The sequence below is a fragment of the Hippichthys cyanospilos genome, chromosome 3 (genome assembly GCF_059441005.1).
Source record: "Hippichthys cyanospilos isolate Australia breed blue-spotted pipefish chromosome 3, RoL_Hcya_1.0, whole genome shotgun sequence".
Classification (NCBI taxonomy): Eukaryota; Metazoa; Chordata; class Actinopteri; order Syngnathiformes; family Syngnathidae; genus Hippichthys; species Hippichthys cyanospilos.
The window spans coordinates 29,088,561-29,149,508 of NC_142371.1; the positions used below are offsets into that span (position 1 = coordinate 29,088,561).

The window sequence follows — 60,948 nt, forward strand, 5'->3', positions numbered from 1 at the left end:
TCGTGCCAAACTAAGCAAAATGGAATGAAAAACATATAAGAAGTAGTCTGAGAGTCTTTGTTTGAAAATAGACCGGCCAGCTCAATATTGTTAGCTCTTCTCCTTTATATTTTGTGGACCAGGATCACGCCACCGCACGTGCTGCTACTTATGCTAATATGCTTGCATTGCAACAAAAGAGTCGCATCAGAACATCAGGTATGGTTCTTATGTGTGTGGGAGGAACGATACTTGCTAGTTATCCTCTGAAATGATAAGAAGAATCACTGCAACATTTTGGATTTTATTTTTAAGATGATTAGACTGTAATGAACGCAAAAGGAAGGCATTGTGTTCATAAAATTCAAAATATTGGGGCTGATGTTTCTAATATTTGCTGTGGTTGAAGTTGTATAAGTAGAGCTAACATCTTCACGTTAACTTTGGGGAAGACTTTATGACCAAGTGTGAAACTTGTTGCCATGAGACGCTCGGCATGTGGTTAGCAATCACTGAACAAAACGTCACCAATTTCATTACTGTGTAGGTACTGGCATGTCACACGCCACTGCTTTAGAAGTTACTCATTGCTTCACATCTGAAATGAGGACCCCACAGAACATCATCTATCTTATGTAAATTTCACATCCTTATTACGAAGAAAGGGCTTTTGAGATTTCATTTCCGTATCCCACATTTGAAGGCAACAAATGTCATGTTATTTAAGCTTTTGACCCATCATGGCATACCCACCCAAACAACGCTGACGTTTTAGCCAGTACCAAGCAAACATTCCCTCATTAGGGGTCTGTACGAGGTTGCGCCACTCCACTGAAGCTCCCGGTGCCGCCTCAGGCCTGAGGCCCTCTGCCCCGGTAGTGATGATTAAATAATGCAAGTGTTGAAAATGTAGGGCTGCCTAATTCACCAAAGCCCATGGTACAAGACTAATGGATTCTGCCATCCTTATCTGATGGACCTGACAGTTGTAGATATTCATTATGTATGGAAAATTGTAGTAGCTTTTATGGCTGACGATGTAGCCCACTTAACAATGTCGGCCTTTGTTAGCAGACCAACATGGGAAGAGCTAACCATCCCAGAGGTTTGTGTCTCTCAAGCTTTTTCTTGGCACTGTTCTTCAAGTGTGAACATAGGTTGAGACAAGTAGGCGCTAATGGCCTTATTGTTTCAAGTACACGGCACCCCCGGGAAAGATAAAGTGCTTCTTGGATAGAGGCAAATAAAGACAAGAAGTGAGCAGACGTTGATCGTGCAGGATTTGAGCAATGAGAATTATTTAGATAGATAGATGGATGAAAGAATGAAATGGGCCACAGTTGGAATGTGAATGTACTGTCAGTACGGGGCCTCTTGAGTCACAGGACCAATTCTCAGTTGAGCTGCAGAAGCATCTGCGGTGCTCCAACATATAAAGAGGTTAATGGCGTGATAACAAAAGCACGGAGGCCAATTAGGGAAGGGTTATGAACACATTCAGACGGAAATGAGTGCAAGAGTAATTACAGCAATGCAGCATACCTGTTTAATGGGTCGGCAAATGATATGTTCCAAGTTGGCATGTTAACCTTTGATTGTGATTTTGCCGTGTCCCTCTTTCTTAACCTCAGATGCTCCCCCGTTAAAGCATAACAACGTAGAGGAAATGGCTGACCACATATCAGATATGGATGTCAGCCCCATCACAGCTGACGTCACATGGAAATAGCTGGGGAGCTCCACATACATGTTCATACACTCCTGAAAATCCATTTTGTTATGTGTCTTCCTTTCTATTATCCCATCTATTCCCAGCATTTATCACTGACCTTTCTCATTGCAAAGATGCAACATATTTTACCGGCTCTAACAATCCCTCTACGCCACCTTTCTCAGCACCATACTCAGCCCAAATCCAGAAAAATGGCTTTCATTATCGCCGCGTGACTAAAGGCCACATTTATCAACGTGGCGAGGGCTCTGTATCTACTGATTGCCTTTTCCAGTCCAACCCCCATTGCCAACCTCCGGCGGTTTTGAGTTTCCTACCTGTAAAACCCCCACCCATTTTTATCTGTGGCTTTCCAGCTTGTGACGTTATCTTTCTTTGTCCACTGAGCTTGTTGATACCTCTCCTGTGTCCATCTCAAATCCTGAAGCCTCCCCACCAAAAGTCCTCTGTCCGTATAGATGGTTTATATCTTGAGGAAGATGCCATCTTTCACTTATATCCTCTTATTCTGCCTTTCACCAGAAGACAAGTAGATGCAAACAAGAGGAGACCCTGGATGATGAATCTGGTCTTCTCTGTAATGTGAATTTACCATTGCATAGACCTCTCCATGTCATTGCACACTCTGTTAGTCCCCTTCTGCATGCGTCAGTGCAGATCATATACCAGTGACTAGTCGATATCTGCGGTCATGCTTCAACCTCCTCTGAAAAGTCTATTTTAGCACTCTGGATATTAAAATCCATCCGTTTGTTCAACCTGGATTCAAGAGAAACAGTTTTTTGTTCTGGTGATTGAAATCTTTAGCAGTTCGGTATTCTCTGCATTTAATTCTTTATCCTAATGCGTGTAACTGAATTTATCACTGTGGCTCCACTTGTCCAATCCATCCTTTTAAACGCTTAAGGGCTATTGTATTTTTCACTCAAGGTTGGCAATGTGGAATTGATCCAATCTTGTCCATATTGATGTGTCTAACAAACCGCTTTAGGTTTCTTTGACACATATGCAAACATCTGTCTAAGAATGAATTATGTTTCCGCAATACAGGTCTTAATCTTTGGGACATGAAATGGGATATTTAAACGTTTAAAACTGTAGTTCTCCTGCTCTTACAACTATGACAACCAATGGCGTTATTCACTAAAGTCCTAAAACGCAGATAAATTCACACACCGAATTAGATTGCACACTGATGGTAACAGGTACAAAAATGGGGTTCAACACTTTAGATATTCTGATGCATGGTTTCATATTGAATTTTATAGCAAACCTATAATGAAGTTTGAAATGATGCAACCAGAAGGGTTGACGTTGAAGGCTGATGATAGTGAATGCGTATATGAGTCAAATAGTGACTCTCATTTTACAGAATTTTTTTTCGTTTGGCTCACTCATGCAGCGAGTTTAGGGACAGGAACAAGTCTCGTACAGCAAAATCTGCACAAAACTTTTACATACACGCCATGTTCCACGCATGTCCAACCCGGAAGGAAGCCTTAGGGCAGACACACTGCAGGGACAATGTTTCACAGACTTGTGTCTGAGAACCTCAGTGTCACCCCAGTGGAATAAAAGTTGGAGGCTAGGCACAAGAAAGTTTGGATATACCTTTTTCTTAGATTATTTCCCCTACAAGACATCAGATCATGTAACTGGGTGGATGAATGCACACTTATTTTGTGTGTTGTGTATCTTTCTAAGCGACATGCCTTCTGGCCTGTGCAATCAAACCTTACGAAGGGAACACAGTGAAGGGATGTTGACAGTCAAAGTGAAAGAACCTTCACTCAAAACAGCGCTTGGACAATATTCGAAATCACTCTAAGTGGTTAAAGCAACATCGCATGGGTCATTGCCATCCAACCTGAGTTCCTTGTCTTGTGTTGGCCTTGGTCAGTTTTATGCCATTGTTAAAGTGAATGTTTGTGTTTTTCATAAAATGGCTATTCCACTCAGACAAGGCATGTGCAAAGATGTGCTTACACAGTACCAGACAGAATTTTGAAAAAAAAAAAAAAAAAAAATCCTCCATTGTAAATTTATACTGAAGTCAAATAGACTGTGTAAAAGTATTATTTGTTCAAGTTAACAATGTTATTCAAACTAAGAAGGCACTTTTGTTTTGCACATCTTGTTGTTTTATCATTCAGCTTAATAATGTGAATGATGCTTTATGACCTGGAATCACTTTCAGTTAACAACTGTATATTTTCCAGTTAATAGCTGGAATTTCTTGGTCTCTTAATCTTTGAGAATTTGAAGTTGTTTTCAAACTTTTTAACTGGTACGCTTTATACTAACTAGGATTACCCATACTGAATAATTTTAGAATCAATTATTCGAGTGATATTTCATTGATCATTCAAACAAATTGATATAAGGAGAGGTTTGCAAATGTCTTCTTTCGATTAAACATAAGAGACCGTTATGTTCTTGGTGGTATATGTTGTGTTTGTGTTGATATCGGGGTTTTCTGTTCTTTTTCTCTTCTGGGCTTTTGGTGGGTTTTGATTTTTTCTTTTCACATTCTGGCTTGTTTGGTCTTTTGTTCATGTTCTTACATCATGTTTCTGTTCCCCTTGAGTCAGTGGGCCATCGGTGTCTGCCAATCAGTTCCCTGTTTCTATTGTGTCATTCCCAGGTGTTGCTTGTTTGTCTCATCAGTTTTGAGTGTATTCCGTTTCCTGTTTCCGTTCAGTTTTTGTCAGTTCATTGCCAAAATGTTGTTAATCTTGAGGTTGCTGTCAGTTTCTCGTAGTCCTTGTGTTTTTTATTCCTGTGTTTTCCTGCCTTATTAATAATAAATTTAATTCTGAATATTTTTATTGCTTTGTATACAGTCTTCAATGTTTTTGTTTTTGTTTTGTTTTTTTTACTCATCTTATCTCTATATTAAATTACTATTTTTGGATGCACTTTGCCTCCGGCCTCCCTGCATTTGGGTCCATAACCTTTCACCACCTCACCCACCACAACAAAGATAATTGGCCTGTTGTCATGGAGTACAAAAAATTAATTACTAATTACAGTTGAGAGGCTAAAATCAAATTTTCAGATTTGAACAATTTTAAGGTACCCATTGGCTCTAAACGGTTACTCGATTAGTAAAAATAAATGTCAATGAATTGATTGGTTATCGATTAATCAATTAATTTTGACAGCTCAAATATTAACCAAATAATAAACAAAATATAGCATTATTACTTTAAGCAGATGAATTATGGATTCAGTTTGTGTCAAAAATAAATTGTTCTTTAAAGGAAGGGTGTGATTGCTAATGCATCTTTTGTGTTGTAATGTAGTGTTAAAATGAGGCCATCGCTTTGTTTACAAAATGTACCAGAATTTAAATTGAAATGCACTTTCGAAAACATTAACCTCGGAGAAGTTAATTATGGTAGCTTGAATTTAAAACGGTCTATTAAAAAGGAAACCACTAGTAAAGCAATGATAACATCAGCATGAAGCGGAGCTTTCAAATGAGCTTGCCAACAGGTGATTGTTTATTAAATATTCTTTATTAAAACAAGCAAGAAACAATAAGATCCTGCGGCTATTGTGTTGGAGTCTTTCTGCCCTCTGCTGGTTATAAATCACTTAATGCAGACGTAAATGGATATGAAATGATCAAAGCCAATGGTCAGCACATACAAAAACATGAATAGATTATACATATCACGTATTTGACAGTGGAGGTTACACTTTTTCTTTGATTCCTTTTCGGCAGCGTTTGGGGGAAAAATTGTCTGTGGAGCTTTGTCCGAGCTTTATCAGCCTTTTGCAGCAACTTTACAATAGTGTGGGAGGGCCACGAAGGCTACACAAGTGTGAAGTGAAGAGAATTGCTACCTCTGAGCATCGACGCTTTCACAAACTTATTCCATGGTTCTATCTCTACCTTATCACTTAGCTCACAGCACTACTTCACCCCCTCTCCGATAATGCTCCTCTGATATACTTTGCACTCCATATGTGCGTCGACTTTTATAGCCCCAAGCTGCGAGTCGTCACGGTATCCCTACAGCACCACCTTTATCAGCACACTACTGCCCGCAGCCACCATTGGACATGTTTAATGTTTACTCCAAAGCTCATAAAGTATGATCCGGTGCTGCCCCTACCCAGCCATTCATTTTCTCTGGGATGTAAATACACATAATTAATCTCATGCGTTTATGATAAATTTTAAATGCTAGCATATCATTTGAGAAGAGAGAGCGAGAGGGAGAGAATGTTGTTGGGGTTTTTTTTTCATTCCAAAGGGGTAAGATCGAAATGAGGCTGACCTCTTTGCTCTAGAATCTTATGAGTGAAGTTGATAGTGGAAATTATTTATTCAGCAAAGCGGGATGCAGCCTGCAGCAAGAGAGAAGTCGACTGAGCATCATCCTCTTGTGTTGCTCCTCATTGCCTTGACTGTCTCTCCCTCTGCCCCTAAAAGCACCCTTCATACTTTCCCACGCACCAAATGCAAAGTAATCCACTTTTTCTCACTCTTCATCGAGACTAAACTCGTTTCCTTTTATCTTGGTTAAAAATGCTGGTAATGCTAAACAATTCCATTGTCATCCTTGCTGGGATACACCGGACAAATGATCCTCTTTTTCTGAAAAGCCATCTCCTGTCTTCCCAAAACATTTCATACGACAAAGCTTTAACAAAGCCAACTAGCAAATGGTATAATAAAGCAAGCCATTGAGAAAAACAAAACATTTGCTGGCAAAAACATGTTCTGTCAAATCTTCTGGAATGAACTGTGAGATAAACACGAAACGCTTTGAAGGCTCCCTGACGAGTTTTGACCTTGTTGATAATTCGTGGCTGATATCATTTCACCACTTATTCATCACATCTTCCGACATTAAAATACAGCACCACTTAAGAGAATCTGATGAATGACTGCCTGTCAACATTGCTTCACCCTGATCTCAACTCGACTTAAACATGTTGGCCTGAGAGCAAAAAGAATATCATACTACTTAAGATAAAAACATTATTATTCTGATATTGGTATTTTGTTTTAATTCCAGATTAGAATTAATAAAAAAAAAAAAAGCATGGCATGCTTTCTGTGCTGATCAACACCTGTAACAAAGCTGACGGCAAAAGAAGATATATCTCACCAGGCTCGATCACATGATCTTCAGCTAATCTGAACCAGGGAATGAATATATATATATATATATATATATATATATATATATATACAAATACAATACAATACAAATTTTATACCAGACATGTCACAACTTAACCAAAAACAGCAGAAGTAAACACAAGCTGTTGTTTTAACGTAATGCATCTGAATATACCGTAGTGAATGGTGTATACTTTTCAATTAAGTTTTCAAACTGGATTGGTGAGAGGGGTCTGTTGCTTCTCCACTATAAATATAAACTTGAAAACAACGTTACTGACCAGGCAAAGGCAATTTTCTGTCCCATTAAAAGGACAGTCTATTCATTTATTTGCTATATACAGTATGTAATCAAAGCCCTGTAAAATGGATGACAGTGAATGGATTGTCATCATGTTGAAAGCGTTATGGTTATTGGTAGTAATGACAGCAATTCTAATTATGTTTATGTGTCTAATTATGTTTACACTACACAAATTAACACTATGGTAAGAGAATGTAAAAAAAAAAAAAAAAAATCCCACTTCTATTTTCATGCATAACAGAAAGGCAATCGTTTGTCAGACCAATACACAACCTTGATACAAATCAGCACCCAAGTGCCAAGTAATTTTAGCTTAATCTACAATGCAAACCCAAACACATTGCAATCAATACATGGCCTTTTTCCTTATACTATGCTCTTGGAGGAGTTGAAATGACCAGAACATATTGCCAACCCAGCAAATAAACTTGAAAAGTATATCAGGATATAGCGGTGTACAGTATTTGATTGAAGAAATGAAGGAAAGGAAAGAAAATAGCTCATAACTTTCACCCCCTTCTATTTCTATTAGAGCGCGTCAGTTGCTGTCTCCACATAACAGCCCTCAGAGCGAGATAGAGGGCCAGTGGGAAGGTACAACCTTATATCGTGAAAATGTGATCCAGGGCGACAAATGTAATTATTGGACTATTTTGGGCCATCCAAGTCAGTTTCGACACCATCAAAGTCATATTATTAGAGTCATACAGAGGGAAAGATGTTTCATCAAAAACAATTCTCTTCCCGGATCAATCCATCTTTCTTGCGAAACGTTCAGCCAAAGCGGAGTGACTCCAACTTCAACAGTGGTTGGCGCCAAAGATTCTGCACAAGATGAACCATCAAAACAGGATGTGTGCTTGATTATGGCTCCCCCTCAATTAAAGAGAGGCTTGTGTTTTTGTGTTTTTGGCTCACCAATACCATTGGGGCCAGTCAGGCACTTTTCCTGTAAGCGGACGCATTTCCTCCCTGCAACCACTGAGTGTTCGCTCAATTCAATGGGGGAGAGTGGCTACACTGATTACTATGCAGTGTTGACACTTACCACCACAGGTCAGTCTGGTGCCACTCTAATTCTGAGCTGTGTTTGTTATAAAATACACAGTGAATTAATACCTAAGCTATTTAATGCAGAGGGAGTAACCTTTAATTTGTTTGCAGAAACTATAAGATTACAAAGATGCACCGGATGATAACCAGGCTCCAGGAAAGGCTGTTAAAAGATACCAAAGTGACAACTGAATCATTTTACGTAAATAAATAAATAATAGCTTCCAAACAGGCAGTGGCTTGCTTTTGTTGCCGAGGCGACCCTGTATCACCAATGCGGTGCATTAGTGGCCATGTTGCTGTGATGTACACCTGGTTTGTAATCTTTCTCATTCATTGGCATGGCCACTTTTGAAGATTCATGGCAGTTGCAGGCATGTCATGGGGGAGGGTTATTTTTACAAATGTGTCGATAGTCTATATTTGCATAGCACTGATGAACTTAATCTTTTAAACCTAGCTAACAGCAAACATGACGAATTGAAGTCCACAGGATCACAACTTCATAAATGTAAGCGATGTTACAAATGCCAAGAAAGTTCTGATGTTCAACATATGTGATGGTACACCAACACTGTTTTTCTTTTGTCAATATTTACACACATTTTGAATTTACTTTGAGTACAGGGAGCCCTGTCCTCTATCCATCCCTTCCACGTCAGTACAGCAAGATGAGTTTTCTTTCTGCAATGAACCGCCTCAACAACACATCTTTCCATAATTCTGACTTGATTTTGTGGAAGAGGGTCATTAGAAAGGCAAGCTGAAACAGCTGAGCTCTGCCGAGACTCTAGAGCATTCCACGTCAAATATGTTTCAATGGCACGATTCCAGTACTTAAGGCATAGTTGGGTTTTTTGCAAACGGGCGATAAATGTGTCTTGTTTGCCTTATCTTCTATACATGCCTATTTTTTTAAAAACAGGGTTTTTCCGCACTATCAATTGTAGCTGGATAGCATTAGCCGAATTTTATCCTGTAGTAACCCTAATGAGACGGGCCTGTCATCTCTGGCTGACAAAGGGATGGACCAACGATGACAGGATGGACCAGCAAAAAAAAAATGTTAAATGTTTACCTTTGGTCTTCCTAGAGTAAAGTAGTCTCTAAAAATTTACTGTGTATCAGTGGAGTTTAGTAACAGTCACAAAAAATGTGAAATCTTAGTCACAAACAACATGTTCAAGAATTTTAGTATATGACTGCAGATGTGTTGTATTTATGACATTGGCTGAAAATAAGGTCATACTTCACAACTCAATTAAGTCCTTACCGCCTCTTTAAAGGCAGCTTGAAATTGATATTTGCACAGCTACTGGCGTCATTGGCCTAAATCATGTTAATGTATGCAACTTCAAGGCTGTTATTTTATTTCTATGTGCGAGACTAGTTCAGGTTGTCATGGCACCCACCTTTTATTTGCCCTTCTTCTATTCTTTTATCAATCAAGGTAAATTGAGAAAATGGTTGATACACTCTTACATCCCCTTTGAATACCCTGATGTCCTTGTGAGTGTCTCGTTAGCTCTCATTACGTGGATTTGATTGCTAATATTTGACATCCATAATTACGGCAAGCATTTTGAGTGCTATTTTGATAACCTTGATACGCAGCTGAAAGGGGGAACCAAGGCAAAAAAATTATTTACCACACCAATGTATGTATACCCTCACTTGTCAATACTTGGTATTTTGAATAATATTGCTGTTATTTAATTTTTATTAAAGCAGGAAAATCCAGCAGTTTTCAACATGCCATTCACTAAGCTCATCTAGCTTGACTACATTGAATACATTTCTCTGCAGTTTTCACGTTAACTTTCCTTGTGGCTAAAATACCTCAGTGTGTGGCAAACAGATGTACCAATAAGTCAGGGAGAAGCGTTTTGTACATTTTATTACTAAGAATGTGACTGTATTCATTTTTTCTTAGAAGGGATATTTGTTTAAGATTTGGTAAGTCATCTGCATCATGATGTCAAAACAGTTAAGTTTGTACTTTGAGAGGTTTTCACTACCCCATGCCAGAATCGTGGCATAAAACAAGTAAAAACCACAACAGAAGTGCTGTCATTATGGCAACATAAGATACAGTAGCTGCCATGTGGATACAACCTTATAAAACAACCCATGACAAATGACATCGATCTCTTTTTGAGGGGCACATCTGAATGTAGTAGCAACATTTAAATGTCCCATACCACAACAAGTGAAGAACTATTTTGGTTTGCAAATAAATATTACAAAAGAAGATTACGTTTTCAGTAGTTGTCATTAGTGCTACTTATGTTATTATTGTGTTGACTAAACACGTGCAATTATCTGGTGTAGTCATATAGGAATGTGCATAGAAAATCAAATCCAAAACAATCCATCAAACCTAGGAATGCATTGTGCTTTTAAAAAGGTATGCTGCAGAATAAAAAGTAAATTGACTGAACACGATTTTGCTGCACTTCTCTTAATGACCAGTAGATGTCCTCTTTAAGCTCTATCAAGGTCCAAGCAAAGAACCAGCATTGGGGAAAAGTTTCGAAGCACCTGTACTAAAATTATATACCGGTAGATCAAATTCCTCCTGCATATCTTAAGTGCTGTGCAATGGTACATTTATAGACATTAGATCAATTATATGTGTTAGAAGATCAACAAAGTTGTTTTGGTTTTTTTCGAGGTGGGGTGTGCTTACAGGTCGAGTTGATGACGGAAGTGAGCGATGATGACAGTGGTTGTCTGACAATTATAATGTTCGGTGTCAAAGAAGTGGTAGCCCAAAGTTGACGAAAGGGGTGGTGCCCCAACGACTGATAGACCAGCAAAAAAATGTAAGATGCTCACCTCTGCATTTACTTGCTGTTGCCTGAAAATGACATCACAGCTCAGGACTCAGGTAATACCCAATCACAGCTAGGCTTGTGAATGACCAAACACAGAAAACAGATGAGCATTTTCCATTAAAGCATGCATGTCCAAACCCGATCCTTAACGACCTTTATCCTGCATGTTTTTGATGTTTCTGACGTCCAATGCAGCTAATTTGAATGATCAGGATTGTTATCAGGCTTACACTGAGCTTTCTGATGAGCTGATCATTTGCATCAGGTGAGTTGGGAGGACAGAAACTTCCAAAACATGCAGTAGAGCGGCCATCGAGGTCCTGCTTTGGACATGCCCTCATTAGAGCATAGATCTCAAACGCCAGTCCTCGAGGGGCTGTATCCGCCACATTTTCCATGCTTCTCTCTCTCAAACACACCAGATTCAAAGGATTAGGATAATAAAGGTCCTGTAGAGCTTGCTGATGAGCTAATCATTCGAATCAGGTGTTTTGAGAAGAGAAACCAGAAAACTGGAAACAGTTTGATACTAATGCATTAGAATTTACTGTAAAATATTTGGTGTATGATTACAGTTTAATATTTGTTATTTATTTGGTATAGTTTAATTATTCAACAACACAAAATACAAACAATTAAGAACTTTCAGCCTTTGTGACCACAGTGTGGTCCTTTATCTTCGGAATTTATGAGGTGTTCAATTGTTTTCTCAGGTTGAGGTAGCAAAGGAAGTAAGCCCCAAAAAGGTGAGCTTTGTTGCTATGGATTTGGGGAGGTTTTCGTCCAATTACCTTCCTTCATGACTATACCCCAATGCTCCGACATGAAGCTGTGACTCAGAAGCATGATGCAATTGTCAGCTCACAACAACACGACCCTCTCATCTCTGCCGCCTCTGTTGGCTTTCTCACCATCCTCCTCCTCTTCCTCTGGACACATTCATCACTCAAAGCTGTCACTCCTTTTTCGCTTGTATATGTTTTATCTTATATTATAGCTTCATAGCCTTTGTTTCTCTTCCATCACTTTCTGCTCAACCCCCATATTAGTTTTTATTTTTCTTTGCACTTACCTCAGTCTGACCTTGCTGTTACACCGATCAAGTGCAGCTGTAATTTCCCAAACACTAAGCCTTTCCCCTCCTGTGATTCCACTATCCACCCTCTATGCAGTGCTTTGAAAACTCAGCATACAGAATAGAAAGAACCATAAAGAGGGATGGTGAGTAACGTACCTAAAACATCCAGTCTACATCAGAACCTCTAAAGTCACTGGCCCCTGGGGTTGGCCACTTGTCTAACTACAATATTCTGATTAATACCACAATTGTGAAATATGAATTAAGCAGACAATGCATCTGTTTTATCCATCTTAAGGGGCAGCCTGAAAACATCATCTCAATGCCCAATGTCTCAGCTTGGGAATGTCACATGACCAAATCTACAAAACAAACGATGGTTAGTGATGTAACTACGGAGCTCCACCCAAAAAAGCTATGAGCCCCAAAGGACTGCCACAGACACTTCAAGGTACTTCGAGTACAGAATACACCCTTCATGTAAGCCTAGGACGAGAATGCATACCAACAAACGTCATTGGTGATGACTGTACCTGAGAAACTACTCGCAAGAACAATGTGAGACTCCGGCGGTAATTGGGGGCTCACTGCAGTTACAGGCGTAATCATCGTTCTTTGCATTTGAAATATTTAACATTATAATATCAGTTCAGCATGCATCGTATTTGATGTCTCTTTTCAGTAAAATATTTATAGTTAAGACTGGTGTGTGGCTCTCCCTGCAGGCCAAGTCATTCAACTGTGAGCCAGACTAATGAGTATGAAAACAGAGAGAGAAAATCAACGCCACAGCCTGGTGCACCCTGGACTCTGCATTAGATGGGCAGAAACATCAGTGAGAGCTATGGTGCGGTAAAAGCACAAGAAGAGAGTTGAGGAGCGGAAGGGGAAGGATGATGGGAGCAGGAGGCAATTTAGAAAATATCCCAATGCGAGAAAGGGCTGAGTAAACAGATGAGTGGAGGGAAAAAAGGTGTGGCTGAGGGGTGATGCTATCTTGCAGAGGAGAATCCATCTATACTGGGGGGAAATGGATAGATAAACTAATGAAACCTTTAGCTGTTCAAGCTGATGGAACACAGATCAATAATTCGCAGTTAGTATTCAAAACATGCATCGATTTCTGAGGATTTATTATTTTCTTTTTCCAATGAGCAACCATGAATATTTTCATAGCTGAAGGAATCGGCATTGCTATTTGAAAATAAAAATATTTCTTCTTTATTTATCAAAGACTACAGGTATATTGTTTATGTAAATACCCTGCACTGGTTGCCAGCCAATCGCAGGACTCAGTGCAACGAACACTTACACCTAAGGACAGTTAAGAATGTCTAATACACCGTGGAAAGAACCCACGCTGGAGGGACATGCAAACTCTGCACAGGAAACCTAGAGGTGGATTTGAACAAGGGACTTTAAACTGTGATGCAGTCTTGCTAACCGCGCTTTCACCAAGCCGTTCTCACTTTAGTATAAACAGTAATCTTTATCATATTTATAAAGCTACACATGAAGATACGTAATATGTAGTTGCACTTATGAGACAATGCAATGACTGTGACACGTTTTGAGTTTCCACAATTCCCCCACCAGTATTTAGTTTGTGGTTCTGAAAACAAGCAAACCTCTCACGTTCTAAAATGATACCAAAAACCTTTTTGTGTGCTCAGTTGTCTCTAAACACAGCCATTGTGAGTACTGTGTTCTGTGCCCTTTTTCGTAAATTCGATTAGAATCTATTGAACTTACTGTTCAGAGTGTGCAAAAGGTGAATCAATAAAAACAAGGCACCACTGAGACAACAACAACAACAACAAAAAAGGATGCCTGTATTTGTGTGTTATGTGGGAGAGAAATATATAAGACACCTGGAATGGTGATTCAGACAGGGTCACTTTGGGTCAGAGATATTGTGATGTTATCACTGACTTTTGTTTCCCTAATTTCAGGAAAGTTCTCTGTATTATTACCTCACCGGAGACGAGACGGTACCACTGAGTTCACATCCTGAGGAAACCGGTAAGCATTGAATGGAATCCAATCTGAGATATTAGGCACACCAATGTCAAAAGAGAGCAGACTGGATTTCTGTATCAAACATTCTTCCTGCAAAGATAATTAAGCTCAAGCTTAAGCTTTTGTTTTTATTCAGAAAGTAAAATGAGTAATATTTCTCATTATGGCTCAGTATAGAATTAAATTGTTTCTGTACGTATGATGTCGGCAGGCTCCTCAATGAATACAGTGGAGTTCACAGAGGTAAAATACATGCCAAAAGAGCTCCCCTTTGAGCTGCAAAGAGAGATGGTCTTAAATGAGAAGGTCAGACCAGACAAATAAACCGCCATCCTCTTGGAGCTTGTGTACAAAAATGTTATTTCTAATATTTTCTCTTAAGTTCACCTGTCAAAAGAGTAAAGTGCAAAATAATATACAGCAATTCAATATTTCACCGGCAGCGACAACATTTTATGACCAACCGTTTATCGGGAACACTGAATGAATGTATTCCTTAACAGTTTCTGTTTATGATGGCTTGAATACAAAATACAATAAAGAAGTCATGATGTGTTACAGTTCATAACTAATGAAACATCGTACTTCAACGTTAGTTTTTCAAATCAACATCATTTTTAAATATCTATTCATTTATTTTTGATTCTATATAACGCTTTATTTGATTAGAATCACAGGTCAGGTGGTGCCCGTCCCATCTGTCTTTTCTTTTAAAGCATTTATATTGTATTCATAAAAAAAAAAGAAAAAACAGGATACACAGAAAAGATACATATTAACTATTAAGTGGAGAAGGTCAGTGGTGTTGCAACTGTTTTTAGTTTGTTCTTTTGTTTGTTTATTTTTTTTGTTGTTTTGTATAATCGCATGTTCGAAATAAAGCATTCATTCATTCATTCATTCATTCATTCATAAAAATGATGCTCCAGTATTATATATTTTTATTTGTATATTTCACCTCAAGCTCTCTCACGTACACATATATCGCTGGTGTAGGGCCAAACCGTATATTTTGGTGAATTTCATTTATTTAAAAAAAAAATTTCATTTCAAATGTATGAGTGTCATTTTACTAATCTGTGCCTATGCTGTGACAATGTGTATGTGAGTGTGAACTGTTGTCTTTCTCTCTATAGGATCTGTGATTGACAGGTCACCATTTCAGGGAGTCGTCTACCTTTTGCCTGAAGTCAGTTGGTGGAGGGCTCATGTCGCCACGCCTCTAACCATGACAAGCATTTTGATATGTTTAAAGTAAGTGGCTTTCGTCTTACACTATAAAGAGCTACGATGGATGATATTTCTAGATAATGGTAATTCTGCTTGTCCTCTTCAAGAAACCAGCCTGTCTGAACTGAATGCATTCAATCGAAAAACTTCAGCTTCCAAGCTCCGACACAATACATATACATGTGCACCTTGCTTCACCTTGTGCTGTCCAACGTTTCATATTAAAATCATCATCTTTTATTCATTGACAGTGTAACAAGGAAAAGGCAGTGAGAGGGCCAATTTTGTGTTGGGATAACAGAAGTGTCATGTCGGATCAGTACATAGAACTTGTAGTTTTCTTCAAGGTTAAGAGAAACCTTCCAACCACACGCGCAGTAATCATCAGAGCAACACATACACATCCCACACAGATTCATCCGCAATGCCACAATGAATAAAAAAGTAGGAGTAGGTCATGGAACACATAATCTTACCCTTTCCACGTAAAAGTATCATTCAAAGTGGTTCTTAATCAAAGACAAAGTGCTCGTGTGGCTATTGGCACCAGTCAAACTTTGTTGTCTTAAATGTTAAAACAGCCAATTTTGAAAAGTGCACTTGAGAGTGCTTTTTGATTCTTAAGCTATGTTTTTCCAAGCATTTTCAACAGTTCCGTAGCTCTTCTGTAGGTTTGGACTTTGTCCAGATCACATTTTTCTTTTGTGAATAATGGCTTTAAGGCTGCAAGTCTACTTAATTGTGTGATGGGCACCTTCACGTTTTAAGAGGGAAAGTCATTTTATTGTCTTTTTCTTTCTGTTTGTTTCACTTGGTATCCTTGGCAGCCATGCACATACGCAATGATTTCTAGATCTGGTCCCCCAGCTTTTATGGCTTATAAACTCAACACACATCTGTATTGAAAATGAAAGGGAATGTTTGGTTTGTAAATATTTATTTCTGAAGGGTTAATCCACTTGAGCAGGCATTCTAGCCTCGGGGATCACATTTGTTCATGTTACGGCGGGACGAGGGAGGACCCAAGAGCACGCACGCACTGGTAAGGGCAATGGCAGAGTGTTTATTGAACAGAAGGTGCGGGTAGTCGTGGGAGCTGACGGGAGCGTGGCACAGACGTCTGGGGGGTTCTGGAGTCGGGAGAGCTGGGGTTTGGCTGGGAGTCGGGCAAAGGGAGCGAGACGGGAGGGGGGCTCGGGCATACAGGTAAAGACGGCAGGCTAGCGGGTGGTCAGAGGCAGGCAAGGTCGAAATACCAAGGATCCAGTCAATTCGGCAGGCAATCGGGAGGTCAAGGGCGAACAGGGTCGGACAACAGGCAGGCTGGCAGGAGGAATTGCTGGAAAGCTCGGCGTAGCGCATAGAGACGATCTGGCGGGTTGTGGAGGGAAGTGACCGGGCTTTATACTGAGCGGGTAAATGGTTGCAGGTGTTGGTGTTCGAGGCTGATTAGAAGGAGGGCTGAGCGGGTGTGGTGAAGCTGGAAGTGAGGTGGCTGAAATGGTGGACTGTGACAGTTCATTAAATATGGTACTTTTGAGATCCATTTTTATAGAAGTCAACATCACTCCATTTTATGTAAGCATGTCTGTAAAAAAAAATAACCTCTAAAAACACATAGATCATATGCCAATCTCTAAAAACCCTTACTATATTATACGCCATCTTTTAAAACATGAATACATATATTTCAGAGCAACTAGGAAGTCAAATTCAACTTCAAACTTGCTCTAAATAAATAAGTAGCTATACTGTATGTTAGTATTGAACGCAACAAAATGAACAGGACAATTGGCTTAAATAATGCAGTAAATTTTAATTAAATTCCAAGATTGCACTAAATGACAAAAGGCAACTTTTGTATTTCTTTTTGTATTTCTTGTATATGGCTACATGTACTTCAAACTCAAGAGGTCTGTAAACTTTAGTCATAAATTAAGCATAGCGAGAGGCCCACACAAAAATTTGAGCTTTCAAGCCAAAGCATTGCAAACCATTTTGTATGCATGGCATTTTTTTTTCCATATGTGAAAGGTCTTAAACTCCAAACCACGAGTTACCATGTGGAAAGTACAAAAATCTGACGTTCTTGATGGTTGAGAGTAAAGGGAAAATCTGTCCATTAGCTGAACATCAGAGCCAACGAAATATTGTCCGGGCATCTATGACAGTCTGGATTCTCTGCTTGACTGGAATTGACTCAAGGAGCCATTCAAGTTACCCTAAAAAATGGCAAGAGATGCCTAAAAAGGCTACATATTTACCAGTATGTCTTTCACACAAAATCCGTCAACTTGAATATGTGCATTTTCATACTGCCGACAAATCACACATTCTGGTGTGACGTGGTATATGACCTCATCATGGGTGAAATGGCATATTCACATAGTTTGTCAGAAAATTATTTTTCATAATATATACCCCATAGTTCATCAATATATGCTAGTGACTTATAGTGATAGTAAGAAGCACTGAATGCTCTTTTCACCATGTGACAGAAAGGAGCAATGTGACAAGTGGCCACCAGCTTTGTGGTATCAACGTTTCAAATAAAGTACGTACACCACAAAAAATACCCGCCCCCCTCTAAAAAAAAAAACAATTGCTGTCATACATAACCTATTCCTCTGCCCACACTGCTTTTCTCACCAATAATATTCCATCTGCGCCAATTGAGTTTGTTGAGTGTCAGCAAATGAAAAATGGTGCTAATTTTAAACTGTTGATGTCTTGGAACTTTTTCGCCCAAAGGCAAAATTCTGAGTAGAAGACAAAATTGAATAATTGAAAGGAGAGAGAAACGAGAGAGACAATTGAGAGAAAATGAAGTTATAACAAATTACTCTAATTTAAAGGTGTTTTTGAGCCAGGTGTTCATTTGGCAACGTTAATACAAAAGAGGCTCAATTTCTTCAGGTTCATCTGATTCTTAAAATCCTTTCTGTTTCGTACTCAGGTTGAAGTTTGTTTCCTTTTGTTGCAACTCATAAAACGGGGTAGCAATATAGCAGACTGTGATCCACCGGGGCGGCTCAGAATCTAAATTTAGTAAAGTAGCAACAGCAAATGTAAACGAAATACATCATATTCACTAGGGATTCAGATTAGTGAATGCACTGTATTCATCTCTGCAGATTGCTAGATGTGTTCTGCAAGTGGTTTGAGTTTTGCTCCAACCAACCAGAGGATGGAAAAATGCCAGATTAAAATGGATACAATGCATGAAATATTAGAATTTAGGTTGCCTTTGTAGCCCTGACCATTCCCCAATGAAATGAAGGGTTGAACACCTCACTAAATTCATTATCCCATTACAACTGGAACACACTCAAACGAGCTAACAGTCACCGTGTGTCACTTTGTATTTGTGTCGCTCTTTGAGTTCCCTTTGGCTTGGTTTGGATCCCTTTTGCTTTGCACAATACACAGACACGAGTGTTCATGCTCACATTTGTCTGCACAGGGCCATTATATTTTAGCCTGTAGCTTCTGCTTTTCCCTCTAGCACGATCCGTCACATCAGTCACAAGAGCAAACACATGCAGACAGCTGAAACACTATGCTGGATTGGGAAATTTGAATTTTTTCACCTCCCATTCTTTCACATCATTTGGTTTACTTCTTCTGAACGGCTCAGTCTTTTTATTGCCATTACCCTTAAACAGTCTTGATTTATTTTCTCTTATGTTGTGTTTTTTCCATGTTTTTCCACACCATTCCTGACAGAGGCCTGCATGCATGCCAGCTTTTACCCATTAGATACATTTCCTCAATTAGGTTCACTGTTATCTATCATGAACTGTCAACAAAGGTTTGGCTCATTGATAAATGTTTAAGTTCAAGCTATCTCCGCTGCTAAAGCGCATTGTCTAGATGCATCGTTAACAACTGTCATGTGCTAAACCCAAGTCTCGGCAGCTCAGATACTCTGTCAAACTCTACTTTTCATCTCTGCCATGTTGCACGTTTTTTATATGTCGCCTTGTGAAGAATCTCCAGGGAGTTTGAACATACATGCCGCAAGAGCACACAATTAAGAGAAAAAAAAGAGGAACAAATACTTTGCTTGGCTTCCAGCCTGTTTTCACATCCTTCCTAATGTTTTCCTGACTACTACTCTGAACAAACAAATGTAAGCGACAGCAAACAAATTGGCGACGGCTTTACCAGGCAATGCCTCAAATTTGTGACACATATTTTTGGAGAATAATCCATACATACTATATATATATATATATATATATATATATATATATATATATATATATATATATATATATATATATATATATATATATATATATATATATATATATATATATATATATATATATATATATATATATATATATATATATATATATATATATATATATATATATATATATATATATATATATATATATATATATATATATATATATATATATATATATATATATATATATATATATATATATATATATATATATATATACGTATATATATATATATATATATATATATATATATATATACGTATATATATATATATATATATATATATATATATATATATATATATATATATATATATATATATATATATATATATATATATATATATATATATATATATATACATATTGAAGCTGTTTGCAGCGAGAACTGTACAATTTGTTAAACATATTAGAAGAAACTTGAGGTGGAAGAACTTTTGGGTGGGGTCGAATTTTGCAGCTATGCCAAGGGCTTTCGGGCCCTAATCAAGATCCCTAACTGGAGGATGACGGCAGACCCCTGCCAAAAGAGACGCATGAGGAGGAGTGTTTAGAGTTGATAAGCGGGCAAAATAAATGACTAAACAAAAATGTTCCATTTTGACATGTGATAGTGTTGAATTAAAAGCAAGGTGGAACGGATGACTGGAGAATGACTGGCGAGACTATTCACTGGTTTGAGCCATTCCGTTCTCCTTGTGCAAGTAAAACTATTTTTGCTGTCTTTGCTTCTTCATTGAGTGGTATTTTTCTACAAATTGCTAGTGGATGAACCTGACACACACACACACACACACACACACACACACACACACACATATATATATATATATATATATATTTATATTTATATTCATTTTCTCATTTTCACCCTTAAAGTGTTCCTGTTAGTCTTTTTAATAGTACATGTGGACAGCCTAATGCTATTGATGTTGGAACAGGTTTTTCAAAGGCAAACAGATGACAATGATACATAAAGCCTCAATAGGACACTCACCAATTCACTCCCACACCCATATGACTGTGATTAGCTGTTTACAATGTTTTTTTGTTTGCTTTTTTGTTTGTTTGTTTTGTTTGTTTTTTTAGAAAACGGCTCACAGGTGGATTTAATAAGTTGTAGTTGCCATCCAACATTATTCAGTTTAATTCTAACATGAAAAGTCACCCTCATTTGTGGAATGCAAAAAAATATATATATCGTGCCTGTAAACTCCATGCATTTGTGGCAGGTGTCATTTTATTGAGATCCACATGACTTCCTGAATTTCCCACAATGAAGAGCATGATGATGATAATGACGAATATATGTAAATACAATGTAACTCTACCGCGGAACCCTAATGACCTTCAAAGATAGTGAGTAAACTTAACAAGATACGTTATGCATATTTACCAATGCAATAACAAAGCATTCATATCCATATTCTGCCTGAAGCCATGAGGTTAACATTTATTTCCAAATTCAGACTTCGTCTGTCCTTCTTGTAAATATTGCATCTTATGAATTTATCTGTGTTTCTACATCCTATTATCAAGACAGAAGGCATAAATAAACAAATGGATACATTTTTATTTCATGGTATATGTATATATACCATAAACTAAAAAAAATGTCTTGTTAAATGGCTAAACACAGAGTCACTCTAGAGTGAAACAAAGCAGTATTGTGATTGTATTATATCTCGGTAAAAATAATAATGGCTTTAACTTTTTTCTTCACGACAGTAGGAGGTGGGCGTTGACAAAAGTGAAACAGTCACCATACATGATTAAGCTGATATAGTTATTCTGAGCTGGAGGAGAAGGTCAAGCAAACAGCAGAAATGAATTTTGACGCAAAGTTTTAGCGTTATTAGATGAAGTGATGAGTCCAATTTGCTGACCTGACATGCTCAGCATGAATTGGTAATTTATGCAAAAAAAAAAAAAAAACAGCTGAATTATGAGCAGAAGGACAGAAACTCCTCTGCACATGTGGATGAATCACAGCTTTTGTCTAATCTTGTGCAACACACACACATTTATAACCCACATATACAGATGCACACACTGTATGCTTTCTGAAATATTTGCAAGTTATTGGGGGTACGGTATGAATCAAAAAAAGGATGCTGGCAATGTGTGAATGTCAATGTATATTGTCTGACAATAATCACAATAGCAAGTGTTCAGTGTACAACAGTGGTCACTCTCCACCACACCTCATGTCAAAGGTGCAAAGGAAGCTGATCTGCAGTGAGTTTTATTGGTTAGTATAGGTTATGACATAGGCTCTGATATTCAACATATACTTGATTGCTCAGTGGAGGTGTATTTGGTATTTGCTAGCTTGCATGTTCAATCCCCTAGCTCTACATCAAGTTGTTATGGTAACAGAGTCCATACGTTTCCATTGGCCAAGGGACAGCGTGCCTGTAACTGGCCTGCCCTCTCAAATGAGTTAATTTCAACAAGACAAATTGAGTGTGTAAAGTTGATGTAAGGTTATTTTTTTGCAAAATTTCAATCCGACTCTTTTTGAAAGGAGCTTATATGCATAAATGACTCCGAGGGAGCTTGAAGAAACAATGATCAGTGTTGCTGAGACTGCTGGAGTGAAAGACAAAGGGAGAGCGAGGGTGGAAGACAAAGGATGTGTAGTTGGGAGGAGTGAACGAATGAGACAGAGTTGACATGTCTGGATGAGGAAGTAGTGACGGCGAACATGAGGGTGTGGCAGCCTGGCCGTTACCTCATCAGCCCCTCCGAATGAGGAAGAAAAAGCCTCGTGGATGATGAGCGTGAAGAAGATGAAGCTTTGGCGAGGGCTACCTCACACAATGGACTCCAAGGTAGGCACGATTGCTTCCCATGGATGGTTTGAGAGGCCTTTGGTGAAGGGCGATTGATAGCGGATGACAGACAAAGAGACGAGAGCAGACAGACGGAGATGTGACAAACAGGCGGGTCATGAGGGGGTAGAAGCCTTTAGGGCCCTGAGGGGAACAGGTCTCAGCTTTGACATATGCTATGCAGCGAGATGAAGATTGGCATGACCTGCTAATGTGAGCTGTCACTGCTCATGGCAGCCTCGATGCTCACCTGTCACACACTTCCAAGCCTGGAGGACGAGCTGCCACCAGGATAGGTCAAAGATTCATTTTCTCTAGGGGGAACGGGGATTTAAAGCGACACTTAGGAATAAACTTCCAGCTATCCCAATATTTTACCTTCTCCTGAGTCTACATACACACTTTGGAAGAAAGTCCAGACCTGCTGTTGTGGTTTTGCTTCATTCACGAGGTAGGAATCCATACAGTCAGCAAGTAAAGGATTTCCATTATGTTACAACAAAAGTGTTGACACTTTGTCCAATTCCACATTTTAATTGGTGACAGGTCTACACTCGAAACACATGCTGAAGTTTGATCAATACAAAAGTTTGTGGTGTGGGAGGATTGTGAACACAACTTGCAGCCTCTATGGTTCTTTTTTTTTTTCTCAGCGAGAAAAAGAAAAGTGCTTGCCATGATGTGCGTATCTTTAAAAACAATGACATTTAAAGTAAAGAGCAGTTGCGTGCCACGTAGCAACAGAAGTGTGGGGGATGTTGCTTCGAAGAGGAAGGAGAGGTGCAAAACGTTGTGTCGACCGCAATGCACGCTTCCTGCCCGTATTGTCAAATAACCCTCTGGAGAAAGTGCTCCCACTTTAATCGACCAAAGTCTGTTTAATCCAGCGGTATATGCTCAATATCTTGTGACTTGTCTATCATCCAATGTGTTTGCATTGCCTGTAATCCTTATGTCGTAACCATAGTGACTATCAATGATGACTTATTTGAGTACATACCACGAGGCTTAAATATTTTAAGAACAAGTCAGAATAAGATGTTCCAAGGGTGTTGACAATTAGCTGCCGATAGCATGAAGTAGTATAAAAACAAGATCTTGCACAATAGAATCTTTGACATAATTTCCCAATTCAAGCTGTACAAGCAATGTTTCAAGGAACACATTAACATTATTAACTGACAAGTGTAAGGACGAGTTGACTATTCTTTTATCCAGTCACACATACGCCTCATACGTTTTGCATTTTAGAATTATTCATAGCAGATGTACAAATGATGAGAGTATGCTGTCAGTGGGTCAAACTGAATATTAATATGCTGAATATGAGATATTTGCCAACTTTCTGACACGTTATCATCAGCATCACCACCACCAGCTTAGTGGTGCTTTGTGTTTTTGTGAAAAATGCATCCACGGAAAACAGAAGTTGTTACTTCCACCAACAGGACGTGAAGTACATTTACGGTAATTTTATTTTTCATCAAATTGCATTTACCTGTAAAATGCATTTACCCGGCATATAGATGACTTGCTTTTTTTAATGTTAAAATGTTGATGTGATGGATGGAATATACAATGGATTGTCGCTTCCAATACAGAGAGACACCTTGTTGAGCTATTTTTCTTTTATTGTTTTAGTTGGCTCATTGCAAACTACCATTGGTGAAATCTTAAATAATCATATCGAATTGCCTAATGTGGAGCTTACAGGAACTTTTTCTTCTAAATTCTTAGCTATCGTTCACATCACTTACAATATGTTGTTTGATTTTAGATTGGCTTGGCTTCGCTGTTCTTTCTGCTGTCAACATTGGTAGATGGTAAGTGACACAATTAGAAACGTTACTTGGATGTAGCTAATACAGGTATTATGTGATTAATCTTTTGCTTTTGCTAAGTCACCAGATAAGTGCCTGAGCCTGGTTGATACTGAAATGTGATTGGCTAGTTAGCATTTCGAGGATGTAGCTTACAAAAAATGTAACTAAAATATAAAATAGTCTTACATCGTTCAAAGTCATTAAAACTTCAATTTGGGCCAAATAAATATGTTTTTGAAAGATGGTTGCTGGTAAGTGGAAGGTGCTGAGAGCCTAAGTTGGTAAACAAGGGCCTTCCTGTGCTTTGAGCGGACCACAACAATCAAGCTCTGTGGTCACTGGAACTTTCGTGAGAGCCATGTCTGTGTATTGTAACTACACCCCACTCACAAGAGTATTACTTTGACATACTGTAAGGCCCCGCCTCTAGGCATGGCCACACTCATTGTCACATGGGTGCCAGGACAACAGATAACAAACAACATTGTGTGAGGCCATCACATCTCTGTGCATTTTTTTCTTATATCTGCTCAAACTGAAGTTGATCAATCACCTATTACTTTTATTATTGTTGCATGTCTTCTCTACACAGTGTCAAAGGCTACCACAACTGAACCTTTTACTCCAACATCTGGTATGCTGACATACACCTTCCATCATTTGATCTGTCTGCAGCATTGTGATTTATTATAACAAACTTGGCGAGACAGGAAACGTACAGGAGTTCACTGGTACTGCTGACCATTTTGTGATAACCTTGAACCAGAGCATCATCAATCCAGTGAAGTTCAGCACCCCTGATTCACAAGCTAGCAACCAGACAGGTATTTCAATGCAATCCTCCTAAATGATAATATTTGAAGTCCAAAAATATCAATCCATCTATCCATCCAAACCTGATGTAACTTACCATCAATCTTTGTGTTCCTATAGTTTCCAGTGAGGGGACAACAGAGCACCAAAGAGAGTTGATATCCACATTGGGTAATAGTCTCCACATTAGATGCTGATGATGTGTTAGGTCCAGAGAGCTGAAATTGCACTTTAGCATAGCGAGTCTTGGGATAATATGTCTAGTCCAATTGTGTACCCCTGGAGGAATGTGAAGGCACTGCAGGTAGCAGATGGGACTACAACAAGGCTTTTGCAATTATGAAATCTATTTTAATGATTTTTAATGTCATGATAGGATTAGAGGTTTTTTTTTTTTTTAATTAAGAGCAAATCAATTGGAACATGAAGCAACCTTGCTAATTTGTGTCATAGTGACTCCTTTGCAAAAATATTGTATGCCTTTATTTTGTTAAGCCCTATACACGTATGCACATTGTCATCTGTGACAATTTTCTGGTGGATACATCAATAATAAAACGGATGATGTTTGACTTTTTTTATGAAGCTGCTGAATAAAATAGACCTAGATATACCACTATACATGTAGTTCTAAATTTTAAACTGAGGTTTGAATTCTAAAACAGATTCTTGTCAAGGGGATGTATCAATCATTGCCACGCTTAGGAGATTCTATTCTTTAACATAAACACAATGGTGCAAAAAAGCATGAAAAAATTTTCTACACTGTATGGTATTATTTTTCCCTTGACAGCCGCAGTAACATCCTCCCCAGCCACCACGAAGAAAACCACCAAAAACGAGACCTATCAAGAGCAAGCCTGGGGTAACTAAACATTTTCCTACTCCATCATCACATTAAATGCCCCGGGCGTCTACATTTTTATTGTTATCTCACGGCAGACTGACAATCTCACTATTCCCAGCCTTCCAAACAAAACTTATGGCAGACTGGAGGAACAGAGCACCTTACTTCCTGTCTTGCTGGCAGATTAATGTTCGATTGTACCTTTAGCGAGAGGAGATAAGATATTTGTGATACACCGTCATCAATGTGTCAGCTGGGAGACGAGATTTGTCGCCACTAGTTGGTTCTCCAGATTGTGTTCTGCTTCCTGCCTACCGATTTGTTTCTCTACTTTTGTTCCAGACCCAATTTGGGATAAAGCTTTCACATATGGTAAGTATTCCAAACTGCTAAGTGTTTTTCTAAGTACGAATGTCTTCGGGCCGTGAGATAGAATGCATGATTAATCACTCCACCCAACTCACTGTGTGCCCTTGGTACACAAGGAAAAACTGTCAGAGAACAGCAAATATAAAGCAACAATAACAAGGACAGGTGCAATTGAAAATGGATGGGGCGTAGATTGGCAAGAAACATTATTACAATAGAAAAACATTGCAACAACATAACATATTCTATCCCGCTGATGGGTAAACGGCAGTGGGTGTCAGCAAATATAGCGGCTCTTTTGAGATTGTCAGGGTTCATTCAAGGTTGCAATCATTCTCCCAAACAGTTTATGGTACTAATTCATCCATCCCTCTTCTATAGCCGCTTTCCCTCGCTAGGGTCGCTGGCTTGCTGGTGCCTATCCCAGCTGTCTAGGGGCAGTAGGTGAAAGACACCCTGAACTGGTTGCCAGCCGATCACACACCATACAGAAACAACCGCACATAATGGACAATTTGGAGTGTCCAATACACCAATCATCCTTTCGGAGTGTGGAAGGAAGCCAGTGTGCCCGGAGAAAAGTCACACAGGCTCGTGGAGAATATGCAAACTCCCCACACCAAGGCGGCTTCTTGTACTGTTCTTGAAACCTTCAAAATTTCCTTCAAAAACAAACATTAAAACTGTTGGCAAACCTTTGGCAAACGTTTACGACCTTGACCGAACCCTATCGAACCCCTGACACCAAAGACATTTTAAATACTGTAGGTTCAAAATTTCATTGCAACAAGAACAAACATATATTAAAACTGTAGACGGACATTTGGAAACCATCAGAGAAGCATTGGAGAGTGTTTGTGTCCTTGAACGAACGTGACAACATGAGATAGGGGCTTAAATCCCTAACGGCAAATGTAACGGCTCGTTTGATCTCGTCTGGGTTCGTTCAAAGTTGCAAACGTTTGCCAGACGTTCAAAGCCATTCGCCTATCCTGCTCTTGTTGCAAGAAATATTTGAACATGCTCAAATTTGTTCAAAATTTCTTTGCTACTATACAAACATTAAAAGCGTTGGTCTCCATTCGGCAACTGTTTGGCGAACGTTTGCAACCTCAAAAGAAGCCCTGACTTGCGCATACGTTTGCTAGACTTGCAACGTTTGGCACTCAGTGACATAGGGGTCTGTATAGGGTCTGAATAAACTTGGTGTTTGACTGAATATTGAGTCTAACATTATTTTTTCATTTTGTTAAATTTAGATTATTGGTCCCTGCAAGTGACCGGACTGTCCATTGCTGCACTTCTTTTCCTGATTGGCCTGATGATCTTCGGCTGTAAGACAATACTGATGTGTGATTTCTAGAAAACGCCATGATTAATTCCAACTTTTCATGCTCTTGTGTAGGTGGTAAGGTCTGCCGGCTTCCCAAGTGTCGCAAGAGGTCATCATCAATGTAAGAATTTTATTCATCTTTATTTCCATACCAAGAAAAAGATGATAGATTACATTTTGTGAGTGGTTTAAGAAAGTGCAAACCGGCAGTGATTTTTGGAGCAAAATACAGTTCCAATACACATGAAGGCGAGCTGCTTATATCATGGCCGGGCTGAGTAATTCATATTACACCGGATGACATACGACACACAATCAATCACATGAGTCAACAGTGCAACAGAGTGCTGACTAAGATGTTTGCGGTGATTAAATGATCCCAATCATAACGGTCTTAAGTACAAAAAAAATGGCAAGGTTTGTATAGCTTTCAGAGGTATAGGAATGGTGAGTGCTAAAATAATCATGGTGTTTTGTGTTTTCCAGGTCATATAGAGTGGAGCAAAGCAAAGGAGATATAGTGTCATAACAAAGTCTATGAACAACAGGCCACATGAACTAAGTCTTACATGTCAAACTGACATAAGAAACGTGTTCATAAAGTGATATATAATTTGTTGAATATTTCTTGATCACCCCACCCTACAATAAAATAAACTGAATTATATCCATGTATCCATGTTCAATTGCATAAGGAACCTACCTTCAATTTTGTATAAGGCATTACGGTTCCATCAACTTTTAAAAATGCAGCCCAGTTTTTTAATTTATTAAGTTTTTAAAATCTGGCAGTCTCATGGGGGTCTATAAAAGGCTATTAGTGGTAGGACGCTAATGAATATCGCTCAGAGAACCAACCTGTACGATTGGCATATTACCTCTGCATTGCTATGACAACAGGTCAGAGGCAAACGGGCGGTGGAGAAAACAACACCAGTACATTTTTAAAATATATTTAATGACACAATCAATTCAGTTACCTGCTTATACAGATGTATTCCAACAGATATTAGACCTAAACACGGTCTAGATGAGCAGCTGACATAACATTTCCAACTCCTCCTAGGATTGTGTACTTAAATTACTTGCTGAAAAAAAATGCACATTGAAATGTGGACACAAAGTAACTCATACAAAAGTACATATAAACATGGGCATTTACCCTAGAGTCCCAAATTCAACTCACAGCCATATTGGTAAATATTTCACACCAACCAAATACTTCCAACAAAGAAGGGTGCTGCTTATATCAAGACCTTAAATTTAAAAAATTCTCTGTAAATTTGGACATAGACTTTTCAAGCTGGACCAAGATCAGGTAATGGCGGTTAAAAATAAAAGGAGCATGCTGAATGATGGCCGTGTCGCCAAAGAGATGTTGCTCTTTGAAGTTCTGTACAGGTTTAAAAAAAAATAAAAAATAAAACATTCAACGGTAAATGTATTTTAAATACACTGAAATGTTTTGGAGATCCAATTTGTCCTAATGTCCCTTTTGAAACACTGAACCTGCAACAACTTGCTGTGAGGTGTAACGGCAACGTGAAGTCGCTTCCTTTTTCTTTCAAAGCGCACAGTTTACATTTGTGATACCGTTCTCAGCGACCCTCTCACTACACGGCAAGTGGAAACTGAAAAGCCTCACCCCATCCAATTCAACCATTGCTACAACGGGGTCCTCCCCCCAAATAACCAATGTTTGGTCTTACTGAAATGAAAGCTTTGCTTCGCAGAGAATGATTGATAATCCACTAAAACGACAGCAGGGAAACATCATGCTCTGTGTGGACGGACTGGGGGTATTGTTGCTATGTTCCCCAATCATCCATTATGCTTTATTTGATTCATGAGATTTTCACATCCGGCTTTTCCTACAACGATTGTGAGCCACTGACCTGCCTTCTCTGCAGTCACACGGCTATTCACAAGCTGCACAACTGTGGATTTAGAAGAGAGATGTTTCCGAAACAAAACAAGAAAAAAATAACACCCTCATTCATGACAGCCGACGAATTTGTTGCTTTGAGGGCGAGTGTTTGTCCTGACAGTTCCCTTTTTTTTGGAGTGGCTGATGAAAAGGGGATGGCTGAGTACTTTTTATCTTCTATTTCACAGCCTAGTCAGTCTTAATGGGCCAAATACAGTCCCTGTCAGACAAGCGACCCATGTATGGACGTTTTAGCTGCCTCAGTTTGGATTAGCAAATTTAGTCTCAGTCATCCATCATTTCACAAGGATAGGTCTGCACCACGTGTAGCAAATTAAATATTCTTTCACTGCACAGGTTATTTCTGCTAATAAAAACACCAAGGGACTTCTGGCAGTGCAAAACAAAAAATCCTTTAAAAAAAAAGCATTAAGCCGTATTTATTGCCTTTCGATTTAGAATTCCCAAAAAAAGAATCCAGTTAGAAGGTTAGAATGTGTTCCAAGTGTCCCTATATTGGGTATTTGTAGGGTACAAACAGCAGGGACAACAAAATAATAAAAAAAAAAAAGTATTTCACGGCATTACTTATGGATTGATAGATTTTACAGGCACAATACACAGAGCTGTTGAAGAAGCATTATCCTCGTAATGAGCTAATACTGCCTGGTGAGTCGCTCTTGCATGCGTGTGTGATCCAAATTCATTTTACTTTCCCAGGAATTAGACTGCCTCTTTCTGGTCCTGCTCAGTAGGTACAGAGTAAATCCTAGTGACACACAGAAAGAAAACATGGGGGGGTGAGACAGATGAAGTGAGACGGAGCAAAAGAAAACATGTCATCTTCTCGATATTTTTAGGCTACTTCTACGTTTAGCAGCAGGAGGAACATCCGAGTGTCGGAACTCAGGAAATGCATGGCTGTCTCAAACAACAGAGTTCTGACAGGTGCACAGAGGCTGCATCGCCTCAAAACACAGATCACCCCGGGTGGGTCTGTTGATCCAACAAGCCCGAGGTTTCTGATTAAGCGTCTTTTCAGCAGTGCGATCAGTCAGCAGCAAACATGACTAACGCGCACACACAAACACACGTTGCAGCCCCGGGAGGCCGCCAGTAATCCTGCAGAGGAATTTAACCCTTCAAAGCTTGAATTGAATGTCAACTCAACAAATCCTCCAAGATTGTTGGCATCGAGTTTAAACTTTGCAACCGCAAGTTGACCCACTCTGAAGAGTGCCACAACGGCACCAAAGTTAATTAAAGTAATCATGAGAGGCAAAGCTCCTGAGTCCTGACCCTCCATAGCAACAACACAGCGCTGTTCGGGGCGCTAAAAAATGACTTAATTATGTTGACACTGTATTGTACGACACTAGTTGCACAAGTGACCAATATTGACTACTGCTGTCTGACTATTTCTTACAAACAGTTTAATGGGCATTAATAAATCTGAACAATTTGATGCTGACAGCCTGACACAAATTGTAGTTATAATAATAAATGTTTATTATCAAACTGATTAAAGTTGGTCATTCATAACTAGAGGGAAATCTTTTATTTGGTCTTCTGTGCATATATATATATATATATATATATATATATATATATATATATATAGAGAGAGAGAGAGAGAGAGAGATGAATTTGATGTCTTTGGCTATGCCCACAAGTGGACCTGTTACAGACTTGTAAGTTACTTTACTGAGGACAACACCCCAAGAACAGCTTTGAGTAAGTAAAGCCTGTGTTCCACTTGGTGAAGAACATTGCATAACGTAGGGAAGTTTAAATTCGCTATTTTATGAGGTTGGTAGTTCTGTTATTTAACAAAAATGTGATGTTTCCATCACACAGTGGTTTTTGCAAATCATTTTTTGTTGGCATTTGTGCAAGGGACCCAAATGCAAGTATACAAGCATTTAAAGGAATATATACGTTTTGTGGATGTCTGTTTTTCCACATACTAATTTAAGTTCTTGTGCTGCTTGAATGCTGTAGCCACACTTTCAACAGAAGGCCATAGACGCTGCACACAAACCCTCTATTTTCAAAGGTCATCTATAATGAGGTTAGCTGGCGAGCAGGTTAGGTCTTGTTCGATTAGGCCACACCAGCACAGTAGTGCTCCTCGTCTTGAGGCTATTTTTTGATGGCTAAGATGGAGAAGCTAAGAGGTGGGGAGTGTTCAAATGGTGACGCATGACAACCTCAGACTGCGCTGGTAATTGCTAGCAAGTCCAAACAAGCTCGATGGGTGGAAGCTGGTTCCATTTTGCCACCTAAGTGTTCTTTGTTTTTTTTTCCCCTGGTGTTGATGCTGCCAGGTTGGATAACGTGGGGCAATTTGGCAAAGGCAGCAGGGAAACTGTTAGCCACCAGACTGGTTCTGTCACCTGCCGGTTGACTTAGAGTAAAAGTGGAGCACGGAGTTCTCTATCCAACGCTAATATAGTCTGCACCTGCTCTCTATAATGGAACCCTTTAACTGCTGAAATAAAAAAAATAATAATAAATGAAAGAACAATAAAATGAAACTTATGCCCTTACCCCTGCTGCTGTTTGTGCATGCGGCGTCTCACTAAAATTACAGCTGCAAGAGAGAAATGAAAAATGTCAAGAGCTGCAGAAGCTTGTTTGTTTAGGTGTTCACAGTTTTAAATGGCGCACAGGATTACAGCCAAGCATTGTAAAGGCTTTCTCGCAGTGCATTTGTCATCAGTGGACTTGAAACCCCTACTACTTCTCATTTCACACAGTGAGATTTGAACACAACACTAACTTACCAACTATTGCTGCAACTGAGAGTGTCAACACGGTCACGGCTCCAATGATGATGATTAGAGTGAATTGATCTAAAGGAAGAAATAAATTCAAGTTTGACTTTAAGGTGTGACATTTTAGATGCAATCTCAGGCTAACGGACATATTGACAATTAAAAAAGTGTTCTTTTTCCCAGCGGATTGTTTACTCACCTGTTGTGACCTCCGCACCTTTGGTTTTATCAACAAATGTGCCTGAATCATTTACGTCCTGGATCTCAGTAAGCTCTGAAAGAGAAGAAATGGCTTGTCACCTCAGCAGCACATACTGTGGACAGAACCACCGAAGCTCATGACGACGTTACCAAAGAAAGATGTTTATGTTTCTATAGCCTGCAACGAGCCGCTTGTTACTTAAGGTTATAAACACAAATTGAGCACACATTTTGTCTTTTTTGTTGTTGTTTTCAACAATTGTGGAAGTGTTCTTTAGTCAAACAAAACTGCAGTGTATAGCAGAAAGAACAAATAAGACTTTCAAGTTTGAGACATTAACACATCCTTTTTTGATGACCATCTGAGGGCCTTTCCTGTGGCCGGGCCGGAAAAAGTATCTTGGCAAAAACTGAAAACTTATAATCAGCAGAAAATGTTTGCTAAATTACTTGTAGTCTGCAATACAGTGTTTACGTTAAACAGTTGAGATATTTAGTTGTTTTCATAATTTGAATTGCTGATTGCTGATGAATTTGTAGGTTTGAGGGTGAGTGTTTATCCTGACAGATTCCCTTTTTGATTGTGTGAAAAAACTAACAGACATTAGATTTACTACCGACACCTTCCTAGAACCATGCTAGTGTTTTGTCCATTAAATCAATGTATCAATAAAAAAAATAAACATTTATTTCTAATCCCTGTTTTAAAAAACATGACATTTCAAATGGACAATTTGGAAAATGGACAAATGCAGTGATGACTATTGCTAGTTTGGTCTGTAACATGTCAGAAAACAAGCAACGATGTTGATTATTGTTTTGCAAAGTAAAAGCAAATGTTTATTTTTTATCCAAAGCAAAGTTAATCAGTCAGCTTTGTTGAGGAGTACTGAAATCGGATCCTATTTATTGTTGATAAGCTAAAATTTTGAGACCTTTGGCAATTTTTAATTAAAAATTTTGAATTCTAAGTAATTACTTGATTATCGCCCAAAAATAATCAATTTATTTGATAATTGTTTACTCGATTAATTGTTACATCTCTAGTTAAGTGTAATAGTGTTATTGCCTTCGTCACAAATTGGATGGCATGTCAACAAGACGGAAACATATTGGAGATATTTCCAAACGAAGCGAAGGGAAATAAGACTGAGAGCATGAGAGTGGTGGGCTCCGCAGGCATAAACATGGAAATAGCGTCTACTTCCAAGTTGGCTGCTTTGAACAGATCTGTAATTCTATCATATGTCCATCACTGACAAAATGAGGAGTGGCACAGAGAGGCGCACTGAGGGAATGAAAATGCCAATGTTGATTAGCAGACCTGTGGGCAGGATGGCTGGGATGTCGAAATGTTCATTGGCCTTTTGGCACAATAGTCAAGGCCCCTATAGGGAGCTAATTGATTTTATTCAGGACTTAATGGCTGATGGGGATTGGAGGCAGTGGACAGCACTGAAGGTGTTCACACATCCCATAGGTTGGAGAACAACCTGTACACAAAGCTTTGTGACAATAACTACTGAGGGTACAACCTTCCTGTACTCACCTTTGGACATGTGCCATTACACTGTTTGCATTTGTGACGCACACCACACAAAGTCCTACTTCCACTATTTACTCTTGGGAGCTGAAAATCAACTCACCATTTTCCTCAAATGGATCCTCATCATCCTGGCCTGTGGATGGAAGAGAAAATAGATTCAGATGCTATACTTACATCACAATTGGTATCACAATAGCAGGACACATGGGATTATGGTACAAGGTTGACTTTTAGGCAGCAAGCGTGAAAATCAAGTCCTGCACAATAAGAGTAGGTGAGAATGTGAGAATCTCTATATGTGCTTTGTGATTGGCTGGCTAGTAAGTATGAGGAATATTAAATGGCCTGCTTAGCTTCACGCATTCAGCAACAGGGACACGATAATAATAATAAGGAGAAGAAGAATCCAAATTCAGAATCAATTTAAAATGTCCCAAAATCAATATGATAAAAACTTTGATTCATCTGTGTCCATGCTATAAAGGCTATGAAATTTATAGCTAGCTTCAAATAGTAGCAGTTGTTGTCCACATGTTTTTTTTTGGGTGGGAAAGGATGCATTCATTACAATTCAAAACTCAATTAAAAAAAAAAAAAAAGACACTTTGTCTCCTTTTGATATTCTGTTTTGCAAAGCAAACGGAAGCAGTATGATGATTCTTTGCACATCTATTGATTGAAATAATTGTGAATAAAATTTAATCATAAAAAAAAACAAAAAACAAATGTGAATCTAATTGGAGACCCAAAAAATTTGTTAATTAATCACATTTTGAGTCAGTCAAAGATTTCCAACCCTAATAGAAAATATCTGCAAATAATCCATGGATGCAAAATAAAAAGTTTTTTTTTTTTTTTTAACTGTACATTAAGTGTGTATTGTAAATTACATACCGTCAATTGCAGACCCTTCAATCTCATCAGAAAAAACTGTGGAGTACAAGGCATTAATTAACCATACAAGGTTTTTAACCACAGTTTAGCTCATGAATAATAAACATGGACATGACGTGTACAGATAAACAGTTAATATTAAAAGTTTACACACCCCTTTATGATACCAGGATTTTATATTTAAAAATAAAAAAAGATGAACTCCACCCCACCCAACCACCCACCAAATAAATAAATAAGTGACCTATAACCTGTCCTAATCGTAAATGGACTTCAATTTGCAAGTCTTAAGTGTGACGTTCTTAAGACTGACCCACTTGTTCATATTAGACTTTAATGTTATGTTTCCACCTGGCGCAAACTCCACGTGCAGTACTACATGTAGGCAGATGAGGAAAACATGCCGGCACACGGAGGCAGATTAGATATTTATCAGCAGCAACAGCACAGAGATGAGAACTCACCAGTAGCGGTTGGCAGAAGCAGACACAGGATCAACAATCGCATCATCTTCAAATGCTGTTGGGGAGAACGAGAGGAACCAAGTTAAAAATACCATATTCACTCATTGAGATGTGTAAAGAAAATCTTGTGTTTTTGGTTCAGACATAGAGTATGATGGAAAGCTTCAGCGATGCCTATTATTGGTCTTGTTTGGCACCCTGGGAGTCAGCATCTCGTAAGCAGTCAGTGGAAAATTAAAAAATCCTACTTGTGTTGTTTATACTGGTCTAAGGGTATGCATGCAAGGCTACATTGCAACGTGAGGTGCGTGCGAGGAGCAGAGGAGGGTTTTTTTTTTTTTTTTTTCCCACACTGCTCAGCAAAAACAAAGAATTCCGTCACAGTCAGCTGCCAACAGGAGGCTATTTGACATTGTCCTGTCCTTTGTGTCCTATGGCCAATATTTAAACGATTTTCCTACGAAAAGGAATGAGAAGGTGCATTGTTTTTTTATACAATTTGGAGAAAACAAGTACCTTTCAGCAGAGCAAATATTTACCAGTCAACAGTCACACAAGCACTGGAAGTAAATTCCTCATGGCAAAAGGCCCAAAAGTAATCATAACTCCACACCAGCACCACAAAGATGTAAAACACAGCTGTTCCACGTGCTGCTAAACAAAGCCCCAGCTGTATTCAACACAATACACCGGCTGATATTTTTAAAAGAGGAACACATGGGAACGACCTCTCTTCAAGTGGAAGTCCCTCATGACGGCTTTCTGTTGAGACCATGTCATTGAGATTTCCATGGGATCAGGAACCAATACTCACTCTTGCAAGTAATACTGAAGGCGCTTTCTCGCTGACCTTTGTGGCCAGTGGTCATTGTTAGCGATACCCATTGTGTTTGGTTTCCTCCACTATTAATGACTACGTGGAAAGAACCAAAGCACATTACATCCATCACCAAAGCGGCAGTTACAGGTCAATGCTTATGAGCGCTGGTGGATGATACTCATTTCACAGAAATCTATTTTTAATTGCTTTTGACTAATTACTTAGTGAACTGAAGCAAAAAGGAACAGAAAATGAGAGACCAAAAATAATATATATTTTTTTGTATTTTTATTCTACTTTGGTTTGCAATGGTTGCTGTCGTTTGTAGAATTCCATTTTTCTCCTCTGTGGGAATGCACTCTAATGAGTTCAGAGCAGTCCACATCAAGAGTATGTGCTAAATTAGAAGAGTATCACAAACTATTAAGTCGGCCGTACTGGAAAATAAAGACATTAATCACAAAACAGATGTTGATTGGGGAGAGTGTAATGGGGGCTGTTCCAGGCTCTGGAATAGCTGCAGGATCTCTACAAAACCAAAGAAGCTACAAATAAAAACTGCCTCCAAATTGCTTTTCTGAGCCGCTTTGCCTGAAAAAAGAAAGCGGATCCAATTTAGCGAGTATTTATCAAACCAGTCCACTGCGTCTGCATCAAAACGGCTGCTGATGCCTCCAGCATTCTCAAATTGGGAAACATATTCTTGTACAATAGAATGGCGAATGAATTTACTTTTTAATACAAAACCTAAATCACAACACGTAGAAGCTATTATCTTGCTTACGGAGAAGAAATACCAGTTGCCTTAAGGACATATTATAGATTCAAAGATCAGAGAAGCTTAATTTACAAATCATTAAATTATGGAGCAGGGCCCCCACCCATATAATTTATACTACTGATTTTGAAGCTTTGATGCCTTTTGGTCACCAGATTAGGGGTCAGGACCTCAAATAGTTCAATGGATGGATTACTCAAAAGAAAGTGTGTATATATATATATATATATATATATATATATATATATATATATATATATATATATATATATATATATATATACACACACACACACACACACACACACACACACACACACACACACACACACACATTAACGTTACATTGTTACATTAACGGCAGGAACGTCCTCAAGTAATTTGAGTGCCCTGGATCAAAAAATGAGTGCCCGAGGCACTTTTTCTTTCCACTAAAACCCAATCATTAGGGTACACGTCAGAAAAACCAGTCAAGTAAATATGATGAGGCAAACTTCGAAATAAACCTTAGTTTACCAAATAATAAATACCCAGAAATGCCTTGTACACTTTTATTTTGTAGTTGTTTCCTAGAGCATGTCGTGCTGTCAGAGCTTGAGTCTCCCCACTAGAACTGTTGCTCCCAATGCGAATAACACAAAGTTGCTCCAAAATCATGTTCACTCGCCAATTCAGGGCACTTACAAACTGCTTTATTATGCTGGCGTTGACATTTGGCACCTGCTGGCAGTGTTAACAGTGGCTCGGGCTCTGTTAGAGCTGCCTCTAGCATAAATTAGCCACTACGCGAGCATTGCTCGAGTGCTCAATATATGCTATGTAACAGATGTGTTTGACTGCACACTTTGATGCGGACAGCCTGACGTATTTGCCGTTCTTACGGAACACATTATTCAGCTGTTTGAGTTTTCAGTCTTAGTTTCATCTCATAGACCTAAATTTGTGGGGAGAGATTTACCATGTAGAGTTCTGCTAAGCACGGTTTGTGTTAAAGGTTACAAAAAAACAAGAAGGCCGAGGATAAGAAAATTTATAAAGGTTGGCCATTTATAATTAAGTCGAAAGGTCTTATTTGGTCTTGTGTGTATAGTAAAAATACCTTTTTTTTATCTGAATTTGAATATTTGATTGATATTATTGGTAGGATATCTGAATGCCAAAAATATTTGATAACTGTAGTCCTAAAATGAATACTTCTGTAAAAAGTGTCAATCAATTTGACGAATACTTTCTGAATAAAATTTTAATTTGTAACACAGTTCGGTTCTTGCGTCCAATAAAGTAACTTGTTTCAATAAAACGGATTTAATTACATCCTTCCATTTTGCTATTCTGTTCATCCTCATTTGAGTCACGTGAGTTTGAGCCTATCACACCTGACTTAAGGCAAGAGGACATAATAACTTCAAATAGGAATGACCGATGCCATGCAGGTTAATAAACCATCCGTTATCAATAATGAAACACAACTCGTGTAGTTTGCTGAGGCACCAAGAGGATACGCGAATATCCTGTATTGCCCTCTTCCCACTTCTCTGCATGTGAGTGAAGCTGTGACTCAGTTGAATGGATGCATGAACATATCAAACAATAGGCACACATAAATCATAGCTTATTTTAACTGACTGCCCAAAATAGCAGCTACCAGGATGTAAAGACCTCGGATTGACTTCTCCATCAAATGGAGTCGACTGTAAGCTCCAATGCAAAGCATCACAAGGATTCAGACATCATTCATGTCACAAACTGTTAATTCTTAGTACTCAACTACCATGTTGCACACCATAATGTCAACCAACAATCAATCAGGGAGATATTGGCATTTTTTTTTCCATCTAAATGAGGCCGTTTTGGAGCACAGTGAAAGACTGGTTAGCACGTCCAACTCACAGTTCAGAGGTACCATGTTATATTCTTTCAATTCTCATCGCTGTGTGCCTTGCGATTGGCTGGCAACCAGTTTAGCGTGTCCCCCGCATCCCCCCCAAAGACAGCTGAGATAGGCACCAGCACACAAGCGAACCTAGTGAGGATGAATGGTGATAGAAGATGAATTGATGGGAGGATGAGGCTGGTTTGCAGAAAACGGAGGGTGACTCCCTCCAAATTCAAATGCCCAATGGTCAAGTGGCTGGGAGTACACACAAAAATTTAAGAAGACCTGGATGTGGAATAACCATTCTTCATGGCAGAATGGGAAACTTCAGCATACAGCATGAAATATCAGTGTACCTCACTGGAGCTCAAATCACAATCTAAGTCTTATCACATAGCAGGAGTGAACTCCAGACCCTGACTTGGGTCATGCTAAAACACACCAAAAGGTAAGTTAATCGACAACAGCAAGAAGATTCCAACCAGTTGCAGTAGAATGTTCAGCCAGGTTCATCCCAAGTTCACTGGCACAGGCTTGTCCGGGACCCGGTATACATTTCATAAAGAATTGTGGTGAAACCAACATAGTATTGTTTTTTTGTTTGTTTGTTTTATATCTCAGATATTCAATATTTTAAGATATTGCCTCTAACATCAATCAATATTTTTTGGTCTTTGTACCCCGTTGCACACATTCCATTCAACATCGGGTGTAGATACAGAATTTTGGCAAGTGAGTTTACATGCTTCACTATATCATTCTCAGTTAGGCCTACATACAGTACTGTATATAATTACTAACTTCATTAGGAATTGTTTTAAAATCATATCTAAGTTAACAGTGTCGTGAGGATTTAGATATTTTTGTAGGGCACTGCTTTGATCGCTTTGATGTAAAAGCATTTTGGACACTTAATTATTTCTTCCACAGCTAGACACACTTCTGACTTTCATATGTAATGTTCTGTATTATAAATGATTATTTAAGACATTGCTTGTACAGTTAAATACAATAAAATACACATAAAAAAATGCTTCATGACAGCAGTTTGACTGTGGACGAGATTTTCTTTTCTTTTTCCAATTCCAAATAAAGCCGAGGAAAATAGGCTGTGAAAGACTGACTTAACGGGTTTCAGTGTAACTTCATGAACCAATAACATTGTGCGTACTATATTTGATGGAAAATAATACAAAAATAATGCTCAGTCTCAAAAGGGGGAAGCCTGGCAGATTATGGAATTGAAACGTATTTAAAAACTCTCAATCCAGATCATAAAAGACTGACACACAATAGTCATTGGTTGGGCCATATCCTACTGTTAAGAGATTTCATAAAAATCAGCTCACAATAATGCATCTTGTAATCCTGCTTGCAGACAGTTAAACAAAATAGCACCAAAAGATAACCTCCAGCGCTGAGATATAGATAGCAAAAAATAAGTTGAACAAAGAGATAAAGCGGTCCTGTCTGGCCTCTGACATGCTGCTCATAATGATTTGTAAGTTCTGCCCATATGCAGTGTGCGGCAGTTCTCAACCGTTATTTTATCGAGATGTCATATTTTTTTCTTGCTGCATTACAGCAAGAAAAAAAAATAGCACAATCATTTGAAAGGATCACGTGGTAAGATTAGTAATAACTGAATTATACATACCAATATACAGAGAGAAGTGAAGTTGATGAAGTGCATCCTTGTTTTGCCCCTGTGCAGTGTGCCATTAAAAATGACACACTCCCCTAAGGTGCAGCCCACTTCCTTACAGGAATCCGCTGCTTCGTGTGTCAAACCCGGGCCAAAGTTTGCTCTCACCCACGAGTGTGGTGGGAGGAGAGGGAAGGAACGAGGGGAATTACACAGCCGTCTTTGTTGGGCGCTGGGTAATACCGCTTCATCAAATTTGTTGGTGCTGTGGAAACTACCTCGGCTGCTTGCGTTTTAGTGAATTAGTCGCCACAACTTCCGGTAACGTTCTGTGCAGTGAAACATTATAGTCCCACACACTTCAAACGAATCATATATTTAAAACAAACATACTTATAAAACGGGCATTTTTTTCTTCTCTGCCTACCACAATATATCAGCGTTAATTGGACAACAACAAAAACAACAACACACGGGACCTTATCACGATGAACTCCAGCCGACATCTCGCGATAACTGATAAAGCCATATCAATTGCAGGTGCTTTAATTGACAGCCGTAGCTCTCGCCGCCCATGGAGCTACCTTGAAATCTCTCCTCTATCTAAAACTAAAGTCAATATTGTTTCTGGTTTTGTTGTTCTATTACGGGAACAATGCAGCTTCTTCTGCTGCTCCACGTGTGCCTAGTGTGCTTAGGTGAGTGCCGGCCGAGTTGCTTAAAACGTATACTGAGTAAATTTAAAAAATGTCCCTCCTGAATTTAACAACAGGAGGAATGTTGCTAACCAAGGTAGAATAACATAGCAAAAGTTGTAAAACTGTTTTAATTGTTGGAATTTAAAATTGGCGCCACCGCAATATTAACGTCTTCAACCAAGTGACATTGTATTAATAAAACTGAACAAAGTCTACTTAGCAAGTATTAATGTCGCATGTATGATACTTGATCTGTAATATTTTACTATCATCAAACTCCTCAAATGGACGACAAAAAATGAGTAACAAGTCTTGAATGTTATGTTTTTATTCTTCATCTCTTCAATTTTACCCACCTGTTCCTGTCATGTTTTTGACATGTGTGCATTCAAAATTAAGTGGCAAACTAGCTATGTTGGCCGAGTGAGCTGTGATGACAATCTTAGTTTACAATTGCTGTTGACTCTGGGAAATACCCACGTGTGTCTTTAAATTTCTGTTTGTTAACATCAAAGATGTCCACAATTATTTTCTTTTGAGGGTTTGTAGAAAACGTGTCTGGTATATGTTCTATCAGGATTCAATCTTAAATTGAATATGTGGGAAATTTAGAGCCTGCACTGCATTGTGGTGGATATTGTTCGTTCAGGGCTCAACTTACAAATGTCACATGACTCACCCCCCCACCCACCCAAAAAAACAAAAAAAAGTGATTTCAGGGTTCACTTCCCCTTCAAGGTATTGCTACAAGGATGCATGAGATATAAATATACCATCATTTGAGAAACTACAGCACATTTGAAATGTTCATAACGCAGTTATAATTTGAAAGTCCCCTGTTCAGTGCATTCCAGATGTGATTGGCTTTTATTTGCAGAATGTTAGACGGATATATCAGCAACGTCATTGCTTGGGGTGTCACGATACATCAATGTGTTTTCGGCAACCTCTGTACCTTGCCAGGTTTCCATACAAAACAGATTGGGTGAGGGAATTTTCTGAGTCATGCAGTAGCTATTGACGATCCAAACTGACTACATGCTGCATTTGCATCATTTGGTTAGTATATACACCCCTGCCCCACCCCCTTACTTAAAACAGTGCTCAAGTCTGGACAATTCCTTGCCCGCCCAACATCAGTTATTTGTCCACCTTAGTGTTGTTTGGGCTGTGCTTGTGTTCCAGCTCTTGGAGCAACTCAAATGAATGCTCTGTGTTTTTGTATGAGGAAACTTTATATTTTTGTTTTCTAACTTTTGTCTCCGCTTTCTTAGGGATATGGTTCAGCAGCGTACCTTAGAAATAATGGCGCAGACCATACAGAGTTAGGTTTTTTTGTTTGGTCGTTGTTCAGCTGTTTTAACTGCACCGCAAATAATAAAATCAAAAGTATATATATATTTTTAATATATACATATATAGTTACACTTGCTCTATTGTAAGCTGGATAGCATTGTTTGAAATATCATAGATGTATCATGCAAGTATCCCCCTGTCTCCACAGAGCATGCACACAGACATTTAAAACTTACCTTAAAAGTTTTCTGAACCTCAGGATTCTCTACAGACTGCTGGTATGTTATTGCTCTCCCGCAGAGATCCTTGTTATCATGGAAAGACTGGAGCCAGTCTGCACATTTAATACAGGTGTACCCAGTCAGGAACTAGGAGCATACACTTCATTGGCTGCTCCGCTGGCTGAAATCTGACACCATACTTCTTATCTCTGCTTGCACACTGGAAAACCTGTATAACTCTGCACACGAGATGTTATCAGCCGGCTGCAAGTGTGTGGTTTACAGTTGTAAATGCAACTGCTGTCATAGTTGCCCGACCTACTCATGTTAGACTTTATGCAGGAATATCTTCCTTTTAAGATGTCTGATTAATCATCTAATGAATTTTGATTTCCTTCACAGGTTTCTCTGGGATGAGTATTGGGTGGAATTTTCTGATGATGTTTCCACCTCATAATGACCCCGCAGCAAATGTTAGCCACCGAGTCACAATAACAGCAACTGGTGTTTGGACTTCAGTCACTGTCAAAGTCCTGCAAAGTGACTTCAAACATCATGTCTTTCTCCATGCCTCTCAGTCACTTAGTTTTCACCTGCCTTCGTCTGTGGGAATGGCCAGTGCTCGTCCCTCCTCTCTCCTCAGTGTAGCATCTGTACGGCCCGTTACCATTCTTGCCACATTGTGCACTCAAACTGGATGTGAACATAACCTCCTTCATGATCTGTCTTCCTGAGGGACCCATTATTATCCAGTTACCCCAAACTTCCCACATCAAATATCTGTCAGCGAGATGGTGGTCACCAACTCCGATCGAGAGACATCAGTGGAGATCTTCCTCTCAGGGGATGTAGTCTTTAATGGAGTGTTATACTCTGAGGGAAGTTTCCTCAAGTTGCGTTTAGGGTCATTTAGAGCATCTACCTCCAAAGTAATTTCAGCCTTTCTGGCTCAGAACTTTATGCCCAAGAATCAGAAGGGGTTATAGTTGGTTTTGTCCCTCCCCTAGTAAACACTGCAATGAGTCCCAGTTTCCTTTTGGCTATGGTACACATGAACTCCAAACAATGTCAGCACCAGTAAAGGGCAGATGAGTTTTTCTTTAAGTAAAGGGATTATGAAGACCAAGTTTGGGCCTCAGATGAAGTTCACATCATTAGCGACGTTCCAATTCAGCTCATTTACTACAGACAAAACACTGAGCAGAGTTCTTCAACTATGACTGCATTGCTGTGGAAGATATCTGCCAGAGAGATAAAAATGTTTTTACTTTACGCCAAGATCTAAATATCACTTTTTACTCAAATAATCTGACCAAATCTGCTAAATTCCTGGAAGAAGCCAACAACAAGGGCTCTGGATCTCCTTATGCCGATCTGGGACAATATCTGAGTGCCTTAAACAAAGAACTGCATCCATCAATGTGTGAAAAAAGTGAGTACCCCCCCCCCCCCCCCCCCCATTGTTCAGATATAGATGTGTGCTACCTGCCTCCTTGTCTTTCAGAAATGCGCTGTGACTTGCACTGTCATCTATATAATACAAAGAACAGTGCGCTATCAAAAATGGACATCAGTTCTGTTCCTTAAACTAAAATATGCTCTGTATGGGGTGATTCTTACTATCGCACCTTTGATGGAAGACATTTTGTTCTTCTGGGAAATTGTAATTACACATTAGTGCAGACCACTTGTCCAGGCATAAATTCTTCCACTCCACTCTAAGTTAAGCTAGCCAGAGCATATATGAAGGGTGTGAATGTCTCCAGCATTCACAGTGTGGAGATAAAAAGCCATGGTTTTAACATATCTATAGTTAAGGGGGAGCTGAATCAAATCAGGGTAAGAACACTCACCACTATTGAGGAACAAATTGTCATTCATTCATGCATTTATCTAGTCACTGTCTTTTTTTTTTCCTTTGATATTCATAGGTCAATGGACATCCCACCGATCATCTTGGGTAATGGGATCCTTAGAATGTATCCAAGTGGTCCCACTATTGTTCTGGATACTTCCTTTGGCATGACTCTCCAGTATGACTGGGTTCATAATATCCAGGTTGAAGCTGACCTAAAGCTACATGGACATCTGTGTGGCCTTTGTGGAAACGCCAATGACAGCACCTCAGATGACAAAATCAATTCTAATGGTACTAATGAGTCCAAAAGTATAGATTTCACCCTCTCCTGGGTGTTGGACAACATCACTGCATGTATAGAAGACTGTCACGATGGCCCATGTCAAGTGTGCGGTTCCACACAATCTAATCCTGGAGTAAAGGCCAACTCCAATGAGAATAAATGCACTTTACTGAAGAGGAAAGATGGACCTTTTAGTGACTGTCATTTCTATATTGATCCTGAACCCTTTGTTCGTAGTTGTGAGGACAGACTGTGTCTCGGAGCTGCCACTTTGGGGTGTAAGATTTTGAATTCTTATGCCAACATCTGCCAGAGGCTTGGAGGAAGGCTCCAAAACTGGAGAGCACTCACAAAGTGCCGTAAGTTCCAAACTATTGTTTCCTTTTTTTTTTTTTTAATGTATTAAATGAGAAGGGCCAAGAATTTAACTTAACCATTTACCCCCCTCCAGGTCTGACTTGTTCTATAAATAGCCATTATAAGTTGTGTGGGTCCACCTGCCAGGCAACATGTGGTAACCCAGATCCCCACCGTAACTGCTCTCGCCCATGTCTGGAATTGTGCCAGTGCAACAAGGGATTTTTGCTAAGTAATGGAAAGTGTGTCTTACCCAGTGAGTGTGGCTGTGTCCACAATGGGTCTTACTGTTAACCCACAAAGTTCTTTTGGATAGATGAGCAGTGTGAAGAGAAATCCATCTGCCAACCTGGATCCAAGACTGTTATATGCACTCATTCTCACTGCCAGACTGGAGAAATCTGTAAGGTTCTAAATGGTGTTCTTGGAAAACGTCTTGCTGTTTATTCCATTGAGATGTCATATAAATGGCATAGCAAAGTTGCGGTAAGTTGCATAATTTGCTGTACGCAGCATTTTAACAGGTTTTATTTACTAATTAATTTAATCTGTTTTAGGTAAACGGTCAGCTGATGAACCTTTCTTCTGTTTTGAATCAAGGCAAAATAATGCTTTATCTGAAAGGACAGTCAGTGTGTATAGAAACAGACGTTGGTGTTGTCCTGACATACAGCCCAGACATATTGACTGTCACAATGCCCAAGGTCTTTGCTGGTAATCTATGTGGACTGTGTGGTAACTTAAATGATGAGATACAGGATGACCTGCTACCAGATGACTTTGATATTACTCAAGCAGTCAGACAATGGAGAACCAGCGCTGAACATGAATGTTGGGATGTGCCTATCAGCACTTCAGGCTGCAGTTCACAAGAGCAGGAGCTTTATCGGGAAAAACATTTCTGTGGCAGACTAATAGATCCTTAGGGGCCATTCCAGAGCTGCCACAAAAAAAGTGGAGCCACAAGATTTCTTTGATAACTGTGTTCATTACCTCTGCAATGGTAACCAGACAACCCTTTGCCAGATTCTGTCCCGGTATGTTTCAGTATGTCAAGAAATTGGTGCAGAAGTGGATGAATGGCGAGGCCCTAACTTCTGCCGTAAGTAATCAAGTAGAATCCTACCTCTAGGACTTCATTTTAGAGTTAGTTTGAATAATTTACTGTCCTCCTTTTCCTTAGCTGCCACATGCCCATCGAAAAGTGAATACCGCCTCTGTTCCACTCACATATTTGCCTGTGCCCAAACCTAAAGTCTCCTTTCAGAAAGATGCAAAGGAAGGCTGTTTTTGCAAGCCTGGGTTTTTCCACAGTGATGGGGAATGTGTACCAAATTCTGAATGCGGCTGCAGTTTTAATGGCATTTACTACAAACGTCATGAAAATACCTATCCTGACGAGAACTGCCTTCGGTCATGTCTATGTATGGGCCACAATGTCATGCATTGTAGAACACACACATGTCCATATGGAACAGTGTGTGGTATCAAACTTGGCCACCGTGAATGCCATGCCTCACATTTGAAATGCACCATCATGGGTGGCAGGCACTTAAAAACCTTTCAGGAAGATCACTTCGATTTGGAGATGGGTAATCTGCATTTCCTCTTATTCAAGCTGTGTGACGAATCTGGGTTTTCTGCTGTTATACACAAAGGCCAGCTGTACCTTAATATCCATCAAATGACCTTGTCCATCAAACAGTCCGGAAAAGTTGAGGTAAATGCTTCAAATTTACCAAGAGATGTTTCCCAAATATAATAAATGTGCCATTTCTTGCAGATTGATGGTGTTACAAAATCACTACCTCTTTATATTAATGGTGTCGCAGTACTGCTTTCTGGCTCGCTGACGCGCATCATCGCGGCAGATACTAGCACTGTGGTCACCTTTGGAGGACCTCAATTAATACAGCTGACCATTCTAGCAACACACAAAAGACTTTGTGGCTTGTGTCAAAAAGCTGCTGCTGGGGCTACAGATGACCAAGAGAGTCTGATGTCAGATGATCCCATACAGACAGTTTCCTGGTTTGGCCTTTCTCCCTCTGTAACAAACTGCTCCAATGGCTGTCATGAATGTTTTTTATGCAGCTCTGCTAAGGAATATGAATCAGATTACCTATGTGGCCTGTTGCTTGCTCCTGCAGGCTTATTTGGGAGTTGCCACTCCATAGTGGACCCAATGCCATATTTCCATAACTGCGTGAAAGATTTGTGTAGGTCAAATAACACTGAAACGTTTTGTGACAGTCTGGAGCAGTACACTTTTGCCTGCCAGGATGACGGAGCTGAGGTCAAACCATGGAGGGGGAATAAATGTGGTAGGCTTAATTCATATTTTTTGTTTGTTGTAAAACCACCCAGATCTGTAAACACTCACAGTCCCAATGGTTAATTATTTTAAGAAGCTTCTTAAAATCACCTACCCCCAACCCACATTCTCTCCCACAGCACGTTCATGCCCTGAGCATTCCCACTACAGTATATGTGTTGGTGCATGTCCTGAGTCCTGCGGTATAATATCTGATGTACCGTGTCCATGGCTCTGCTATGAGGGATGTCAGTGTGACTCTGGATAAGTGCAGAGTGAGAATGGCTGTGTGAGACCTGAGCAATGTGGATGTTTCTACCTTGGGCAGCACTATGAGGCACGCAATTAGATTGTATACCTTTTTAACAAGTTAGTTCATTGCAATTGAAATTAAAACATAAGCAACACCCATATAAAACTTGACAAAATAAAGGCATACAATGTTTTACAAATGAGTCACCAACACAATTTGGCTGTAACGTGCTACATGCTACATTTACTTTGAAAAGAAACATGTTTCCTTCACTTCCTTAAAAAGCAGAAAATTATAGTTGATGCCTGCAAAACCCAGTTAAAATCTCACAAAACCCCAAAGTTCCTTTGCGTAACCCCAGAGGTACTGGTACCCACATTTTTGAGAACTTATGGTGTAACTGGCAAAGAACTATTTTATAAGGCATGTTATTTGACGTAATTGGCTTGGTCTGACTTGCATAATATCCTTAAAATATTTAGACTTTACATGTTCAGGATTTTTGGCACGGATCATTAAAACGTAGCCATCATGAATCTGATCACAAGAAAGCAAAATGTACAGTATATTTAACTTATTAACTGTACACTATTTATAATGCATCACAAAAATATTTATGTGTATAAAATATATCATTTTGCCATCGCTTGGCAGGTTTCCATGCCCGAGACTGACAGATGCAAAAGTATAAACCTCAATGACCTCTAGGAGGCATTCAAGAACTGGCCAGGCATAAAACGAACATTCATATAGGTAAAGCAAAAGAAACTTCTGACAGAAATAATGTACTGTTACATAAACACGTTGTCATTTACCAATTGTCAATTACCATATTGTAATTGAATTCATTTGCGGCACCCACCAAATACTGCAAATAAGGAACCGGGGCAACAGCAAACACTCCTGTAACTCTGGAAAATGAACATTAGGTCAAATAAAAGCTGTAATGTTGCCCCTCAAAACAGTCTTTTATTTGCGAACTGATCAATGACTGACCGCTCTGCAAATTGACATTGCACCCGATAACTTTTTGTTTCCAAAAAATTATGCAAAATGATCAAACCAGTTTTGCATAAAGTCTGAAAGGTTGCTTGTTCATTCGACCTTAAAGAAATGTCTAACAACATGTGCTTTGTTTTTTCTCCACTTCTATTTTTCAATAGGTTGGCGACATTTTGTGGAATGTTAACTGTACTAAGAAGTGTAATTGCTGCGCCACTGCCACCCTGTGTTGTAGAGCAGCCTTTTGCTCAAAGTGGCAGAACTGCGTATTTAATGAAGCGTGGCATTGTGAATAGAAAGAGAGTGAGCCCATCCTCTTCATATACTTGGCATTTCTCCACAATTGTTCAGTCAGGTCCTGCATGCAGCAATTTTTTGCACTCAAAGCTTTTCTTATTTAATGCCTCTTCTCCTACACTTGTTGCACTGTACCCTTCTTTACCCTTCTTTAAATCAGGAGGATGTTATTTTCCTGTTGAACTGTTACACCGTATAAACATTTTTGACCAGTCTGCCTTAAGGCATAAGCAAGACTGAATCTAAATTGATGGCAAAACAATATTGTAAACTTTAATTTTGAGTAATATAAAATGTATGCATTCCTCCCCCTCTTCTGTCAGCCTTCTACTGCCCAGCAAATAGCCATTATGAAACGTGTGGGACGGCCTGCCCTGCTACCTGCGAGGCCCACTTCAATTCATCCTGCACTGAAGGATGCCAGTGTGACCCTGGTTTTCTTCTTGATGGCAACATCTGTGTCACTCCATCTCAGTGCGGCTGTACATACAATGGAGTTCATTACCAGAGCAACAAGACTTTTTGGGCTGATGAATCATGTACATGACGTTGTGCCTGTAATCCTTTCACGCGCCAGATCCACTGCCATGATGCTTATTGTGGTGATGATGAGTATTGCCGTCTCCAGGATGGAATCACAAGCTGTGTGCAGCGTAATTATACAACGTGCCGCTACAGCGGTAGTCACTTTTGACAAGCATGAGTATAATTTCCTTGGCACCTGCCAGTATCAGTTACTGGGCATCTGTGAACAGGGCCATGGTCTTGAATTCATCAAAGTTGACGTGCGGACGAATCCATATAATCATTTGGCACCAAATGTCTTGGTCATCATAAATAACATGTGCAACTGGACAACAAAAATCCAGGAAGGGTAGAGGTAAGTCTTATTTTTTAAGCCCTTAGGTTAATATTGCATTGTTGATGTGTTGCGCAGCACTGTGATGACGCAGTTGTCACTCTTGCAGGTTGATGGCACCAAGAGGAGCCTGCCATTTTATGTCAGCGGAAGCACATTAGTGTATTCATTGGGACTGCACACTTACATCCATTCGACAGTTTTCTCTTTAAGTCTTAGCAAAGAAGGGATCATAGTCATCAGCCTCTCTCGTCAATATGCTAATGCTACTTGTGGCCTATGTGGGAACTTCAATTCTGAGCCTGCTGATGACCTCACAGTGAATGGCACACAGGAGCATCTCACTCCGGAACAATTTGGAAAAGCTTGGAGAAGCGGACAGAACCACTCGTGTGTGGAAGGCTGTCGAGGTGGAAGCTGTCCAAATTGTTCATCTAAGGCTTTGGAGCACTTCTCTGACCCAGCGGCTTGCGGGAAGATTCTGGAAGTTAATGGACCATTCAGACACTGTCATAGCAAAGTGGACCCCTCCAGCTTTTACAAGAGCTGCGTCAGTGACCTGTGTCTTTATGGAGATGTGCAGCCTGCAGTGTGCCGTTCTCTGGCTGAGTATGCTGATGTCTGCCTTCATCGCAAGGCTTTAGTTCATGCCTGGAGGAGCCCTGAATTTTGCTGTGAGTATTAAACTGCTCAGCACTTGTGTTGCAACACATTGCAATTTTTGTATTAATAGTCAAATTCTCTCTGCATGAAAATTATGGTGTGATATCTGACAGTTTTTTTTCCACATAAATCAAAAGCTGTTGCAGATGCAGTATAAGTTCATTAAACCACGACCTTCTACCCATCCACTAGATGGTACTAATGTTTCATTAGTAACTCGCACACTGACCTACTCCTGCCCTTTCTCTTTTGTCCGTACTGTATCTTTGCAGATGATGCATGTCCCTCCAGTACCAGCTACAACATGAGCAACTCCCCTATTGACATTTGGTTCGCGTAATTTGACAGTTGAGGTCCCTTCAAACATTGGCGAGAACTGTCTCTGTGGACCTGGTTTGGTCCACAGTGGAAGTATCTGTGACGATCCAGCCAACTGTGGCTGCTGGCACAAAAATGCAGAATACATCCTACCAGGAGAGGACAAGTCAACATGTGAGCAAAGATGTTTGTGTCATCCTGGTGGGAACATGACATGTGTTGATGTGTCATGTAGTCAGGAGGAAGAGTGTGTCCTGATCGGGGGCATTCAAGGTTGCCACCCCAAAGCTCAAATGGCCAATTGCTACATTAATGGATCCCATTTGAATATGTTTGATGGACAGTTTTTTTAATTTAATGGTTCAGGTAACTACGCTCTAGTAGAAACGTGCAAGGGCCGAACTATGGAGCCACTTTTGATCGCTGTGTGTAGTAACCACAGTGAAGGCATACAAATTAATATACAGTACTAGTCAACAACATGACTAATGATGTCAACTTCATACCTTGATCAAATCCAAGTAAGTCATGAAAAATCTAATCACGTTAATTGATAGGCAATCTGCACTTAATGATTTGCTTAATATTTTTGTTTTTTAGGTTAATGGCGTTTACAAGAACCTCCCATTCTCAGAAAACAATGTCACTGTGCATTAGAAAAATGAATCGATGACTATCAAGGCTGCACATTTGATGATTATTTCTGACATTCGCAACTATGTCGAGGTCAAGCTCTCAATTGCTTTTTATAATACAACGTGTGGCCTTTGTAGAAACTACAATGATGATCCCTCAGATGACATGCAGCTACCCAATGGAACTGCTATCTCTGACCCAGTTATCTTTTGGCAGTCATGGAAATTGTCACGCTCAGATTCCTCTTGCGACGAAACGTGTAACAGCACCTGCCAACGTTGTCGATCCCCTACGCTAGAGTATACCTCTAACCTGTATTGTGGCATTCTTACCTGGCCAAAGGGGCCATTTTCTGCTTGCCACAATGCAACATTCCCTCAGAAATATTACACCCAGTGCCTGAATAAACTTTGTGTTGCGGATGGCCAAAAGCAAGCTTTATGTGAGGCATTAAGGGAGTACGAGGCGACATGCAAAGTGGCTGGTGTGAATGTCGACCCCTGGAGAAACATCACAGGCTGCGGTAAGCCCAACAGATGGTGATTTTTTTTTCCTCCTTTTGAAAGCGCACAATAAAATAGGTAAGACTTATTTCATTTGTGTCTTCTATAGCTAGGCAATGCCCTCAGTTCAGTCATTTCAGCCATTGTGCCAACGTTTGCTCCACCCTCTGTCCAGAGATGAGCTTCGCTACAAAGTGTCCCAGACACTGTGAGGAAGGATGCCAATGTGATGCTCAGCACCTTTTATAACGGTCATGAATGTGTGCCAGCAGGGCAGTGCGGCTGCATGTATGAAGGGTGAAAACTAGAGGTGGTGATTTAATACTTGGCTTAGGAAGCATGTTCTCATATTCCAAATATTCATTACTGGTTAATTTTAATGGCAGGTCTCTGGTAGCAAACTTCTACATAACTGCACTGTCAACTGTACTTGTGGGCCTCCACTTATCTGTGAGGAACACAAGTGTCCACCACTGCACATCTGTATGCTTCTGAATGGAATTCTTGGTTGCCACAAAGTTGGTAAGATTATTTGAGAGAGAAATATATTACCCCATCTATTTTTCTTGGTATGTTTATCATCTGTTTTAAAACTCATTTTCTCAGACCAAGATCCCTGTGAGGTCAAGTGTAACAAACCTGATTATTGCTACCTCAGCAATGGTGAAGCAGTTTGTGAGAGCCCGCCCGGGCTGTGTTGGACCTTGGGGAGCAAACACTACCACACTTTTGATGGATTCAGCTATGACATCAAGGGTACCTGCACCTATCTTCTTTCCGGCAGCAAAGGTGCAGCAGGAGTGACACCTTTCATGGTTTCTAAAAAAAAGTGACGAAAGAAGTGTCCTCTACACAGCTGGTGACTGTACAAGCATATGGATTTGTCATTAAGTTGGCTGAAAAGGACAGTGTTCAAGTACATGAAATTTACCGTTAAGTGCTTCCATATCTTCATGACTAATACCCGCTTTATTTTCAGCGAAATGGGCAAGTAAATTATATTCCTGTTACACTGCTTTGTGGTAAGATTGAAGTTTCAAATCAAGAGGGCAAAACCCAATGAAGACTGACTTTGGGCTCCATGTACTGTTTGACTGGGATACCACTATTCTCTCTATAATGCTGGACCCCAACTATAGAGGTCTTATCTATGGGCTGTGTGGCAACTTTAATGGTGAACCTCAAGATGACTACGCAATCAATCTACACGGGTTGCCTGTCGCCAATACAAGTGTGGAGCTGACTGAAGCGTTCCATGTTTTCGACGGTGATCATAGCTGTTGTACTGGTTGTGAAAAGGACAATTTGAACGCTACTTTACTGGAAGATATGCCAATTGAAATCCTCGTTGGTCAGAAAAGTCACCGTGACGACCTCATTGAGCCTACTGGCCCATTTGCACATTGTCACAGCCATGTAAACCCCAAAGCCTTTTATCAAAGTTGTATTGCTGACCTCATGCAAGGAAGACCTGATGCTGCTCTCCGAAAGGCCTCAACATCCTATTCTTTATGTTGTGAAGAGCTGAATGATTATTGGCCCCCCGAACTGAAAATCGGTATGTTTTGTGATTTAAGGTCCATATGCTGTGAAAGTGTTTTGATCCAATTAAAACCTATGCCATCTATTTTCAGGTGTGAGATGTCCACCAAACAGCCACTATAAGTCTTGTGGCTCAGCCTGTCCTCCAACCTGTGAATTTAAAAACAGACTCTGTCATACCGCTTGTGTCCAAGGCTGCTTCTGTAACACGGGTTTCATCAGCAGTCTAGAGGGATGCGTACCACCTAAGCAATGTGCTTGCACGCACTCCAGAGGCAAATACCGCCGCCTCAACTCCAGCTTTTGGATCCCAGATGACTGTGGACAACTTTGCATTTGCAAACCAGGAAGAATTAAGTGCAGTTCATCCCAGTGCCCTAAAGGAATGTCCTGCAAGCAACTTCCTCACAAAAGGATATGTCAACTTGACAAACCTCTGAATTGTGTTATCACTGGGCTGCACTTCACATCCTTTGATGGACACCATTATGACTTTAGGGATAGTTGTGCTTATGTTTTAGTTCAAACAAATGACCATTTAAATGGATTGGAACCATTCAACATCACAACTTCTGGTGCAAGTTGCCATAAAAGATTGGTTAATAGTCTGACTTTAACACTATCATTCCACAATTTGGAAGTTGTCATCAGCAAAGAAGATCCTAACAAAGTGCTTGTAAGTACCTTGTTCCCTCTCAATTTTAATTACCCTAGAAATCATTTTTATTTGTTTACATTTCATCCCCAGATCAACGGACTGCATACACCTTTGCCATACTTGCATCATACAGGCCATCTCAATGCCTTTGCCACTCTATCATCTCTAGTTATTCATGTTCATATGGGATGGCTGTTGATTGCCCATGAAACTGGCACTGTGATGGTTGTCCTCCCTAGAAGTTATGAATCATCTGTTCGCGGGCTCTGCGGAAATGCCAACTCGGACCCTTATGCTGACCAACTTATGCCGAATGAGAAGGAAGCTCAAAGTACACTGGAGTTTGTTCGCAGTTGGGTGGGTGGGTGGTGCCATGGCCTGTCGGTCCCACTGCGCTTCCAGACCAAAAACGTGCCCTACGGATGTGCGCAAACGTTTTGAGGGAACTGATTTATGTGGCATACTCAAAGATGAACACGGTCCTTTTGCAGAGTGTGCTTCACGTTTGAGTCCAAACTTGTTCTTCCATAATTGTATAACAGACAGCTGTTTTTATGGAGGACATTATTTGGCATTTTGCAATTCCATCACAGCCTATGTATCTGCCTGCCAAGCAGCTCAGTTGCCTATCAGGAACTGGAGGAATGACACCTTTTGTGGTGAGTAAAATGACTAATTTGAGGATTTTAAGAAATGCTAAATTGACACTTACATTAGAGGAGCAATGTGCCAAATGGTCGCCACCCTTTTGGAATTTATAATATAAAAGGAGCACTTTCTATAATTTTTGTAGTATCCCATACATACATTCTGACACAGAAGATTGCTTTTGTACACAATGTATTTGGTTTCCCACACCAATAATCTTCCAATGGCACCAGTTAAAGCAAGGTTTGGTTCAAGTATCAACGTTCTAAACATCACCCTTATTTTGACACATTGGCATCTTGGAATTTTGGCTGGCCTCAAGAAATTCGATATTTTTATCATACTCGTGAGCCAATTGAAGGAGTTCCCTGCGTTGGAGACAAATGAAGAAGTGCAGTGAGGACAACTGAGATTTTTTTTTTTTTTTTTTTACCAAATCTTACCCCCACCACCACACACACACATACCAGACTCTTTATCCAAAGTGCTTATTCTGATTTTCAGAATTCTGAGTTGTTCATAAGTTGAATTTGCCTTTCCAAACGCTATTTAAAAAAAAAAAAAGGTGCTATTTGGAAGTTTGATTTTGATTTTGTTTATTGCCAACTTTTATTGCCAAGTTTTCTGAAGCACGAGTATAACACATTTCTAATCGTCTAATTAGTTACATGTCCACAATGAATTTACTTGTAATAACTCACTCCGGTATCATAGTTTCTCAAACTATTTTTTTCCCCATAGGTATGAGATGCCCCAAGAACAGTCACTATGAACTTTGTGGACCCCAGTGTCCTGTTGCATGTCATAGACTTTCCTCTTCAACAAACTGCAGTGACAGTTGTGTGGAGGGCTGCCAGTGTGACCCTGGTTATGTTCTCAGCGATGGTCATTGCGTGCTGCCGGAAGACTGCGGTTGCTTATACGAGGGACAATATCATCCAGCTGGTTACCTTTCGGATTTGAATGGCTGTAACAATTGTTACTGTCATGGGAAAGTGTCTTGCAAACCATCACTCTGTAAGCCCACAGAGAGTTTCCGGTCAAGTGATGGCCCTTTTGAGGCAAGACCTCAGCAACATGGAGCTTGTGAAATTTTTGCTGGATTTGGCTATATGACTTTTGATGGTTTGGTTTTACCACACTATGGCGCTTGCACCTATTTAGTGTCTGAACGCTCTCCTGAAGATATACATGGCCACAGTCTGCTGCTTAGCTTTGAGAAGGGCATTGGCGGCTCTGTTTTTATCATCAGCAAGCTGGTTATTGTTTTTGCTGCAATGGAGGTGACCATCAGTCCAAATACACCATGGAAAATACTTGTAAGTTCTGCAGCTTGAGCTACAAAAGAAACCTTAAATTGTAAAAAAACGAATTTCTTTCCAGGTGAACGGTGTAGACTTCAAGGTACCTCACAGTAATAATATGGTCAAAGTTTATGAAGATGGTGGTAGGTTGATCATTACGTCTGTAGCTGGGGTGAGTCTTCAGCTGTCCTCCACAAAGTATCTCAGGCTAAATATACCACGGGATTCCACTGGCACGCCTTCAGGCCTTTGTGGCAATTTCAATGGGGACGAATCTGATGACCTGGAACTACGGAGTGGGTATCCTGCCAAAAATATTGCAGATTTTTTCCAGAGCTGGTCTGTTGTTGCTCCTGGGCAGAATTGCAGTGGGGCTCGTAGAGAGGACTCTGGCCAGTGCGCATTGTCATCAGAGGCCAAAACAATATGTGACATCCTCTTGACCACAAGCATTGAATTCAATCACTGCTGGAGCAGGGGTGTTCAACCCCAAGTGTTCAGAGATGTGTGCCTCAAAGCCATTTGTGGTGGGGCAGCCTATATTGCGGCAGTGTGTCTAGCACTTGAAGCCCACGCTACCGCCTGTCAGGCCAAGGAATAACTCGTCCTGGAGAGAAAATAGCCCTTGCTGTGAGTAAACCAGTTTGATCCAATGAAAATGTAAAGCATTCTATCTGCTCTTAAACTGAATCATTTGTACCACCAGCTTTGAAGTGTCCTAACCACAGCAGCCCAAATCAGTGCATTGAGTCCAATTCCAACTCATGTCCTGCCTTGCTGCATCCTGGGTCCTCCGCATCTGGTTGTTCGGGAGGATGCCAGTGCCAGAATGGAAATGGATTTGACTGGGGTGAATGTGTACCGGTCAGCCAATGTGGGTGTGTGCTTCATGGCAGATACATGAAGGTAACTATAAGCAAAGGTTTTTCTCATAGTTTTGGTACTGTAACTCAAATAACTCCCTCTCTTTAAAAGCTGGACGAGCAGATGTACAGTGCGAATTGCACGGAGAGATGCTGGTGCCACCCTCTAGGTGGCGCCATTTGTGAAAAGGCAGCCTGCAGCCCCGGACAGCTGTGTTATCTGAGGAATGGCTCCTGGAGCTGTTTTGGGCAAGAAGTATGTCAACTCAAAGGCATTGTGCAGCTCTCTGCTTTCAATGGGCAGCAATTGAGCTTGACACCGCAAGCCTTACAAGTTGATGAGCCTTTGCAACGAGACTGCTCAAAATTGGTTCAGCCTCATCTCTTACTATGGACCCTGTGACGGGAGCAGCACCAGGCCTGTGACAGTGTTCCAAATCCTCCTTATGGGATTCTCAGTTGTAATCCAGGATGGCATTGTAAAGGTAAAAAAAAACAAAACACGTAAATATCTAAGGACACAAATGTTTGTGTCTTCTTAATCACTCCATTGTCCACACGACAGGTGAATGGACAGCATGTGCCACTACCTTACACTTTACCCTTAGGGGTGTCTCTGTCATCTGGCGTGGCCCAGCACCAGTCTAAGGTGATAGTTGTCCTGAAGAAAGATCATGCACTGGAATCAGAGTTGGAAATGGAGTTCAGCATTACTAACGTCACAGCCAAGCCAGCTCCTTGGTACGCTGGAAGATTATGTGGCATGTGTGGAAATCTTAATGACCCCCACTCGCGTACATTGGTCAAGTCCTGGGCTCTGTCGGATTTTCAAGGCTGGTAAGAAGAAATCTGTTCTGTACTGCAGCATTTTTTTGTTTGTTTACTATTATTGTTTTTCTTCCACAGCCTCCCTTTCCAAACTGGCAGTGTTTGATCTCCATTTGTAATATGGAACTGTCCAATTAAAATGATGAGAAATAAAGATTCTGTTATTTTTTTTTAATAATAAATAGTAAATGCATGTACCTGTATTTAAAGCTGCTATGTTACTGGAATAAACTGAACAAACGTAAGTACAACTGCAAACAAATTGCCAACAAATTTACAACTACAGTATTAACAAATTAAACTTATCATGGTTGAAACACAGGCCTTTTTTTTTTTACCTTGTTTAATAATACAACTTGGATCAATATTTAATTCGGTTTGACTTCAATGTATTATTTACATAAACTGCTTCAAATGTTGGCATTAATAGATGCATGCATTGCACTAATAATGCATCTGTATACTTTATTGATCAGGTAAGGGAAATTGTGATTAGTTTTTAGGGGGTCATGCTTCGCTTACCAGGAATCAAGAATTATAAATTGTTTAGACTAAAGTAGCAATGTCTGCAAGTGTCACACTTAATTTGAAATAATTTTACATAAATGTGAAAATTCCCGCACCGTAGTCAGTCATGTCCCAAGTACGGTACATGACTGAAGTCATTACAATCAGGGAAAATGTATATCTGATTAAACAAACGATTTTTGAAAAATGTCATGAAAGCCAACAAAGTTACCATTCCTGGTAACCTATCTTAAAAATGACTATGTGGCTACACTGGTAATCAATCACAGCAACTCCTGGGAATCCACCCAGCAGGACATGTTGCCACATAATGGCCCGGTTAGAGGTAATTCATCAGGTTGTCACTGCTTCCCCTTTTCTGCTCCCATCCTAAATGTGAGTGAAGTCAAATGTTTAGCATGCAGGATTCAAAAGAGCATGGCACAAAATGGATAGTCATCTAAATTGAATTGTTTTCATTGGAAATTCAATTTACTTTCCACTCTTGAGTAGGAACTATTTTTGAATGGGTAAAACCGCAGCGTAATCTATAACCCGCTTTGAAATAGCCCAGGAAACATGTTTTCACAGTAACGTCATCCTTGATGTCTTTATCTAGCAATTATCACCTGCACGCGTCTCAGGCTTTTAGTAAATGCAATCGAGTGACTCCAAATAATCCCATCACATTGGTCATGAATGAAAACATTTTTTTTTGGGGGGGGGGGGGCAGTAGAGAATTTTGGCGAACAACCTTTAGCAAGTCATTGATGGGAATACACAATTGCAACCTCGCCGCCATCAACTAATATTTGCCTTTTGGCTTTAAAAGGGTTTAGCGGTTGTGTTCATTCAACTGAGGGCAAAAAATTGCGAGTGTTGGCGAAGGTATCAGATATTGTGTTCTTGTCTGGATTCCTTCAAGTTTGTCGACGTTTACCTGTACTGTTGTAGCGACAAGGAAAATCCAAACTGTTTGTGAGCATTTGCAATCTTGAACAAACCCAGGCGTGGCCCTGACATGAATGTACATTTGCTACTTTCTCCAAGGCCAGCAAACATCCCACGCAGTAAGATGGAGGCTTAAAAGACCACTCAACCCAAATGAACTTATATATATATATATATATATATATATATATATATATATATATATCGTTTGAAACCTTGAATTTGGGGCAAAATGTTCTGAGTGGTGCCATCTTCAGGTTAAACGGGATAACACAATTTCATTGGATGATCAGAAAACATTTTGGTTGATTTTATTTTTTTACGTATTTTTTTAAACGTAGTTGCACCGCAATGCCCTCTAGCACAGTTTTTAAAGAGAGGTGAGGAAAATAAATTATATTTTGGACCGTTATGCGCTTAGAAAATTGGGCCAACAGTTTGAGCAGTATGCACAATTTTTATAACTGTTCCACACAGACTGTATTTGCAAAGCGGGGGCCACATGATTTTGATTGGTTCATTTTGTATTGTATGTAACTGAATGCCCCGCTGCTTCTAAGTTTGTGGGTCAATCTTTTTGAGAAAAATGGAGGGGGGAAAAGTGCCTCAATAAAAGATTCAAGATGAAAGAGCAACAAAGCTGACTTAACAAAGGTATACAGAACAATAAGGCCAACTGGGGTCCGCCACAGGTGTAGCGCTCCCTGACCTTAGGAGAGGAAAAACGACGAGGGTGAGGGAGGAGAGGGGAAAAAAAAAAGCAAGTCTTCGGCCATGCGCCAATGAGGGCATAGCATAAGCCTGGAAAATACAAAAAAAAAAAAAAAAATTGCACACATACGAACAAAGACAATACCATTCATCTCAAACAAGATATAAATCTCAAATCTGTGGATGTGTGCATTGGAGTGTTGCACTGCTAGCCCACTAAACAGCTGCCCTATATGCCAAATGCCCTGGTATTCAGGAAATGCAAATGTTGCGCAACTGGGTTTCAGGAAACCCAAAATACATTGCAAATGTGGTTATCATTTCAAATGAAGTTTGTTACAAGGTTCTCTGCTCCTCCAAGGAGAGTTGCTCAGTAATGAAGGGTGATTGTAACAGACTCTATATCAAATCACAACACAGGCATCCATCCCACTTCCATTCAAATAAATTGAATATTCACATGGTAAGCTGATGTTCGGAGCCAGATCATAACAAATGCATTCAAATGTTTTAATCTCACTGTTAAACTCCACTTAAACACACCCAAACGTTTAGGCAAATTCCCCTCTCATGTTTTTTCACTTCTATTGATCAAATACCGGAGCTGCCCCTCTGCTCTTCATTTCCATTATGCAATTAATTGGTTACATTCTTAACATGCTCCAATTTATACTGATGTTCATCAATTCTAAAACACTGTTTAAATTTGGGAATTGTGTCAGAACCGACACTGAAAGTGCTGTTATGGGAAAGTACTTCATTGCCTCAGGTGAGACACGATGCGATTTAAGATGGCCACA

The 60,948-nt window shown here is 39.7% G+C and overlaps 2 protein-coding genes and 1 pseudogene across 6 annotated transcripts; 2 read left to right on the plus strand and 1 right to left on the minus strand.

The window, feature by feature from the left end:
- Nucleotides 1–22,264: 22,264 nt before the first annotated feature.
- Nucleotides 22,265–28,317, plus strand: LOC148426737 (uncharacterized). Of its 3 annotated transcripts, none has more exons than XM_088409699.1 (10): nucleotides 22,265–22,465; nucleotides 24,243–24,288; nucleotides 24,881–24,922; nucleotides 24,999–25,112; nucleotides 25,222–25,272; nucleotides 25,895–25,966; nucleotides 26,291–26,320; nucleotides 27,577–27,651; nucleotides 27,723–27,771; nucleotides 28,137–28,317. In XM_088409699.1, exons 1-10 carry the CDS (start codon nucleotides 22,406–22,408, stop codon nucleotides 28,177–28,179), a joined length of 582 nt encoding a protein of 193 aa, XP_088265825.1. In that variant the 5' UTR covers nucleotides 22,265–22,405; the 3' UTR covers nucleotides 28,180–28,317. The 3 variants fall into 3 exon arrangements, with proteins under 3 accessions (XP_088265825.1, XP_088265826.1, XP_088265827.1); XM_088409700.1 differs by having other exon boundaries at nucleotides 22,344–22,465; nucleotides 24,995–25,112; XM_088409701.1 differs by lacking the exon at nucleotides 22,265–22,465 and adding an exon at nucleotides 22,479–22,916 and having other exon boundaries at nucleotides 24,995–25,112.
- A 272-nt stretch (nucleotides 28,318–28,589) lies between these two features.
- On the minus strand, nucleotides 28,590–42,954 carry LOC148426738 (uncharacterized). 3 transcript variants are annotated; one of them, XM_088409704.1, is made up of 8 exons: nucleotides 42,809–42,954; nucleotides 35,460–35,514; nucleotides 34,996–35,031; nucleotides 34,202–34,234; nucleotides 32,554–32,628; nucleotides 32,364–32,432; nucleotides 32,128–32,170; nucleotides 28,590–30,346 (listed from the first exon to the last, which is right to left on the minus strand). In XM_088409704.1, exons 2-8 carry the CDS (start codon nucleotides 35,503–35,505, stop codon nucleotides 30,301–30,303), a joined length of 348 nt encoding a protein of 115 aa, XP_088265830.1. In that variant the 5' UTR covers nucleotides 35,506–35,514; nucleotides 42,809–42,954; the 3' UTR covers nucleotides 28,590–30,300. The 3 variants fall into 3 exon arrangements, with proteins under 3 accessions (XP_088265830.1, XP_088265829.1, XP_088265831.1); XM_088409703.1 differs by lacking the exon at nucleotides 42,809–42,954 and adding an exon at nucleotides 40,591–41,068; XM_088409705.1 differs by lacking the exon at nucleotides 42,809–42,954 and adding an exon at nucleotides 40,283–40,404.
- On the plus strand, nucleotides 41,166–58,201 carry LOC148426739 (IgGFc-binding protein-like; annotated as a pseudogene).
- Nucleotides 58,202–60,948: the final 2,747 nt, after the last annotated feature.

Bases quoted from the DNA above. Each gene is read 5' to 3' on its own strand.
- LOC148426737 (XM_088409699.1), top strand. From the start codon at position 22,406: ATGATGAGCGTGAAGAAGATGAAGCTTTGGCGAGGGCTACCTCACACA. The intron at 22,466-24,242 runs GTAGGCACGATT...GTTTGATTTTAG, and splicing joins CTCACACAATGGACTCCAAG to ATTGGCTTGGCTTCGCTGTT. The intron at 27,652-27,722 runs GTAAGACAATAC...GCTCTTGTGTAG, and splicing joins TGGCCTGATGATCTTCGGCT to GTGGTAAGGTCTGCCGGCTT.
- LOC148426738 (XM_088409703.1), bottom strand. From the start codon at position 40,626: ATGCACTTCATCAACTTCACTTCTCTCTGTATATTG. The intron at 34,235-34,995 runs GTATGTAATTTA...TTCCATCCACAG, and splicing joins TGAAGGGTCTGCAATTGACG to GCCAGGATGATGAGGATCCA. The intron at 32,171-32,363 runs GTAAGTTAGTGT...TCTCTCTTGCAG, and splicing joins CTCAGTTGCAGCAATAGTTG to CTGTAATTTTAGTGAGACGC.